This window comes from Siphateles boraxobius, unplaced genomic scaffold (assembly GCF_051911475.1).
Source record: "Siphateles boraxobius isolate OS27281-9 unplaced genomic scaffold, OSU_SipBor_1 23, whole genome shotgun sequence".
In the NCBI taxonomy this organism is placed as follows: domain Eukaryota; kingdom Metazoa; phylum Chordata; class Actinopteri; order Cypriniformes; family Leuciscidae; genus Siphateles; species Siphateles boraxobius.
This window is the reverse complement of record NW_027508844.1, coordinates 1,616,729-1,681,179: the sequence shown is the minus strand read 5'-3', so window position 1 is coordinate 1,681,179 and position 64,451 is coordinate 1,616,729. Positions and strand designations below refer to the sequence as shown.

The 64,451-nt window shown below is 44.4% G+C and overlaps 7 non-coding genes across 7 annotated transcripts; all 7 read right to left on the bottom strand.

Annotated features, from left to right (window-relative positions):
- Positions 1-11,800: 11,800 nt before the first annotated feature.
- On the bottom strand, positions 11,801-11,873 carry trnav-cac (transfer RNA valine (anticodon CAC)). Its single transcript has one exon. It is a non-coding gene; the product is annotated as a tRNA-Val (tRNA).
- A 122-nt stretch (positions 11,874-11,995) lies between these two features.
- On the bottom strand, positions 11,996-12,068 carry trnav-aac (transfer RNA valine (anticodon AAC)). Its single transcript has one exon. It is a non-coding gene; the product is annotated as a tRNA-Val (tRNA).
- A 214-nt stretch (positions 12,069-12,282) lies between these two features.
- Positions 12,283-12,355, bottom strand: trnav-uac (transfer RNA valine (anticodon UAC)). The gene has a single exon. It is a non-coding gene; the product is annotated as a tRNA-Val (tRNA).
- A 27,671-nt stretch (positions 12,356-40,026) lies between these two features.
- Positions 40,027-40,099, bottom strand: trnak-uuu (transfer RNA lysine (anticodon UUU)). Its single transcript has one exon. It is a non-coding gene; the product is annotated as a tRNA-Lys (tRNA).
- A 912-nt stretch (positions 40,100-41,011) lies between these two features.
- On the bottom strand, positions 41,012-41,093 carry trnas-aga (transfer RNA serine (anticodon AGA)). Its single transcript has one exon. It is a non-coding gene; the product is annotated as a tRNA-Ser (tRNA).
- Positions 41,094-52,945: 11,852 nt separating this feature from the next.
- trnam-cau (transfer RNA methionine (anticodon CAU)) lies at positions 52,946-53,019 on the bottom strand. The gene has a single exon. It is a non-coding gene; the product is annotated as a tRNA-Met (tRNA).
- Positions 53,020-54,615: 1,596 nt separating this feature from the next.
- On the bottom strand, positions 54,616-54,688 carry trnav-aac (transfer RNA valine (anticodon AAC)). The gene has a single exon. It is a non-coding gene; the product is annotated as a tRNA-Val (tRNA).
- Between the last annotated feature and the right edge of the window lie 9,763 nt (positions 54,689-64,451).

Genomic DNA, 64,451 nt, shown 5'->3' with positions numbered 1-64,451 from the left:
AAGATTCTGTGTTTTTCTACATTACTTTGCCTCTGTGTCCTCTGTGGTGTTGGCTCCTCGCGGTGGTACGTGAGTCGGGGGCTGGGACGGCCGGTCATCTGGCGTCCACTCCTCCCCCGACCCGGTGACATAAAGTGGCGTAGTCGGCAGGGTTGTTGCCACCGCGAGTTGAAGCGGCCACAGGTTCACTATGGCCGACGAAGAGATGGTGGCTGCAAGACCGCAGGTCATGCCCGTGTTTATGGGAGCCCCTTGGGCCCAGCGTTATGGAGGACCGGGATCAGAACTACATCTCCAGGACTGGAGGACGCAAACTGAATACCTGGCTGGCCTCCAGGGGCTGAGTGATGCACAGAAGATACAGTTTGTTCTGGGCTCCCTGGAGGGAGAAGCAAAGAGGGAAGTTCTTGCTGCACCCAGCACTGCACGAGCCACCGCCAAGGCCATCTTTGACTTTTTGGCGGAACTGTATGGGGATACTACCCCCGTGGCCGCCCTTCGGGCTCAGTTCTTCAACTTTCGACAAGGTCCTAGGCAAGCCTTACGGGCTTATGCGTTGAAGCTACGTGAGCAGTTTGTTCGATTGAAAGGGCGACCCGATCATGGTCTGGGTGATGGAGATTCCTTATTGCGAGATCAGTTCGTTTTGGGGCTCCGAGACGGGCCTATCCGACAGAGTATAAAGCTCCAGCTCCGCCGAGACCCAGCGTTAACTTTTGAAGATCTCCGACAGGAGGCCTTGGCGTTGGAGATGGATCAGGGTGAGGCAACTGACCCACCGGTGTGTATGGCTGTTGGTGGTGCCTCTACTCCAACCGTAGATTGGAAACAGAAGTTGCGTGCAGAACTGTTGGAGGACGTCAAAGGACAGATGGCTGAACTATCTAGGACCCTCCTAGAAGAACTGCGCCGGGGACAGCTCAGTGGCCGGGATCGATCCTATTCCGAGGGGAGCCGAGAGCCCGGACGGCGCCCTGGACGACCGGCTAATCCGAGGTTCCAGTGGGATGGTCAGGGCAGGCCCATTTGTAACAGCTGTGGGGAATCAGGACATTATAGCCGTCAGTGTGGCTCCCGACGCAGCTCCCAAGAGGGTTTTTAGTTGTGCCGGCCACTGCGGGTCAAGTGGCCGGGACCCCCTTTCTATGCCTATCCTCCGAGACGACTGGGTTGGACGTTGTCCAACCGTGAAGATTCAGGTTAATGGGGTGGAGATTGAAGGTTTAGTCGATACCGGTTCCCAAGTCACGTTATTCTCCGAGAGCCTGTCCAGGGAACTCTTTAAAAACCGACGACTTCAGGAGGCGGAGTCCTCACAACTTGTGTTGAGAGGAGCAAACGGGCTAGACATTCCCTATACCGGCTATGTGATGGTGGACTTCCATGTTCAAGGGGTCCCCGTACGACAAAAAGGAGTTGTTATCGTTAGAGACCGCTGCTTGGGTTCACATCGAGCATTGATTGGCATGAATGTCATTTCGGAATGCTGGGAAGAGCTGTTCCGAAACCGGCCGGCCCAGGCCCCTTCGGTCCCAGAGCGACAGGAATGGGAGCGTATTCTGGCTGACTGCCGTAGGATTCAGGCGGCTAACCGCGAGGAGGATCGCGAAAGCATTGGGCGAGTAATTTGCCGGTTTGGCCTGACAGTGCCAGCACGAAGCGAGGCAGTGATATGGGCTCGGCTGCCTCCAAGGTCTTATGGCGCGGACGACTGGGTCCTCCTCGAACCACATTGGGATTGCCAATCCATCGGAGTGGCCCGAGGGCTGGCTGTGGTCCATCGGGGCCGGGTCTCGGTGCGGGTGCGGAACGTTAACCCGTATCCTGTCGTCCTTCGCCGCCATCAACGCCTGGTCCGAGTCACCGCGGTGCGATCCCACCAGGTGAGGGAAGAGAGAGACGTTTGCTTCCGTCAAGTGAGCTCTATGGTAGTGGAAGTGGCTGTTAGATCGGTAGAGCCGAGGAATGACCCCCAGAGAGGTGGAATACCGGATCATGTGGCAGGAGATTCCTTAAAAGGAGAGGGCCTGGAAGAGGAACAACAACTCCAACTCCGAGACTTTCTGGCGAAATGGCAACATGTGTTCTCTACCCACGATGAAGACTATGGTTGTACGGGGATTGTCAAACATCAGATTCCTACAGGCGACGCGGCACCAAGCAGAGAGCGGTATCGGCCGGTGCCCCCGACGCTTTATTCAGAGGTTCGCACCCTGCTGAAGGGGATGCTGGATGGAGGAATCATACGGGAGAGTAGTAGCCCTTGGGCGGCCCCAATTGTGCTAGTGCGGAAAAAGACCGGTGCCTGGAGATTTTGTGTTGACTATCGGAAGTTGAATGACGTGACGAAGAAGGACGCATTCCCCTTACCACGCATTGAGGATTCCCTCACTAGTCTGACTCAGGCCGCCTGGTACTCCACGTTAGATCTGGCCAGTGGGTACTGGCAGGTGCAGGTGGACGAGAGGGATAGGGAGAAGACTGCCTTTACCACTCCATTTGGGCTCTTTGAGTGGGAGCGGATGCCGTTTGGGCTGTGCAATGCCCCTGCGACTTTCCAGAGGCTAATGCAGCGATGCTTGGGAGGGCAGTTAGTTGATTCAACCTTGGTCTACCTCGATGACGTCATAGTATTCTCGCCAGACTTCGCCTCCCATCTGCTCCACCTGGAACGTGTGTTCCAGGCTATGGAAAAATATGGATTGAAGTTGCGGCCGGATAAATGCCAGCTATTTAGGAGTGAGGTGCAGTTTCTGGGCCATCGGGTCAGCGCTGCAGGGGTGTCCCCTGACCCGGAGAAGGTGTCTGCCGTCCAAGGCTGGGAGGTGCCAAAAACTGTCCGGCAAGTAAGGTCCTTCTTGGGCTTTGTAGGCTACTATCGACGTTTCATCAAGGGGTTTTCGGGGATCGCCAAGCCCCTGAATCGACTCCTCGAAGGTACCGGACGCTCCCGACCCCGGGGATCTCCCTCCGTGGACTGGGACTCGGCGTGTGAATCGGCTTTCCAAAAACTCAAGCGGGAACTCCTTCAGGCCCCGATCCTGGCGTATGCTGATTTTACTCAGCCGTTTATCCTATACACCGACGCAAGTAATGCAGGATTGGGAGCTGTACTCGCACAACGACAGCAGGGAGAGGAGAGAGTTATTGCATATGCCAGCCGGAGTCTCCATCCAGCCGAGCGGAATGCCTCCAACTATAGCTCTTTCAAGATAGAACTTCTGGCAATGAAGTGGGCGATGACGGAAAAATTTAAAGACTACTTATGGGGAGCGAAGGTGATGGTGGTGACCGATAACAACCCCCTGGTTCATCTGCAGACAGCCAGATTGGGAGCGGTGGAGCAGCGTTGGGTGGCCCAGCTGGCAAATTACGATTACCAGCTTCAATATCGACCAGGTAGAGAGCATACTAATGCGGATGCGCTGTCCCGACTCCCTGTGCCTAACGAGAGTGGGCGAACCGTACCCCCTACTTTTGAACCGGAGGAAAGACTGCTAGTGGGAGTGGTGGAAGCCCCCGGAATCCGGTTGGAGGGAGTACCCACTGGCTGGGGATGGGACCCAGGCCGGTGGAAAGAGTTACAGCAGAGGGATGTTGACCTGGCAAGGGTGCATGCTTACCTGCAACAAGGTTCTAGGCCGGGGGTAGAAGAGAGGCAGACTCAAACCGTGGCAGTAAGGAAACTCATGGGGCAGTGGAAGAGACTCAGTTTGAGAGAGGGGGTGATCTGTCGTTTTATTCAAGAGCCAGTAAACCAGGAGGCAGTATACCAGGTGGTGGTGCCAGAAGAACAGCGTTTGGCCCTGCTGGAAGCCTACCACACGCACACAGGACACCAAGGACAAGAAAGGACATTATCCCTGTTAAGGAGGTATTTTCACTGGACAGGGATGGAAGCGACGGTCAGGGAGTTCGTTCAAAGTTGCCCCCGGTGTGTACTTTTTAAGACCAGGAAAGAGGCAAGAGCTCCCTTGGTCCCCATGTGCCCTAGAGCACCTCTGCACATCGTGGGGATGGACTTCTTAACGCTGGGTCGGCCCACGGATCGGTACCAGAACATCTTGGTAGCAACTGATCTATTTACCAAATACGCATGGGCTATTCCTACCCCAGACCAAACAGCTGTTACCACTGCCGGTGTACTCTGGCGAGCTATTATCCAGCCCTTCGGGTGCCCCGAGACTCTTCACTCGGATCAGGGCCCGAACTTTGAAGCTAGGGTTGTACAAGAACTGAGCCGCCTTTATGGGTGCCGGAAGACTCGCACTACCTCGTATCACCCCCAAGGTAACGGGGGGTGCGAGAGGTTCAACCAGACCCTGTTGGGGTTACTCGGGACCTTGGAAGCCGACCAACAGAGTCAGTGGGAGGAATGCCTCCCTGCCCTAGTACAAGCCTATAATAACAGTGTACACAGCACCACAGGTTATGCCCCGGCATTCTTGATGTTTGGGAGACACATGCGGTTACCGGTTGATCTGTTGCTGGGGACTAAGCCTACGGAGGGAGTTCAGAGTACGACGGAGTGGGTGGGTCGTCATCATCGGCAGCTCCATTACGCCTACCGTCGGGTTACGGACCATCTGAGCGCAGCAGCAGCCAAAAATAAACGGTTGTATGATCGGACAGCTCGAGAAGCCCCCCTACTGCCCGGAGAGCGAGTATTGGTGCGAGACAATCGACGCCCAGGGAAGGGCAAACTCAGCGACCGTTGGGAGACTGTACCGTATGTGGTGGAACGCCAACAAAGGCCTGATCTACCTGTGTATACCGTTCGCCCTGAAGGAAGGCTAGGCCCTGAGCGGGTACTCCACCGGAATTTGCTTCGTCCTTGCCCAAATTATTCGGCCCCGATGGAAGAGGCCCCTGAACGGTCTATGACCCCAGTAGCTCCATCAGTGGGATGGGCCGTGGTCCCAAGGGGCCCCGAAATCGAGGCGGTAAGAGCAGTCCCCTTATCCCCACCTCGACGTTCCCAGAGGGACAACCAGGGGAGGCCACCCCAGCGATACGGCGAGTGGGCCGAAGTTTCCCGGTCCTAGGGACTAGTCCCGAATGGCAGGGGGGGATGTCACCGGGGTGACAAAGGCAGGCGGAACCTTTTAATCACGGCCGGGTTTCCGAGGGGAGGGATTTCCGGTGTGGGACCCGGAAGACTCCAGTTCCGGAAAACTCCGAGCAGAGACGGAGGATGATTAGTTGATACAAAACAGGTGCGGGAGAGGATGATTGCGATCGCGATTGGGACGCGTTGTCAGTTGGGAAGGATAAAAGGACATTTCATCTTCAATGAAGGGGGAAGGAGAGAGGAATAGCGGCGGGAGATATTCGGGTGAATCTGGAGATGTGGAGAGGAGAACTGTGGCGGATAAGAGATAAGTGCTGTTGATGTTTGGAGTGAGAAATGAGAAATCTGGTGGAGGACGTGATGAGAAGATAAGTGTTGTTGATGTTAGGACTGTGATATGAGAAATCTGTTTGGAGGATGTGATGAGGCTGCATGAAGTGTAATTTTGTCTTTTTGGAGGAAGTTGAATGCCCCACGCTCCATTGGAAAAAGTCCAAGAGATTGAGAGAGGTGCAGTGGACCAGACCCCCTGTCTCCGCCCTAGTTTGTGAGTGACGAGACTTTGCAGTGTTGTTCATTAATGTAAACACGTGTGCAGATTTGTGCGAGTTGCAGTTGAGCACGAGTGGAGGTGTAATGCAGTGACATTGGGGAAGCGGTCCTGGCTGTGGAGACATCGTCCGCGACTCATTGGATGGAGACCGGTGGAAGAAGTCATCTAGTGGTGAAATTCTCCTTTTCTCCTCTTTAATAGTTACGGGGCATTGTGAAGTGTTAGCTTTGCTGTGGAAACCTCATCTTCTCTCTGTCTGAGCCCTGTGAATGGAACTAGCTTTGCTGTGGAATCCTCATCTTCTCTCTGTCTGAGCCCTGTGAATGGAACTAGCTTTGCTGTGGAATCCTCATCTTCTCTCTGTCTGAGCCCTGTGAATGGAGCTAGCTTTGCTGTGGAATCCTCATCTTCTCTCTGTCTGAGCCCTGTGAATGGAGCTAGCTTTGCTGTGGAATCCTCATCTTCTCTCTCTGTCTGCCGGAGCCTTGTGAGTAGAACCAGCTTCACTGTGGAATCCTCATCTTCTCTCTGTCCGAGCCCTGTGAATGGAACTAGCTTTGCTGTGGAAACCTCATCTTCTCTCTGTCTGAGCCCTGTGAATGGAACTAGCTTTGCTGTGGAGTCCTCATCTTCTCTCTGTCTGAGCCCTGTGAATGGAGCTAGCTTTGCTGTGGAATCCTCATCTTCTCTCTCTGTCTGCCGGAGCCTTGTGAGTAGAACCAGCTTCACTGTGGAATCCTCATCTTCTCTCTGTCCGAGCCCTGTGAATGGAACTAGCTTTGCTGTGGAAACCTCATCTTCTCTCTGTCTGAGCCCTGTGAATGGAACTAGCTTTGCTGTGGAGTCCTCATCTTCTCTCTGTCTGAGCCCTGTGAATGGGACTAGCTTTGCTGTGGAATCCTCATCTTCTCTCTGTCTGAGCCCTGTGAATGGAGCTAGCTTTGCTGTGGAATCCTCATCTTCTCTCTGTCTGAGCCCTGTGAATGGAGCTAGCTTTGCTGTGGAATCCTCATCTTCTCTCTCTGTCTGCCGGAGCCTTGTGAGTAGAACCAGCTTCACTGTGGAATCCTCATCTTCTTTCTGTCTGAGCCCTGTGAATGGAACTAGCTTTGCTGTGGAAACCTCATCTTCTCTCTGTCTGAGCCCTGTGAATGGAACTAGCTTTGCTGTGGAATCCTCATCTTCTCTCTGTCTGAGCCCTGTGAATGGAACTAGCTTTGCTGTGGAATCCTCATCTTCTCTCTGTCTGAGCCCTGTGAATGGAGCTAGCTTTGCTGTGGAATCCTCATCTTCTCTCTCTGTCTGCCGGAGCCTTGTGAGTAGAACCAGCTTCACTGTGGAATCCTCATCTTCCCTCTGTCTGAGCCCTGTGAATGGAACTAGCTTTGCTGTGGAAACCTCATCTTCTCTCTGTCTGAGCCCTGTGAAGAGAAAGACAGTTCTGCTGTGAATCCGAGAGAAACAGTTCTGCGGGTAATTCTTACCTGCCCTCTACCTGTCTGAGCCCCGAGAGGAGAGCCAGTCCTGTGGCTGATTCCGTACTCCTCTCCGTCCACCCGAATCCTGTGAAGAGAGACAGTTCTGCTGTGAATCCGAGAGAAGCAGTTCCGCTGATAATTCTTACCTGTTCCTTGCCTGCCAGAGTCCTGAGAAGGACCAGTTATACGGCTGAAACCTCACCTTCCTCCAGTTGGCTTGAGGTTGTTTTTACTTAATTTATTCAATAAAGATTCTGTGTTTTTCTACATTACTTTGCCTCTGTGTCCTCTGTGGTGTTGGCTCCTCGCGGTGGTACGTGAGTCGGGGGCTGGGACGGCCGGTCATCTGGCGTCCACTCCTCCCCCGACCCGGTGACATGTCCACCTTCAGCTCGTGCTTCACGTTTCTTTTCATTGTAAAACCTTTACTGATTTTATAAAGTAATTGTAAGAATAACTTTTATATTGTTAGTAATATTTAATGACTAGTTACTAGACTGAAGCAGCTTGGGTTCACTTGATTAGAAAATCATGTTACATGTAAATATCAAAATGATCATCAGACTTTTCTCTCAATCATCATTGTATTGCATTTCATTTCATGTTTTTCCCCCATAATTAAACGTGTTTGGCCTCTTAATAAAACTGTTTTGTTTTTTTTTCTCCTTGACGATGAGCTCTATATTCTCACACTATATGAGCTACTACAAAAGCCTAATGTATCAAATATGATACACAACATTCTATTTAATTTCCGTTTGTTTATTGTTTTTATTTCAGGTGAGCTCATTGGAGTGCAGTATCTGTTCCAGCAGACTGGTCAGGCACTGCAGGACATGAATCCTGACTCTGAGCAGACAGCAGAGCTCATTGAGGACCTCAGTGTGGAGGAGCGAGATGAAGATGAGGGCTTCTGTGACATCAGCGAGGATCACACAATAGCAGATCCGGAGGCTGTTCTGTCACCACCCTCTTCCACACTGACACTGGGTTCTTCCACCCTGGTCACCAGCAGTGCCACACCTGTACTGGGCTCCACATCCCCTTCACTGGTCCCTGACCCCAAACTTGTCCTCACACAGTCTCCTTCATCACCTGGACCCTCAGGGACTGCTGTCACACCTGTTCCCTCTGAAACATCTGTTTCAACTCTCCCCTCAGAGCCAGAGGATGCTGGTCAGGATGATGATGAAGAAGAGACGGTAAATACTACTCCTTTGTATGTCTTTCAAATTAACTAGAATAATTATGATGAATTAACATCCAGTGCTTTAAATCCAGACTTTCCACATATTTTACATTTAAAAGTACAGCCTAAATTCATTTGTAAGCTGCAAATACACATCAAGTCAAGTCATCTTTATTTATTTGGTGCTTTGTAAAATGTCAAGAATGGCGCTCTCTCTGCTTTGTACTATACAGTGCTTTACGGTGATAAACAGGAAAATAACACAATCAGTTATGGAATTATGCATTAGACAGATGTGATGTAATAATTGTATTGCATGTTTGTGTTTTTTAATAGGCTGTTGACTACCAAAATATCCCGGGTTATCAACATGTGGACCAGCTGGCAGAATATCTGGTGGATCTCCGGGACCACACAGCCCTCAGCCTGACCAACCAGGAAGCCAACACCATAATTGCTCTTTGGCAGAACCTGGATGACCGGGACAAGGAACGGGTGGTGTATGACAGTCGATGCTGAAAGAGACTGCTGAGTGGACGCTTCAAGGTCCCGAAGAAGCCCACTCACCCTGGTGTAGAGAGCACCACCAGATGTGTGCTGGGTGCAAGCAGCGCACCTGCTCAGTGGCCTGACTGTTGCCGTCTGCTGGAGACCATCTTCATCAGACTTTGCACTGTCCACCCAAGCCCCAAAAGAAAAGGCAAGGGAGCCCTGTCAAGATTGTCTCTGATCCTGCAAGACTATCGCAGGATAAGGCAGCTTGTACTGGCAACAGCTTGGTGAACGGAGGAACATCCATGCAGCTGGTGGAGGTTAACCAGAACACCCTGATTCAGTGGTATAACAAAAGACAGAAAAAGCAGGAGCTGTCTGTGCTGCTTCAGGGCATTCAGTTGCCTCAGCCCCTCCCTGAAGCTCATGAGCCTCTCCAGGTAGCCAAACGTCTACGGACTGAGCCAGAACAACCAGGGGAGCAGCACCAGTACAAGCTACCAGAGAGCACAGCTGGTCAGGCAAAGCAGAGGCAGACTTCTGTTGGGCGACCCCCTCTCAGACCCAAGGCACCAGCGCAGAGTCAGACGTTGCTGACACGATCTGCATCTGGAGCATCACTGCAGATGGTACCAAATATACTTATACCATCAGCACCAGGTTTCCAGGGTGTGCCAATGTTCCAGGCTGTGCCAATGTTCCAGGGTGTGCCAATGTTCCAGGGAGTGCAAATGATCCAGGGCATCCCAATGGCCCAGGGGATGCAAATGATACAGCCACTGTTACAGCCAACAGCTGTACAGGGCACCCGCTTACCCGCTTCACCAGCTGCCAATCCAGACGCCATGCCCAAGAGACCCTACAGGAGAACCGTAGAGGCCAACACTTGCAAAAAATGTGGGCAATTTAAAACAAGTGCAACAGGACATAGCCAGTACAGGGGCAGGGTGTACTGCCCACAGACTGAGACTGTTTCAAAAGAGGTGTGGTTAGAGGAAATGCGGAGAACCATTTCCAAATAATGTATATATTTTCATGTATATAGCATCATGTATATAGTGTGAAACAGCATCCCACCTGCAACTTATTTGAATGGCCTGTTCGTCCACGGCAAATCTAAGTGACAGCCCGTGGCCCTGCCCATTGACCACAGAGAGCCTATTTGTCCCACTGACCGCCTATGTGACCACGAATGGCCTATGTGTCCCATCAGAAGAACTATGCATTATTAGACTTAAAATGGCATGTCCATGGACAGCTTACAGGGACTCTGTCAAATAAGTTAAAGGTGGGATGCTGTTTTCGACTTTTTTGGAGCGGGTGAGTTCTTGGAAACTATGGGTGAGTTTTTGGAAAACTCAAATTTGTGAGGTCAAACCTACTGTAAACCACACTGGGTACACAATACAACACACTGATGTACATTAAAGCTATTAATTATGCATAGTTAGCCTAAAAATGGACTGTCCACGAACAGCCTATTTGGATCCTGTCAAATAAGTTACAGGTCGGCACAGGAAGGTGTCCTCAGACATCCTATTTGGACCCTGTAAAACAAGTTACAGGTGGGCAAAGTAAGGGCCCACCTGTAACTTATTTGACAGGGTCCAAATAGGCTGTACGTGGTCAATGCATTAATAGGTCATATTTCATAATTACAGTGGTTTTATAAGGTGAAACCTACTGTACACCACACTGGGGACACAATACAACACACTGATGTACATTAAAGCTATTAATTATGCATAGTTAGCCTAAAAATGGACTGTCCACGAACAGCCTATTTGGTCCCTGTCAAATAAGTTACAGGTGGGCAAATTAAGGGCCCACTGTAGCCTAAAAATGGACTATCCACGAACAGCCTATTTGGTCCCTGTCAAATAAGTTACAGGTGGGCAAATTAAGGGCCCACTGTAGTCTAAAAATGGACTGTCCACGAACAGCCTATTTGGACCCTGTCAAATAAGTTACAGGTGGGCAAAGTAAGGGCCCACATGTAACTTATTTGACGGAGTCCAAATAGGTTGTCCGAGGTCAATGCATTAATAGGCCATAATTCATAATTACAGTGGTTTTTTGTGGTCAAACCTACTGTACACCACACTGGGGACAGAATACAACACACTGATGTACATTAAAACTATTAATTATGCATAATTAGCCTAAACATGGACTGTCCACGGACAGCATTTAGGGCACCCGTCAAATAGGTTACAGATGGGATGCTGTTTTTGACTCTAACGCACTTAACGGGGTACTACGGACCCCAGTCTTTGTGGACCGTCTGAGGGGACCCTGAGGGGCCACAGATTTCAAATTGGAGCCATTCGGAGCTATTGGGACCGTTCCGTGGGGATGTCCACCAAACGCCTATGAAAATGAATGGGATAAGTTGCACGTGTCAGTGGCTCCCGCGCGGCCCCCGGGGGTCCGAGGGGCCCCAAACTCGACAAAAAGTTGCGTCACGTGGCCCTCTGCGACAGACCGAGCGGGCTAGGTCGAGACATGCCAAGTTTATTTTTAGCTATTTTTTATGCACCTCTCTGTCTCCCATTGATCTCTTTGGGAGCATGTGTCTGCTAGGGTTAATTCAGCAGTTAGGATTAGAGGGTCTCCTAGGCTCGGGAAGCATCTAGAGCCACGATACTCTGGGGCCCGATTCGGGGGCCCGTGGCGGTCGTCTGTGACGAATCTCAAGGTCCTACGACCTTTCGACCCCTTAGGGCGACTGTTTATTTGATTATCAGAAACTTGATTTGGACGTCAGTCCCACCGCTTCTAGCGTACGCTTGTTCAATAGCGACTGAAACTATAGACTGTCCAGTGTTTTTAACATGGCAAAATGCTGCTAATTTTGTTGGCAGACCGAACATTTTATATTACTGTACAGGAAACCTCAATGGTCATTTGTTTTATTTTTGTCCTTTTCTAAAGAGATTAAACCACAAACATCCCTGCAAGTGTACTGACCTGCTCAACAGAAAATCGCATACGAAATTTTTGCAAAAACCACCCACAGTTTCCGCCCAGTTTCGAACTGGGGACCTTTCGCGTGTGAGGCGAACATTATAACCACTACACTACGGAAACACGTCTTCATGTTGCAGACATAAATCTTTAGGTGCATGCTTATTAAAAAGCATATAAAGGAAATGAGCGCTGCACCCAACTAGTGTGGCAAACAGTTTAAAATTCTGTCAGAATCCAACCACTGTTTCTGCTCAGTTTCGAACCGAGGACCTTTCGCGTGTTAGGCGAACGTGATGACCACTACACTACAGAAACCTACTGACGAGGTGAATGTGCTTTTTAGAAGATGGCTCCTTCCCATAATCTACTCTGCAAGCAGTGTGACAGTCTGTAAATTCCATAAACAACAGAACAGAGGTTATTCGCCATGGCAATCTGCCTACAGCTCCTTGGTACGATGGCCTTCACCTGTCTCAAAAGTAAGGGTTTTGTAGCAAATTGCAGCATTTATATTTAACATGCCTCCACTTGTTTCCACCCAGTTTTGAACTGAGGACCTTTCGCGTGTAAAGCGAACGTGATAACCACTACACTATGGAAACTTGGTTTGGACATCAGCCCCACCGCTTCTAGGGTACGCTTGTTCAAAAGCGACAGAAACTATAGACTGCCCAGTGTTTTTAACATGGCAAAATGCTGCTAATTTTGTTGGCAGACCGAACATTTTATATTACTGTACAGGAAATCTCAATGGTCATTTGTTTTATTTTTGTCCTTTTCTAAAGAGATTAAACCACAAACATCCCTGCAAGTGTACTGACCTGCTCAACAGAAAATCGCATACGAAATTTTTGCAAAAACCACCCACAGTTTCCGCCCAGTTTCGAACTAGGGACCTTTCGCATGGTATCTTTACCATGCATGGTATCTTTAGCATAAATCTTTAGGTGCATGCTAATTAAAAAGCATATAAAGGAAATGAGCGCTGCACCCAACTAGTGTGGCAAACAGTTCAAATTCTGTCAGAATACAACCACTGTTTCTGCTCGGTTTCGAACCGAGGACTTTTCGCGTGTTAGGCGAACGTGATGACCACTAAACTACAGAAACCTACTGATGAGGTGCATGTGCTTTTTAGAAGATGGCTCCTTCCCATAATCTGCTCTGCAAGCAGTGTGACAGTCTGTAAATACCACAAACAACAGAACAGAGGTTATTCGCCATGGCAATCTGCCTACAGCTCCTTGGTACGATGGCATTCACCTGTCTCAAAAGTAAGGGTTTTGTAGTTTCCACTTGTTTCCACCCAGTTTTGAACTGAGGACCTTTCGCATGTAAAGCGAACGTGATAACCACTACTCTACGGAAACTTGATTTGGACGTCAGTCCCACCGCTTGTAGACTACGCTTGTTCAAAAGCGACTGAAACTATAAACTGCCCAGTGTTTTAAACATGGCAAAAAGCTGCTAATTTTGTTGGCAGACCAAACATTTTTTATTACTGTAAAGGAAACCTCAACGGTCATTTGTTTTATTTTTGTCCTTTTCTAAAGAGATTAAACCACAAACATCCCTGCAAGTGTAATTTTTGCAAAAACCACCCACAGTTTCCGCCCAGTTTCGAACTGGGGACCTTTCGCGTGTGAGGCTAACGTGATAACCACTACGCTGCGGAAACACGTCTTCAGGTTGCAGACATAAATCTTCAGGTGCACGCTTATTAAAAAGCATATAAAGGAAATGAGCGCTGCACCCACCTAGCATTGCAAACAGTTTACATTTTCTGTCAGAATCCAACCACTGTTTCTGCTCGGTTTCGAACCGAGGAGCTTTCGCCCTTTAGGCCACCGAGTAAGGGAAGGGGTCCGCGGACAGCTTAAAAGTTAGTGCCTTGGACCGGCGCGCAACGCCCCCTAGGGGATTTTTCAGGGCCCGGCCGACCGCGTCACCTGTCACCTGTAACTTATTTGACCGGACCTGTTTAGGCTGTCCGTGGTCGATGCATTGACAGGTCACAATTCATATTGTAAATGTTTTATTGCTTAAAACATGCAGTACAGTGGACAGGGAAGACAATGCAACATGTTGGTGTACTTTACAGCTCATAATTATGCATAATTAGCCTTAAAATGACATGTCCACGGACAGCTTACAGGGACCCTGTCACATAGGGTACAGGTGAGATCTTTTCTATATTTTGATGTCATGATTGATAAAAAAATGCATAAAAATGATTAAATATCAATTTTACGATAATCTCTGGGCCCCACTGAGCGATTTGCAGCCTTCAGAACCCCGAAATTCCACTGTCCACGAACAGCCTAAATTTTTGAATGGGATAAGTTGCAGATGGGACGTCCAGATCTCAGCCTCTGGACACAATTTGGAGATGAAACCTGCGCTCCTGTGCTCATCTGGACATGCCCTGCCCATGGTGTGAATTTCAAAGAGATTGGAGAAACTTGAAAATCCGACCCAAAAAATCTCAAAGGGAGAACTTTTGAGTCGGATTTTCAAGTTTCTCCAAACGCCCTGAAATTCACAGCACTGTCTGGGCACGTCCAGATGAGCGCAGGAGCGCAGGTTTCAGCTCCGAATTGTGTCCAGAGGCTGAGATCTGGACGTCCCACGTACAATCTATCCCATTCAAAAATTTAGGCTGTTCGTGGACAGTGGAATTTCGGGGTTCTGAAGGCTGCAAATCGCTCAGGGGGGCCCAGAGATTAACGTAAAATTGATATCTAATCAATTTTATTCATTTTTATCAGTCATGACATCAAAATATAAAACAGCATCCCACCTGCAACTTATTTGAATGGCCTGTTCGTCCACGGCCAATCTAAGCGACAGCCCGTGGCCCTGCCCACTGACCACAGAGAGCCTATTTGTCCCACTGACCGCCTATGTGACCACAGGAAGGTGTACACGAACATCCTATTTGGACCCTGTCAAATAAGTTACAGGTGGGCAAAGTAAGGGCCCACCTGTAACTTATTTGACAGGGTCCAAATAGGCTGTACGTGGTCAATGCATTAATAGGTCATATTTCATAATTACAGTGGTTTTATAAGGTGAAACCTACTGTACACCACACTGGGGACACCATACAACACACTGATGTACATTAAAGCTATTAATTATGCATAATTAGCCTAAAAATGGACTGTCCACGAACAGCCTATTTGGACCCTGTCAAATAAGTTACAGGTGGGCAAAGTAAGGGCCCACTAAAAATTGACTGTCCACGGACAGCCTATTTGGACCCTGTCGAATAAGTTACAGGTGGGCAAAGTAAGGGCCCACCTGTAACTTATTTGACGGAGTCCAAATAGGCTGTCCGTGGTCAATGCATTAATAGGTCATATTTCATAATTACAGTGGTTTTATGTGGTCAAACCTACTGTACACCACACTGGGGACACAATAAAACACACTGATGTACATTAAAGCTAATAATTATGCATAATTAGCCTAAAAATGGACTGTCCACGAACAGCCTATTTGGACCCTGACGAATAAGTTACAGGTGGGCAAAGTAAGGGCCCGCCTGTAACTTATTTGACGGGGTCCAAATAGGCTGTCCGTGGTCAATGCATTAATAGGTCATATTTCATAATTACAGTGGTTTTATAAGGTGAAACCTACTGTAAACCACACTGGGGACACAATACAACACACTGATGTACATTCAAGCTATTAATTATGCATAATTAGCCTTAAAATGACATGTCCACGGACAGCTTACAGGGACCCTGTCATATAGGTGACAGGTGGGATCTTTTCTATATTTTGATGTCATGATTGATAAAAAAATGCATAAAAATGATTAAATATCAATTTTACGATAATCTCTGGGCCCCCCTGAGCGATTTGCAGCCTTCAGAACCCCGAAATTCCACTGTCCATGAAACAGCCTAAATTTTTGAATGGGATAATTTGCAGGTGGGACGTCCAGATCTCAGCCTCTGGACACAATTTGGAGATGAAACCTGCGCTCCTGTGCTCATCTGGACATGCCCTGCCCATGGTGTGAATTTCAAAGAGATTGGAGAAACTTGAAAATCCGACCCAAAAAAATCTCAAAGGGGTACGTACCATGCTGCAAATCGCTCAGGGGGGCCCAGAGATTAACGTAAAATTGATATTTAATCAATTTTATTCATTTTTATCAGTCATGACATCAAAATATAAAACAGCATCCCACCTGCAACTTATTTGAATGGCCTGTTCGTCCACGGCAAATCTAAGTGACAGCCCGTGGCCCTGCCCATTGACCACAGAGAGCCTATTTGTCCCACTGACCGCCTATGTGACCACGAATGGCCTATGTGTCCCATCAGAAGAACTATGCATTATTAGACTTAAAATGGCATGTCCATGGACAGCTTACAGGGACTCTGTCAAATAAGTTAAAGGTGGGATGCTTTTTTCGACTTTTTTGGAGCGGGTGAGTTCTTGGAAACTGTGGGTGAGTTTTTGGAAAACTCAAATTTGTGAGGTCAAACCTACTGTAAACCACACTGGGTACACAATACAACACACTGATATACATTAAAGCTATTAATTATGCATAGTTAGCCTAAAAATGGACTGTCCACGAACAGCCTATTTGGATCCTGTCAAATTAGTTACAGGTGGGCACAGGAAGGTGTCCTCAGACATCCTATTTGGACCCTGTAAAATAAGTTACAGGTGGGCAAAGTAAGGGCCCACCTGTAACTTATTTGACAGGGTCCAAATAGGCTGTACGTGGTCAATGCATTAATAGGTCATATTTCATAATTACAGTGGTTTTATAAGGTGAAACCTACTGTACACCACACTGGGGACACAATACAACACACTGATGTACATTAAAGCTATTAATTATGCATAGTTAGCCTAAAAATGGACTGTCCACGAACAGCCTATTTGGTCCCTGTCAAATAAGTTACAGGTGGGCAAATTAAGGGCCCACTGTAGCCTAAAAATGGACTGTCCACGAACAGCCTATTTGGTCCCTGTCAAATAAGTTACAGGTGGGCAAATTAAGGGCCCACTGTAGCCTAAAAATGGACTGTCCACGAACAGCCTATTTGGACCCTGCCAAATAAGTTACAGCTGGGCAAAGTAAGGGCCCACCTGTAACTTATTTGACAGAGTCCAAATAGGTTGTCCGTGGTAAATGCATTAATAGGCCATAATTCATAATTACAGTGGTTTTATGAGGTGAAACCTACTGTACACCACACTGTGGACAGAATACAACACACTGATGTACATTAAAACTATTAATTATGCATAATTAGCCTAAATATGGACTGTCCACGGACAGCATTTAGGGCACCCGTCAAATAGGTTACAGGTGGGATGCTGTTTTTGACTCTAACGCACTTAACGGGGTACTACGGACCCCAGTCTTTGTGGACCGTCTGAGGGGACCCTGAGGGGCCACAGATTTCAAATTGGAGCCATTCGGAGCTATTGAGACCGTTCCGTGGGGATGTCCACCAAACGCCTATGAAAATGAATGGGATAAGTTGCACGTGTCAGTGGCTCCCGCGCGGCCGCCAGGGGTCCGAGGGGCCCCAAACTCGACAAAAAGTTGCGTCACGTGGCCCTCTGCGACAGACCGAGCGGGCTAGGTCGAGACATGCCAAGTTTATTTTTAGCTATTTTTTATGCACCTCTCTGTCTCCCATTGATCTCTATGGGAGCATGTGTCTGCTAGGGTTAATTCAGCAGTTAGGATTAGAGGGCCTACTAGGCTCGGGAAGCATCTAGAGCCACGATACTCTGGGGCCCGATTCGGGGGCCCGCGGCGGTCGTCCGTGACGAATCTTGAGGTCCTACGACCTTTCGACCCCTTAGGGCGACTGTTTATTTGATTATCAAAAAGTAAGACTGTTAAGTTAGCACTTTTAAACATCCGCTCACTTAAAAATAAATCACTTTTAGTCAACGACTTAATAACCACATACAACCTGGATTTTATGTTGCTGTTTGGGAAGATCTAAATGCGTCTCTTCGCTGTGACATTTTCGATACAGCACTTGATGTAGAAGAGGACAGACTCTGTGTGTGTGTGTCCAGGTCCTGATCTTCAAAAATACTCCACTCTGTGCAGACGAAGCAGTTTTGCAGCTGGATGAGAGCATTTTCAGTCCAGGCTGTGATGGTTTGTGTGGCTGGTTTTGTTTGCCTCCTGAGGGGGGTGTAGGCCGGGAAGAGGAGCAGGGAGAGGTGGTCTGATTTTCCGAGGTGGGGGAGGGGGGACGCTCTGTAGTCATGTTTAATGTTGGAATAAACATGATCTAATGTGTTTTCTCCCCTAGTGGCACACTTGACGTGCTGATGGAATTTGGGGAGAACAGTCTTAAGGCAAGCTTTATTAAAGTCCCCCGCGATGATGTGAACGCCATCCGGATGAGCCCTCTGTTGTTTAGTTACCATGAGCTGAAGCTGGCCGAGTGCCGTGCTAATGTTAGCATTGGGATTGATGTGATTTACTTTTCCCTCCACTTGTTAATGCCACATTATCACCAATACATGACCAACTTTAGATGTTGATGTATCATTGAAAGTAAATTATGGTGATTATTGTTTGCTTTAGTTGGGCTCTTGACCCATTAGTTTGTCTCTGGCTGCTGTAACTGTGTATTTCTTATAATATTTGTTATGCCAAAAAATGCAGGAGAAAATGTCATCAGATGAAGTTAGTCATGTATTGGTGATAGTGTGGCATTAACAAGTGGAGGGAAAAGTAAATCAAAATTTAAAATAATCCGACTATGCCACAATGTGGCATTAACTAGTGGAGGGAAAAAAACACAAATGTTATGGCGAAAAATGCAAGCGAAACTTAGATGATGTTGTTCACTTGTTAATGATTGTATACCGTAATTCCTCAAATAAAAACCGGGGCCTTTATTTACCTGAACTACAGGAGGTAACAAGCTTTTATTTGAAGCAGGCTTTTGTTAGAGGCAGGCCTTTATTTCTAATTCCATCTTTTTGATAAATAATAGGATTGGGCCGATGGACGATGCAATCATCTATCGCGATGGCTGACAGACATCACTATGTTGAGACGGCATCGCGATCCCCCCCGCCCCCCCATGTTTCCATGGTGACGCGTCATGCTTGGCATGTGATTCACCACAGCCAAAATAGCGCTGTATGACAGATGTAGCACTTTTATTTCTAAATATTAACAAACTTGCTTACCATGTTATCAACTATCTTCTATTCCGATTCTCAAATACATGCAAGTGAGTTTGTTTTGTCGTTTAAAAAACCTTTATCAATGATCTTTATCTGTAACGTGAGATGTTTGTTTGGGCCGCAGCAGTTAAGAGATTCCTGTCTGTTGGATTTATTACAGCACGTGAATTCATCAGTTTCTCCTAAAATACATGAAAGTAAGTGGCCGGTGAACTGGAAGAAGAATAGAGTAAAATAAATTATGTTCAGAATCAGCACAAGCTTTATCCTTTCGCAAATCCCCCCATAAACAACAAAGTCTAGATGCGATATAAATAAGAAATTCACTGTGCAGTGCAGACAACTTCAGGGTTTATGATGAGATTTTAGTGAGAGTGCAGAACGCGGTAAGTCAGTCATGGCTTAAAGGGAGCGCTATTGACAATCTAAATAATAATTTTGTTCGACTACGGCAGCTGGTTAAGTCCAAAAATGCGCAGTTCTTTGGCAGTTGGATCTGTTCGAGGTCGGATCACGTTCTCACCACAAACAAACCGCTCCAGAGTTCGCTTGAAAGCGTACGGAGACCACCTCTTCGAGGAGGTCTCGGTACGCTCATTTGGTCCGCTTTTGGTGCGCACCCAAGTGCGATTGCTGCTTTCACACCTGCTCAAACGAACCGCACCAAGGGGGAAAACGAACTCTAGTGCGATTCAACCGAACTAAATGAGGCAGGTGTGAAAGCACCCTAAAACACCTCGGCAAATATATTTGAATGAATAATTATTGCTGGTTCCATAGACACCATTGTGTATTTTACAAACTATAAATGTATTGTTTTGCTATAAATTATATGTATTTAAATGTCTGAAACCTAAAATAAAAATTATGTGGTTAAAAACACTGAATAGTTGTGATATACGGACGGTATGACCAGCGCTGAAAGTCCGTCTTTAGCTCAGCGCCAGCCATAGCGCGAAAGCACAATTTGAATTTGGCAGTGATGTCACGTCACTGTACATCCGCTCCTCAGTGGTCAGCTCCTGCAGTGCGTGCCAAAATCGAAATTGCTGATGAGATGTAACGTTAGAGGGAAATATCTAGTGGAAAATGAGTATGTTACGTTATGTCATTACATGAAAGGCACTTAGGAGATTACCTATCAACACTAAATTTTCCCCAGCCTTAATTTAAGACCGGCCTTTAATTGTCTGTGTTGACCCCGCCCCCGGCCACTATCAGAGGCCCAGCTGGCGTTTAATTGACTACCGGTTTTTATTTGAGGAATTACAGTAGTCATCTTTTAGTGGCCTGATTGACTGATATCAGAGTCTCTGATTAAATTGTTTAATATTAATTGTTAATTTCACATCCCAATACTACTGAAGAAATTCATGCAGTGCCGTGATACTCTGAAAGATTTCACACGTCACACGCATCACACACATGACCAGCGTCGGCCAATAGTGAGCCTATTTAACGACACAGAAGCGCTGCGCTATTACACTAGTAAACTCACTCTAGGCCCACAGAGAAGAAAATCCCTTAGAAGCCTGTGGAGGAGTGACCCAGCTCTCAGATTTCATCACAAATATCCTAATTTGTGTTCCGAAGATGAACGCAAGTCTTACGAGGTTGAAACAACATGTGGATGAGTAATTACTGACAGAATTTTCATTTTTGGGTGAACTAACCCTTTAAAAGTAATTTGAATAACAGATTGTCATAATACTGATGCCACAATATCACAAGGCTACTGTAAATCATGTGAAGTTGACTGCTACTGTTTTTTATGTAATATTATTGTGGCAGAATAAGTTATTTTATCATCTGATTAGTTTAGTTTGGGGTATGGATTGGCTGGCCAATGGGGTGGGGTCTCCTCTCCCTGGCATTTCCGTTCCCATTCCTATTCAGGTATGTTAAGACTGTAGCTTGTTTATTGAGGATGCAGGACAGCCAGCTAATAAAGCATTACAGTGATCTAGTCTCGAGGTCATGAATGCATGAACTAACTGACTAAGGTGGAAAAAGGCTATTCTTGTAACATATGAAATATGATTTTCGAAAGACAAGTTGCGGTCTAGTATAACACCCAGATCTTTTACTGTAGTGGATAAAGTAACAGGACATCCTTCTAAATTAAAGTTGTATTGTACAAGGTTGTGGGGGTAGTTTTTTGGACCAATAAGTAATACCTCCGTTTTATCTGAATTTAATAGCAGGAAATTACACGTCATCCAGCATTTTATATCTTTGAGACACTCTGTCAATTTAGATGAGTTAGTGTTCTCATCTGGTCGTGATGAAATATATAATTGAGTGTCATCAGCATAACAGTGGAAATTAATTCCACGTTTTCTTATAATATTACCAAGTGGCAGCATATATATTGAGAATAGCAGAGGGCCTAACACCGATCCTTGCGGCACTCCATAGTCTACTGACGTTATCTTCGATTTTGCCACATTTAAACAGACAAAATGATAACGGTCTGATAAGTACGATCTAAACCAGCTTAAGGCCTGTCCCTGAACTCCAGTGTAGTTCCCTTTCGAAGGGAACTCAACAATACGTCAACGACGTTATGGGGAACGCCTCAGGCGTGACAGGTGTCTGAAATCACTATCAAATCACGTCAATCATATTGACCGGCGACAGCCCGTGAATGATTAGCGTGAATGATTAACGTGCGACCTGGAAGTATAAAGGGGCGCCTTGCAAACATGACAAATCATCTCATCGTCTTCAGGGACTGTCTGTTTGAAAACGCTATTCAATGAAACGGTAAGAAAATGAAATGTACAGCACACAAGTGTGTTTTTTCCTGCCTGGGAGAAGAGCGCGCACGAGAGGTTCTCGAGGGAATCCTCTGTGTGAACTGTGAGCGTTTTTCTCTTAAAACGCTCCGCTCTCGTCTGGCCCTCTTCTCGAGTGATGGAGGTTCAACGTCTGGTCCGCGTGGTCCCGCTCGTGCCGAGGCAGAGCGGCGACTTGCATCATGGGCTTCCAGATAGAGCTCATCGATCATCTTGAGAGTACTGTAAACCTCTCAAATGATTCGATGGCTGACGAGGGCGAAACTGCAGGCACCAATGGTTTCCTGCAGTTGCTGCTCTTCAGGATGAGCAGGAGATGGCTGAGGAGGTTTATAAACAGGTAGATCCTGAACCCTCTCAGCCACCCTGCCCCGTGTATGCAGACCTGGTGGATGTTGTGGAGCGCGCCGCCAACAGGCTGTAGCTGCCATGGCGACGCGCTAGAGGAGAGACCGCTCGCGGTAGGCGTTGCGATCGGTTTCTCCCCTGCCATACACCACCAGCTCAGGTGAGCCTTCCATTCCTTCCTGATCTTCACACGGAGATCGAGAGGGCATGGAAGAGCCCATACTCTGCCCGTATTCACCGACATCAGCGGGTTAATTTCGCTGATGTTGAGGGGATCGCAGAGCATGGGTATGTGTCGATGCCGCCCATTTGACGAGTCGTTTGCGAACTATCTCGTGTCTGGGCAGGCGTCGACACTGAGAGCTCCAACCCTGCCATCCAAACCGCTAAAGTCAACAGCACGTTTGAATGGCAGAGCATACACGACAGCGGTTCAGGCTGGTGCTTCCCTGCACACTATGGCGGTGCTGCAGGCATACCAGGCCGACCTGCTGCAGGATCCTGCATACCGCTGAGATCCGGTTCCACACCCAGGCAGGCGGGAGGGCCTGGCCCTTCACGGTCCGAGGACCGTAGGCAGGGCCAGAGAGCCAGTGTCGCCTCTCGTGCGCCCCCTCCGTGGAGGAACAGGGCGCAGAAGAGGCGTGACTCCCGCAAGAAGAGGGATCTGAGGGAGGTTATCCAGCACAAGCGCACACAGTGTCGCTGATGGATAATCTCCCCGGAGGGCTTCATTAAAAAGAAATCCAGCCCTCCCCTCTCTTCTGACTCCCCAGACGTTCATTACATCAGGCCTGGGGCTGGGCCTATGATAAGAACGATGTTCCAATGGCCCGCCTAGGCTTGGCTAGTAGAAACGCCTCTTTCAGGCATGTAAAGTGGTGGACCCCAGGGTCATAAAGAACTATCTGGCGAGTCTTCACTCCGCATGCCGCAGGTGAGCTGACTGGTCTTTTAAGAGTAATTTTTTGTGAATTAAAATTCCGAGATGTATCTCTCTACAGACCTCGTTCCCTGTATAGAGCTATGGGGTCATGTCAAGGTAATAAGGTAAGAGAAGTTTCCTGGATCATTAGGGCCCTGAAGTTCCCCGTTAGGTGGCCAGAACGATAACTATGTTAGCCTTCGGGCTGTTAGCCACCTCAGGGTAGAGTAGTTGGTCTCTCTCTAAGAATTTTTTACTTAGAGTGTTGACTGACGCTAGAGCTTCATATAGATCTTATGTCCGGCCCACGGGTCCGTTGACTTCTTCCTGAGTATTTCGCCCCTTGAGCTCTGTTTGGGTTTCATTAGGCTGAGCGATTCTGCAGCCCTTTGTATGGAATAATACAGACTATATTCTTTAGTAAGGCTGTGGCTCCTCCGAGCCCTCAGATTGATCTATGCTTGCAGGCTGGCCCTCACCAGGGCCACCTCTGTAGCTGGCCTAGGCTGTGCCAGGGATAATAGAGGCGCTCTGCTAAAAAAATTAGCATTTCTTCCTCTGACCCTTCACTTTGTGAATGTTGGTTTCTAGCATCCCTGTATAAACAGCCTCCTCCCGTGGGAGTCGTTAGGCCAAGGCCCGCCCCCTTCTCTGCATTCTGGGGTGACTAGAGTAATGCAGCGTGGTGCAGAGGATGGTTTGTAAGGACATGGTAGGCCTCAAACAGGCCTCCGTGGTATATATGTCTTTATTGAGCAGGGTTAGGCCGTCTTTCGCTTCACGAAGAAGACTGGGTTTCCTGCCCGACCCTGCCATGCAGAACTGGCCTACGGATTTAGGCCGCCAGTTTAGGCTTCACTCACCTCGCTGAGCTACTGCTCGAGCGCTAGGTTGTAGGTGGTTGGCTTTCATTCAAGCCCCACTCCCCTAGGTTGGGCACAGATACATTTCTGTCACCCCTAGAGCCGCTGGCAGGCCCGCACCCTGGTAACCTCAGGGTGAGGTGTGAGTATTCCCCTGTGATACAGGGTAGGTCTGAGCACTTCACTCCCAGTTCTGTTTTATCCCACCTCGCACCACTATGGCTCGGGTCGAGTATGAAGTAACTTCACTTCTTCTTTGGTCGAAGTACGCTCCCCTGAAGCCAGAGCATTGCCCTGAGCTGACGCCCATGCATAGATGGTAGGCCCCTGACTAATTGGGGCCTCCGTTGAGCAGAGTGGCGTATGTTGTACTCCCCTTGTTTTAAGGGTGCTAGCTTTCTTGCGGAGTACACTGCCATGGGAAATGTGATTAGGCACCAGGATGCTGTAGGCGCTGTGTAAACAGTTTTTCTGCCAACGAAGGCTGCGCCATTAGGTAGTAGGCCTCAGCAGGCCTCCTTGATTGGACAGCCCCCCAGAGGGCACTGTAGGCCAGCTCACTTTACGTGGTTGGCCTTGGTGGTTCGGGCAGTTGACTCACTGATGGGTAGTAGGCCTTAAACAGGCCTCCTCGGAGGTGAGTCCCAACATTGTGGGACATACCTTATAGCGCTACTGTAAGCCCATTAGTAAATTTTGCTGTGTAGTATGGTTTCCAACAGTGTACTTTATGGCAGAATATGACTTGCTATTAGCTAGTAGGCCCGACCAGGCCTCCCTGATAGGCGAGTCCCCAGCTGACTTGCCTTAGCAGGCCACCTTATACTATCACCCTGACTCAGGGCTCAAAGCTACCAGTGGTTATCAGGTAGTAGGCCACTCAGGCCTCCCTGAAAGTGAATTCCCACTTAAGATGGTTATCAGTTAGTAGGCCTCACCCGGCCGCCCTGAAGGCGAATTCCCACTTACGTTGGCTATCAGGTAGTAGGCCTCTCTGGGCCTCCCTGAATGTGAGCTCCCAAATATTGTGGCTGTCAGGTAGTAGGCCTCACCAGGCCTCCCTGAAGGTGAATTCCCACATGCTGTGATTATCAGGTAGTAGGCTCCTCCAGGCCTCCTTGAATGAGAACGGTCAGGTAGTAGGCCTCACCAGGCCTCCCTGAAGGTGAGTTCCCACAGATAGTGGTTACCAGGTAGTAGGCCTCACCAGGCCTCCCTGAAGGTGAGCTCCCCACATACTGTGGTTGTAAGGTAGCAGGCCTCACCGGGCCTCCCTGAAGGTGAGTTCCCACGTACTGTGGTTATCAGGTAGTAGGCCTCTCTTGGCCTCTCTGAAGGTGAGCATCTCACATACTGTGGTTATCAGGGAGTTGGCCTCTCTGGGCCTCCCTGAATGTGAGCTCCCAAATATTGTGGCTGTCAGGTAGTAGGCCTCACCAGGCCTCCCTGAAGGTGAGTTCCCACATGCTGTGATTATCAGGTAGTAGGCTCCTCCAGGCCTCCTTGAATGAGAACGGTCAGGTAGTAGGCCTCACCAGGCCTCCCTGAAGGTGAGTTCCCACAGATAGTGGTTACCAGGTAGTAGGCCTCACCAGGCCTCCCTGAAGGTGAGCTCCCCACATACTGTGGTTGTAAGGTAGCAGGCCTCACCGGGCCTCCCTGAAGGTGAGTTCCCACGTACTGTGGTTATCAGGTAGTAGGCCTCTCTGGGCCTCTCTGAAGGTGAGCATCTCACATACTGTGGTTATCAGGTAGTAGGCCTCTCTGGGCCTCCCTGAAGGTGAGCACCCCACATACTGTGGTTATCAGGTAGTAGGCCTCACGGGCCTCCCTGAAGGTGAATTCCCACTTACGTTGGCCCAGGTAGTAGGCCTCTCCGGGCCTCCCTATAACGTTCCCTAGTGGTGCTGGGTTTATGAAGCTAGTGGTCACTTGCTATCAGTTTCAGCTAGCCTTAATAGGCAGCTGCTGAAGGCGAGCTTGCGCCCTGGCTCGCTAAAGTGTTCATTCTCTGCTATTGGTTCCCTCCCGGAACCTTTTCTGCCTACAGCCTGGTTTGCCTACCAGGCAGACCTTGTGCTCCCCTCACCGAGGGTCTCTACGAGCATGCGGCTTCCTGAGTCTGGTCAGACGGTCGTAGGCCTCTCGTGAGGCCTCCCAGTTAGATCAGCCCTTAGGCCTTCACAGGCCTCCTCAGGGTTTTGAAACACAGACACTGGGTTGATCCATGGATCGAGTAGAGAACTCCCCTCGCTAGCAAGGGTTGAAAAGCACTATGCTGAGTCATACTCTCCGGGATATCCCGTCTCTGAGATCCGGGCCGAGTGGTTCTCTGCCAGCTTCGCAGTCCCTCGGGTTGGATGCCTTACTTAAGGCATTTGTCCAGAGGCTCTGTCTTCAGACAGACAGGATTTGGCCAGACTAAGTGTCTATGTACTGGCGCCAGGTCAGGCTGTCCTGGTGGCATTTCGGGGTGAGTACGTTCCCCTGAATAGTGACTGGCTGGGGTTCCCTTGGGTTCCCTAGCCACATTCCCTAGAAGGGACCCCTTCTAATTGGAAGCTGAGGTTCCAGGCCCGGAGCCGGCCCAGGTAGACCTTTCATTTAACCATGTTTATGAAGGTTTTTCTGTGAGGCTGTAGCTTGGGCTATGACCGTAGGGAATGCTGTCACTGACAGCCCAGTGTGACCTGAGGGTGAGTGGTTCTAGCGTTTCATTTGAAGTTGCTGGTCCTGACAGTTGTCACTGCCACTTGGCATGCACTCCCCTTAGCATGGCGGCGTTGGTATATCGTTCCCCATAACGTCGTTGACGTATTGTTGAGTTCCCTTCGAAAGGGAACGTCTCAGGTTACGACTGTAACCTATGTTCCCTGAGAACAGGGAACGAGACAATACGTCTCCCTGCCATGCCTCGGGGCTTGCCTACCGTACAGTCCCTTCAGACGATAAGGTGATTTGTCATGTTTGCAAGGCGCCCCTTTATACTTCCAGGTCGCACGTTAATCATTCACGCTAATGATTCACGGGCTGTCGCCGGTCAATATGATTGACGTGATTTGATAGTGATTTCAGACACCTGTCACGCCTGAGGCGTTCCCCATAACGTCGTTGACGGATTGTCTCGTTCCCTGTTCTCAGGGAACATAGGTTACAGTCGTAACCTGAGACGTTTTGTAGTCGATCCAAGAGTATTTTATGATCTATAGTGTCGAACGCAGCGCTAAGATCGAGTAGAACTAGTATTGAGATACAGCCTTGGTCAGAAGCTAAAAGTAAATCATTTGTAATTTTAACTAGCGCAGTTTCTGTGCTATGATGCGGTCTGAATCCTGACTGAAATTTTTCATAGATATCATTTTCTTGCAAGAAAGAGCACAATTGAGCGGACACAACTTTTTCTAGAATTTTAGACATAAATGGAAGATTTGAAATGGGTCTGTAATTTGCTAGGTTATTTGGATCTAATTGCGGTTTCTTAATGAGAGGTTTTATTACTGCCAGTTTGAATATTCTTGGAACATGACCTAAAGATAAAGACGAGTTAATAATATTGAGAAGAGGCTCTTCCACTACAGGTAACACTTCTTTCAGTAGTTTAGTGGGTATTGAATCTAATAAACATGTTGTTGGTTTAGATGCAATGATAAGTTTATTTAACTCTTCCTGTCCTATAGTTGTAAAGCGGTGTAGTTGTTCTTGAGGGGCGATAATTGAGGCTGAATCATAAGACACCATAAAAGATTGTACATTTACAATTGTGTTTCTGATGCTTTCTATTTTCTCATTGAAGAAATTCATAAAATCATTACTACTATACTGTAATGGAATATTTTGCTCTGGTGATGTTTGTTTATTTGTTAGTCTAGCTACGGTGTTGAATAAAAACCTTGGATTATTTTGGTTATTTTCTATTAGTTTGCGGAGATGCTCAGCCCTGGCTGCTTTTAGAGCCTTTTTATAACGTGACATACTGTCTTTCCACGCGATTCTAAAGACCTCTAAATTAGTTTGTTTCCATTTACGCTCTAAGTTACGCTCTAAGTTTCTCTCTTGATAACATGCGTAGCACTGTTGTACCATGGTGCTTTAGTTTTCTCTCTAACCTTTTTTAATCTAATTGGTGCAACAATTTCTAGTGTACTAGAGAAAATGGTGCTCAAACTGCTAGTCATTTCCTCTAGTTCATCTGTTTGTTTGGGTTCACTGAGCAGCTGAGATAGATCAGGTAAGGTATTTGAGAATCTATCTATAGTGGTTGGAAGGATTGTTCTGCCTGGTCGATAACGTGGCGCAACATGACAAATTTCAGGAGTACGTATTATGCAAGTTATCATGTAATGATCAGTGACATCATCACTTTGCGGTACAATATCTATATCAGTTGGATTGGTTCCATATGATATAATTAAATCTAGTGTATGATTTAGACGATGAGTGGGACCACTGATGTTTTGCTTGACCCCAAAGGAGTTTAATAAATCTGTAAACGCAGCCCCTAACGCATCATTTGTGTTATCTACGTGTATGTTAAAATCTCCAACAATTATTGCTTTATCGACATTGACCAATAGATCTGAGAGAAAGTCTGCAAACTCTTTTAGGAAATCAGCATAGGGCCCTGGAGGTCTATATACAGTAGCCAAGGCTAGAGATAATAGGGATTTCTTTCTTACATCTAAGAGCGTAACATTTAGCATAAGTACTTCAAACGAATTAAACCTGTGACCTGTTTTCTAAGTAACATTTAGAATATCTCTATAGATTGTTGCAACACCGCCGCCACAACCGATCAGACGGGGCTCATGTTTTTAACAGTATCCTGGTGGAGTGGACTCATTTAGACCGAAATAATCATTTGGTTTAAGCCAGGTTTCAGTAAGGCAGAATACATCAAACTATTATCTGCGACCATTTCATTTACAAGAACCGCCTTAGGTGTGAGCGATCTAATGTTTAGAAGACCTAGCTTTAGAAATTGTTTTTGTTCACTGATATTGAGATTTTCAGGTTTAATTACAATAAGATTTTTCCTAGATCCTACAGTAGATTTATTGTTTGGCCTCACTAAACGAGGAATAGACACAGTTTCTATATAATGTTCTACACTACTTATATCAATTAAGTTGGGACAGCAAAGACTGTGATTTGGACTTTGACTTACCAGTCATATGGTGTGTAACGTCTTGGAGATGTTGTCCGACAGAACAGCCGCTCCGATTCTGCTGGGGTGCAGGCCATCAGCACGGTAGAGCCTAGGTCGTTCCCAGAACAGATTCCAATTATTTACAAAGAGCAGTTTCTGTTCATTACACAATGACATTAACCATTCATTTAGTGCAAATAATCTACTGAACCTTTCCTGTCCTTGTCGGTACGTGGGAAGCGGTCCAGACACGATGATCGTTGCTTCAGGTGATGTGCTGCGTACCGTCTCGATCAGGCTCCTGTAGTCCTTCTTCAGAACCTCCGTCTGCCGCAGACTGATGTTGTTCACTCCCGCGTGCAGCACAACAGCTCCGACGCGTTCGTCAGCGTTCAGGATCTCGGGAACATGTGCAGCGACATCTAGAACACAAGCACCAGGAAAGCAGTGAGTGCGCACCTTACCCTTACCTGAGGTAGCACGGACATGACGGACGATGGAACTGCTGATGATCACGGCGTCGTCGCGTTCCGACTCGCGAAGAGGGGAGAAGCGGTTCCGGGTGGAGATCTCGAAGACCGGGAGAGGTGGAGAGGTTCTTGGTCTGGTCCTGGCTCGTGTCTTCCGCTGAGGAATCACCCAGGGCCCATGGTGTTGTGTCGGTGCCGGAGTGAATGAAGCCAGGGATGATCGCGTCCAGGGTGCTTGCGTCCTGTGCAGAGAAGCACACGGAGTAGACGAGGTCGGAGTCAAAAAGTTACTAACCACTGACTTGTGAGCATCGGCGCTTGATGTTTCAAGCGCTGAACGCCGATCTCGCAGCTCGGCTTGCCTCTCTAGCAGACCACGGATCTGCTTCTCCACGGACTCCAGCTCCAACAGCACCGAATGCAGCTCTAATGTGTCCTCACCTGCACTCAGAGGTAACGTTAGACACACATCCGATATATTCGCCATTATAACAGATGAACAGTAAATTAGTAGTGATACTACCAATATCACTACTAATTTAGGACTGAAATCCTGGATATAACCCGTATCCTTTTCCGTATCAATTCCTTTCAGTGAAACGGGTGTAAATGAGATCAATAGGCGAGAGGCCACGTGTGCGATGCTAGCGGGCTAAAGGCTAGTAGCGGAGATTCGAAAAGTTGGATCTAAGTAGCGAAATCAAAGCAATTCGATTGTTTTTTATAAGGAAAAGTATCGAAGATAAGTTCACATGCTATAAAAACAGAAAGTGCTTGTTTATAAATGAGTGGTAAAGAAGAAAATCAAGGATTTATGAATCAATTCGACGGAGCTCCAAACACAAACCGCACGCCCATGCGCAAAGAGTTGTGTCTTAGAAATGCATTTCCAATCACATTTGGCTGGCTGCGTCAGTTAATGAGCATGCGGTTTAATGAATTACCGGAGAACGTGCTTCATGAGGCTCAAACGCACACACACGCAAAGGTCTCTCGCTCTCTCCCTCTCCGCCGTGCGCGCGCTACACGGTTTGGAGCACAGTTCTCGCATGCGCGCTCTTGCTCGCTCACTCTAGATTCCAGGAGATTTGAACTAATTTGCGGGCATCAGGAAGCGGGCATCAGGGAGCCGCTATCAATATGCGGGAGACTCCCGGAACTTCTGGGAGACTTGGGATGTCTGCAATATTAAATTACGGAAAGAACTGAGTTTCACTTTGCAGTGTATTCTTGTAGTTTTAATAGGTTTTCAAAGTAACTTGAAAGTAAAGTAATTAGTAATCTGATTTTACTTGCAGTAATCAGTAATGTAAGCAAATTACAATTTTAAAGTAGTAATTAGTGATTTGTAGTGGATTACTTTTTTTGAGTAACTTACCCAACACAGGTAACCATACAGCTTTACATCTGGTGTTTGTTCAATCCAAATCATAAGTAAGCCTCACCCTTTTTTTACATTTGGAGTTTTGTGAATTTAGTTTACCTCTTAGATTTTTTTGTTAAAGGTAAAGGGGGAATGGAACATAAAACTCTTTAAACCCTACTTTTGTTTTTTATCTATTTTGCAGCTTTACCATAGCCTATTCCCAATTTATTTTCTCTTTTTTTCTGCAATGTATTATATTGTTTTATTGTAAAGTGCTTATGCTTCTCGCCTCATTCAATGTCCTGTTATACTGTATATCTGCTCTTGCTGTATGTGGTGTCGTCAGGGATCCTGAGTGCTATAGCCTCATATTTACGACACAGTGTCTGTAAACTTTTTTGCCACTTCTCCCTTGGGTGTCTTCACTTTCAACCGTAGGGAATATCTTTTGGTAAGGACAGTCTTCTTCATCCCCCTGACTCCATGGACTATAAGCCTGATATTCTCACCGCACAGTCCAAGGCGATCAGCTGTTTCATTGGTGATATAATTGGTGTCAGATGTGAGGTCGATTAGTGAGCCAATAAGGCAACCCGAGTTTGTCGTTACTTCCATCAGCATCATCACCACTGGATGTTCTTGCAGTCCATCTCCAGCCTTGGCACATACAGTTGATGATATTTTGTTTGAGAACACATTCTTGCATTTCTCTCTTTGTTCTGGAGTAAGCTCTGCAAGAAACTCTTCGTGTTTGTTGGTTAGGCCAAGTTTCTTTCCACCAATTTTTATGGTGCTCTGCTCCTCACTGCTGCTGTATTTCTTTGAAGTCGTGGCTTAAGACACAGAAGGTAATTGTGGTTCGATATCCCTCCTTTCCGACAGTCTACTTTTCGGCAGAGGTATCTGGGTGTGCATCCTTTCCCATCCTTGGGGTGGGGCCGCAAAAACTTGGAGCACAACCATAGCTTCTTCACATGGGCCCTTTTTCTTAAGAGATCTTCTTCCCTGGAGACCTTGTAGCTAATAGCTTGCCGGCATGGGAGTCATCTTCACAGACAGTACAGCTGGGATAGTCGTCCTTCTGACCTGCTGTGGATTTAGTGAATGCCTTCCTCCCTCTCTTATCTGGGTATTCTGCAGCACCCTTTTCCACAGGGCCTTTATCTGCAGGGCTTGGCTCCACCTGTTCCAACTCCTCAAGAATCTCCTCCTGCTTCTTCAAGAATCCTATGAGGCAATCAAAATGATGCAGTGGAGAGAACCTGTTTTCCGGGTCAGTTTTGTGCATAATCCACTCCTTCTTGAGTGAACTGGGAAGCTTGCTTTCAAGAGATTGAGCAACAACACAGTTCTTCACGGCGTCTTCTTCACCAAGAATCTGGAGGTTGCACAGTGCCCTTTCCACAGCCTGGATCAATTCAATGCTTCTTCTTGGATTGTTTCCTTTATCGGGGGGAAGAGACTGGACCTCGTTGGTGACCATTAAGACTATTTTCGCTCTGTTCCCGTATTTGCTGTCCAGTAGCCTAAACATATCGTCGGCGGATCCACAGCTAGATAGGACAAGATCCTTCTTGACCTTTTCGTGGAGACTATTTAATAAGTGGAACCTTTTTAAACATTCCACACCTTGTGGGTTACCCAATTCTTGTAGGTCCTCCCACTCAGTCCTCCAGCAGTAATAGTCCCTCATGTCACCAGAGAAAGTGGGTAGCCGTGCTTTTTCAAGGCTGATTTGAGGCTTGAGATTAGAGTAAACTTTGGTTCTTTCTGGGCTGCTTTGCTGTAAGAGAGGCCGGGTGTTCATGTTTAATGCCCCAGTGTACCTTTTGGACTTCAGCTTGCGATCGGCAGACATGTCAGGGAGAGAGGGGAAAGAAGCATCTTGTATCGGATCCATAATATATCATACATAATATATCATAAATTCTGAATAATACACAAATATAAATAAATATAAATTCCAATATAGCCAATACTATAAACACTATGGAATAATATATAATATATTATGGAATTTAATCAACATTCAATATTATAAATATTATAATATACTTAGTGTTTAAACTAAATGACTAAACAAAGCATACACATTTAAACACAGAAATGCTACAGTTTCACACACACCAAATATACAACAATGTCAATGTTATACACTAAACCATTCGCCCAAAACCACAAAAGGTATTCTCAGTGTTTTGGCCCAAAATGAAACCAGTGAGTGTAGTTTTAAGTAGTAACGCTGAGCATAGTAATCCATTATCAATGTAAAGCAATTAACTGCATTACCCATGCGGCACCGCAAACAGGAAGTAACTCGTGTGACAGTGAAACGCTCCAAATCCAAACATTTACTTAAAATATAACCACGGATACTATAAAGCCGACATCGTTAAACATCAGGCCGCAAACAAGGTTTTATCAACGTGACCAAAGTAACAGTTATCAGGCATACAAACCGCGCACATATACAGCGGCAGTACAGCAGTAGCTCAAACAAACAAACTTAAAACCGCAGCACAATGGATAGAAACAGCATCTTTCCGGTGATCACATCTCTCCTGATGAGACAACATGCCAAAACTAGTACTCGCTCCTGCTTATAGCCCGTACTCATTCATTACTGGATTCTAACACACCGTTTTTTGGGGATTTTTACTGGTCCACGTTTCAACTCTTGACTGGCCCGTCCTTCAATCAGGGAAGTGAACCTCCCGCCTATTAACCTGCGTTACATTGCTGCTTAACACCCGTGAAGTAGTGAACACGACAGAGTGAGTTCAACAGCAAGCAGTAAAATCAGCCGCATCACAGGTGGACTCCACATGCACAAACAACAGGTTCTTCTTTGCTGCTTTTTAATCTAAGTTGAACTGTATTAGACAGTTTGTCACACAAAGCATGACATTCCAAAGATTTGGATTACAGGAATAAAATCTGGTGTATTTTATGACAGCATATTAATAAAAATATGCCCCACGATAAACAATATTACAGAAATATTGCATGATTATGGTTAAATGATCACACAATTATTTTATGAATTCAATATTTTAAACTGTAGTATTGTTTAAAATGTATCCTTTGAAATGCCAAATCATAACAGAGTAAAATTTTATAATTTCAAATGAAATAAATTCATAATCCTGATTTGGACCAAATGATCACTGGATTGATCTGGGCCACATTCCTTCCATCAACAATCGGCCCTCACCGTTGCCACAATGCCCAGTTCTGGCTGAAAGGATACGTGCTATTGCCGACAGAAGGCCAGCAGTGCTAGCTTGAGGCCACATTCGGCCCAAGCTTGCTTGCGATGTGGGTTTGTGTGGATTAATCATGACATTAAGATAACAGGTAATTGTTTCTTTATACTGTGTTTCGATCATTAAAAGTGTACTGTCTCCATCTGATTCAGCTCATCACTTTGTCAATAGAAAGGGGACTAAAAATATATTTTTTTCCCCAATTGTCCCCAAAGACAAATGAAGAGATATGTCTAACAACCAACAACACAGTGATGTGCTCAACACAAAACACTACTGGGAATATCCCGTTTTTATGTTTACATACCTTTTGCATTATCAGTATTACACTTATATTATTGTATACTTGTGTTATTATATACTTGTATTACACTTACATTTATATTGTTACAGCAGTACAGTAATGCGTACTATTATATGGGGGAAGCAAGAATGGCAGACAGGAAAAATGTATTTAAGTGCAGGTGCGGTACCTTAATGAAAACAAAGCCAAAACCAAACCAATACAAGGGAACACGGAGAGCAGGGCACCATGGCGGAGCAGAGACAACACCAAATTATGTTTTTTGAAAATGTAAAACTGCAGAAAGTTTTCAGTGATGGGTAGGTTTAGGGTTAAAGGGATGGAGTCTATACAGTATAAAAATCATGCCTATGAAAAGTTCGCATAAAACAGGGAATACCAACCTGTGTGTGTGGTCCAGGACCAAATGTCCCTACAAGGATAGTAAAAAACATTTTGTGGGGAAAAATGTAAGTTCTTATGAAAAGAAAAATCTTATAAATCAGGGATTTTCAACTCTAGCCCTTTCCTGCAGTTTACCTCCAACCTTGAAAAAATTCACCTGCTTGTAGCTTTACCCTTTACTTTAATTTGCTTTTTAAGGTGTGATTGATTAGGGTTGGAGCAAAACTCCTGTTAAAAAAAAAACGCTGTTATCTATGCAGAAACAAAAGTGTGTGTTGGGTTGTTGGGTTGTTGGTTGGTTGGGTGGGTGGGTGTGTTTTTTGGGGTTGGGTGGTGGTATGTGTGTAGATGTGTGTCTAAAACAGAGGATTATTACGGAGCGCAATCCTCTCAGCTGACTTGGCTTTGGGAATATTTGGGAAGAACGTTCTGAATACCAGCCACTTTCTTTTTAACAACACAAGATGTTGGACCATAATATTACAGCATAACAAAGAAAAAAAAAACAATTTGATAGAAAAAAAAACCTTAAAAGATTAAAAGTCTGATGCTCTACCGACTGAGCTATACGGGCTCTTGCTGGAGAAGCGTGCGTGCTGCGTGGGAACGCACAGCAAAATTAATCGTATTGGCGCAGAAAAAAGAGTGTCCTCCAATGCATAGCGTTTCCTTCTTTGAAGATTCAGAATGGCCGTCAAAACGTCTGCTATGTCAAAATATATTTGCAAATTAGTGGGAATGCAGCCTATTAGACTGATGATAATAGTCATTAAAGGAAAATAATGCTAGGAAAAAGAACAAAAACTCACTGCTACTTGTCTGGAAAGCCTCTTCACACGCTTCAATGCTGTTGACTTGCCGCGCTCTTATCGTTATTGTAAACTTGTGTCAAAGGCGCAGTTGTTTGTAGCAAATAGCAAGCCCGCGGCACTCTAGGTAACAGCCAGCGAGTGTACTGACACCTAGCGATTAGAAAATATACACGCACCATATTCTCTCTGAAGCAAGATTCTTCCGAAATAAATAGGAGCGTTTCGTTTTCAGTCTTTTCTCTAAAGGTTCGAACCTGAGAGCTCGTGCTTTCAAAGAAGGTCCCAGTTTCAATTCACTCGAACATCCAGAGCACCTCAAGGGCACGCGCCGTGCACAAAAAGAGTAGTCTGAAGGACGGGTTGAGGACAGCTGGTGACATGGAGCTCAATTTCAATGGCACCCAGAAAATCTTGCCATGACCCGGATTCGCTGCAGCCACAATGCAGAGTACTAACCACTATACGATCATGGCGAGCTACCGGTCTACCTGACGTGTCCCTGAATACAAAGGGGCCTTGTCATCTTTAGCTTGCAGACAAAACTGTTTCTTACCAACATAACTCTTTTCAAGGGTAATCCTGTAACAGTGACTTTTTTTCCTTTTATAAAGTTTAAGCTAGGCCTCCAGAAGGTTACAAACTAAAGCAGGCGCAGGCTGTCAACGTAGTCGGCAGGATTCGAACATGCGCGGGGATACCCCAATGGATTTCTGAGCCATCGCCTTAACCACTCGGCCACGACTACAAGCTGGCTGAAAGGGGCATGTCGTTTGCCTTGGTGCCTTGCAGCGTCGCTGCCCGAGGACAGTGTAGATGAGCAAGAACTCAACAACAAAACGTACCGCTCCACAAAAAGAGGCTTGTTCACCTGAACAGGGACTTGAACCCTGGAGCCTCAGATTAAAAGTCTGATGCTCTACCGACTGAGCTATCCGGGCTCTTGCTGGAGAAGCGTGTGTGCTGCATGGGAACGCACAGCAAAATTAATCGTATTGGCGCAGAAAAAAGAGTGTCCTCCAATGCATAGCGTTTCCTTCTTTGAAGATTCAGAATGGCCGTCAAAACGTCTGCTATGTCAAAATATATTTGCAAATTAGTGGGAATGCAGCCTAATAGACTGATGATAATCAGGAGTGTGAAGTAACGAATTACAAATACTCACGTTACTGTAATTAAGTAGTTTTTTTCAGAAATTGTACTTTTTTGAGTAGTTTAAAATTTTTGTAATTTTACTTTTACTTGAGTACATTTTAAGTGATGTATCGGTACTTTTTCTCCGCTATTTTCCTTCTGTTTGTGGTCGTTACTCGTTACATGCTTGTTTTAAATGTATTTTATTTTTATCCATCAACGTGATTGGATCGAGTAAGCCAGGGGTCTCCAACACGTCGCTCGCGAGCTACCAGTAGCTCGTGGCCTGATTGGAGGTAGCTCGCCAAGGGGCCGTTCACATATAGCGTCTTTTGCACGCTCAAGTTCGTTATTTCAAATGTAGGAAGCTCATAATTGAAGCGACGCGCTCATTTTTTCCAGGCGCAGTGAGATGAAAAAATGCATTAACTTCTAAAACTTCTTTGTCATTGTGGAGAGCGCAGTGGATGGTTGCATAGCAACGACCGAATTTTACTATTAATAATAAAAGATAAGCTAATGTGCATTGTAAACGTCAGTAGTTTATCTTTTTTGACTCATTCTTTTTATAAAAATTATTAAAAGGCTGAAATATGCAAGGTTTCTTTTTATAAATCTTTTTTGTCAAAAAAAGTTTGAACTTGTAGGCTACATACTAGTAGATAACATGTCCAGTACTCCTTTAAAATCTGGCCATCATTTTTAATGTTGTTATTTTAATGTTTATGTAACAAAAAGTGCATATTAATGCTAATTATATTTGTTATTTGCTGGTTTTCGACATAAAACTTGGTGAATTGATTTTATTGTGTAGCTAGTATTAGTACTTTTTGAACAGGATTCTGTGATAACCGTGATCATTTTAGTTACTATAATCATGAAATGAAATTTCCATGCCATTTCATCTCTAGTTAAGATGCACTATAAAATCAACTATAATTAGGTTTTGTTTTTACAGTATAATATGCAAAGTACAATTTTCTTTAAAAAAATGTATCTCTGATTCTGTTCTTTTCTCTGACATTTAAGGGTGACATATGAGCCTACAAAAACTCTTTTAGGTCTAAAACAGTTTAAATAGTTGTTAATATGAGAGTTATGAGACATTATTTAAGAGATTAAAGTATTGTATTACATGAGTAGCTCTCGGCCACTATGTTTTTTAAAAAGTAGCTCTCAAATGAAAAAAGGTTGGAGACCCCTGGAGTAAGCGGTCTCGTGACTGTCATCAAATCAAATTAAGCATAGACAACTTTAACCGCCTATTCCTGCTGTTACTCGTGACTGCTGTGGAAGTGCATTCTTCACGCATCAATCCAGATATCAATCCTCTAATAAGGTACATTTCACATTTCTGCTTAATATGATATTTATATAGGCTGGCCTGTCTACAGGGCCTAACATTTGGTCTGAGGCTGTGGGTATTGCGTGACGAGTTCATAAGGCGGTAAATTCCCGCTCCCATTTACTTCAAAATCACATTATAGAGAGACGCGCGTCACGATCTGTGCACTGCCGCGTCTCGCGCTCGCCATGCCGCCAGATTCAGAATCAGTGTGAACCATGGGGTTAACTTGTACTGCATTTCTGTCAGTGCGTGACTACAGCTCGTTAATAAACAACGTTTTTTGATTGATCCATTACAATCCGTATTCATTTGGCAAGTGCACTTGCGCAAAAACATTTTTCATGTTGAACTTTTTTTTTGTGTGTGTGTGGATGCTGCTGATAAAACCCCTTCACCGAGACTACAAAGAGACATGCATTTGTGTGTGTGTGTGTGTGTGTGTGTGTGTGTGTTTGTTTCTTTTGTAAAAGTTTCCTGGATATAACTTCCCTATTTAATGCAAAATTTTCCTTACAAATTATATTATCAGCATTACAATGTGAGTAAATGTAGCCGTGTAAAATGTAAGGGATGATGCCACCCTTCTAGAACAATGTGCATTTACATTTAAATTGTAACATATTTAATATCATGGAATTAAAGTGTGTAATTAGTGTTAGCTCACTATCTTAGCCTTTTTCAGTGCATTATGTGAGGTAATTGATAATATTAGTGATTCTCATTTATCAAAACACTAACATTGATACCGTTTTGGAGAGAAATTGGGTATTTTTTAATCTCTCTATTTGATGCATTTTAAAAAGATGGATGATAGATATTCTTCAATCTTTCTAACAAAGAACAAAATATAATGTGAATTACATTATGTACAATTTTTTTAAATGTATAAATTGTAGTGCACAGTGTTTATTGTAAGGGGTAGAATCCGCAGCTCAGTATTCACTACTCACTACTCATGAGTACTTTTAAATAAGCTACTTTTTTACTCTTACTCAAGTAGTTTTTTGGACAAGTACTTTTTACTCTACTCACACTACATTTTTTGGAATGTAATGGTACTTTTACTTGAGTATGTTTTTTCAGTACTCTTTCCACCACTGATGATAATAGTAATTAAAGGAAAATAATGCTAGGAAAAAGAACAAAAACTCACTGCTACTTGTCTGGAAAGCCTCTTCACACGCTTCAATGCTGTTGACTTGCCGCGCTCTTATCGTTATTGTAAACTTGTGTCAAAGGCGCAGTTGTTTGTAGCAAATAGCAAGCCCGCGGCACTCTAGGTAACAGCCAGCGAGTGTACTGACACCTAGCGATTAGAAAATATACAAGCACCATATTCTCTCTGAAGCAAGATTCTTCCGAAATAAATAGGAGCGTTTCGTTTTCAGTCTTTTCTCTAAGGGTCGACCTGAGAGCTCGTGCTTTCAAAGAAGGTCCCAGTTTCAATTCACTCGAACATCCAGAGCACATCAAGGGCACGCGCCGTGCACAAAAAGAGAAGTCTGAAGGACGGGGTGAGGAGAGGTGGTGACATGGAGCTCAATTTCAATGGCACCCAGAAATTCTTGACGTGACCCGGATTCGAACCGGGGTTGCTGCGGCCACAACGCAGAGTACTAACCACTATACGATCACGGCAAGCTACCGGTCTACCTGACGTGTCCTTGAATACAAAGGGGCCTTGTCATCTTTAGCTTGCAGACAAAACTGTTTCTTACCAGGGTTCGAACCTGCGCGGGGAGACCCCAATGGTTTCTAGTCTATCGCCTTAACCAATCGTCCACGACTACAAATGGCTAAAAGGGGCATGTCGTTTGGATTGGTGCCTTGCAGCGTCGCTGCCCGAGGCCAGTTTAGATCAGCAAGAACTCAACAACAAAACGTACCGCTCCACAAAAAGAGGCTCGTTCGCCCGAACAGGGACTTGAACCCTGGACCCTCAGATTAAAAGTCTGATGCTCTACCGACTGAGCTATCCGGGCTCTTACACGAGAAGCGTGCGTGCTGCATGGGAACGCACAGCAAAATGAATCGTATTGGCGCAGAAAAAAGAGTGTCTTCCAATGCATTGCGTTTCCTTCTTCGAAGATTCAGAATGGCCGTCAAAACGTCTGCTATGTCAAAATATATTAGCAAATTAGTTGGAATGCAGCCTATTAGACTGATGATAATTGTAATTAAAGGAAAATAATGCTAGGAAAAAGAACAAAAACTCACTGCTACTTGTCTGGAAAGCCTCTTCACACGCTTCAATACTGTTGACTTGCCGCGCTCTTATCGTTATTGTAAACTTGTGTCAAAGGCGCAGTTGTTTGTAGCAAATAGCAAGCCCGCGGCACTCTAGGTAACAGCCAGCGAGTGTACTGACACCTAGCGATTAGAAAATATACAAGCACCATATTCTCTCTGAAGCAAGATTCTTCCGAAATAAATAGGAGCTTTTCGTTTTCAGTCTTTTCTCTAAGGGTTCGAACCTGAGAGCTCGTGCTTTCAAAGAAGGTCCCAGTTTCAATTCACTCGAACATCGAGAGCACATCAAGGGTACGCGCCGTGCACAAAAAGAGTAGTCTGAAGGACGGGGTGAGGAGAGGTGGTGACATGGAGCTCAATTTCAATGGCACCCAGAAAATCTTGCCGTGACCCGGATTCGGACCGGGGTTGCTGCGGCCACAACACAGAGTACTAACCACTATACGAGCACGACGAGCTACTGGTCTACCCGACGTGTCCCTGAATACAAAGGGGCCTTGTCATCTTTAGCTTGCAGACAAAACTGTTTCTTACCACCATAACTCTTTTCAAGGGTAATCCTGTAACAGTGACTTTTTTTCCTTTTATAAAGTTTAAGCTAGGTCTCCAGAAGTTTACAAACTAAAGCAGGCGCATGCTGTCAACGTAGTCGGTAGGATTCGAACCTGCGCGGGGAGACCCCAATGGATTTCTAGTCCATCGCCTTAACCACTCAGCCACGACTACACGCTGGCTGAAAGGGGCATGTCGTTTGTGGATTGGTGCCTTGCAGCGTCGCTGCCCGAGGCCAGTGTAGATCAGCAAGAACTCAACAACAAAACGTACCGCTCCACAAAAAGAGGCTCGTTTGGCCGAACAGGGACTTGAACCCTGGACCCTCAGATTAAAAGTCTGATGCTCTACCGACTGAGCTAAAGCTGGGGAACAATAGTCTGTTTGAGGAAGGGGAGAAGCAAAAAGAAGGGGAAGAAGGGGAAGAAAGAAAAAGAGAGAAAAGAGAAGGAAAAAAGAGAAAAAAGGAAAGGAAAGGGAAAAGGTAAACCCACCTTTCACCCTTCTGTGTGATTTTTGGTAGATTTGTATTCATATTTTACAGAAAATTGCCTTTTTATATATTTCATGGGCAAATCACTGACGTGAACGGCGTCGGTTCGAGTCCCACCTCTGACAAGGTTGAAATCACCCAATATCTTTTCTATTATTTTCTTAATGAATGAACACATATGTATAGATTTCATGTGCTTTTTGCCTTAACACATATTTTATAAAAACATATTTCTCCTTGTATGGATACATGTTAAAATGTATTTATTATATGAATATGTGGTTTCTTGAAATGTATTATTTATTTTATTATTTCACCATTGAATATAATAAATCTTTATTATCTTTTTTAAATTACTCTCTTTTCTAACTGAACTATATTTATTTTTTGAGTAAATTAATAAATGGAGCATTGACATCACGCTGACATTATGGATACATCAGAGGTGATTAATAAAAGATTGAAGTAAATTGTCAATTACAGTTTTTTTCAGTCGCTAACAAGCGTTTGCCCAACCAGTTGTCACATTTTCAAAACTCTAAACACAATTAGCACAGCATCAGTCTTTTGTGGCCATACCATGCACACATTTCATGTCGTTTTCACACAATATGCAGTCAGTGAACACATTTCCACAATGCTTACATTTTCTTAACAGACAATACCTCCCAACAAAATTATGGATTGTTTTTGTTGTATTTACAAATGTTAACACACACCATCCCACAATAGCAAAAACAATATTCCCAACCTTAGATACAGTATAAAAACCTCTGCTTCTGCAATGATATCAGTTCAAAAACAATATATCTCAGCTGATACAACAAACAATTGAATAATTGAGACACAGCTGATTTATGTTGGGTAAATTGGGCCAATCATAGCTGATTCCAGTCTGGCTTAGACTCAGTGGCAGGGGTTATTTTTTTCTGTTACATTGACACTTATACAGTAAAAGGAGGACTTTGAGGAGTGATGTTTTTGGACACAGAAACAGAAAAAAACACACTGTAATGTCTGGACGAGGAAGAGTAAGAGCAAGGGGCCCAGGGAGAAGAGCAGGCCCAGTGAGAGATGCAGTGAGAGGTGCAGGTGCAGTGAGAGATGCAGTGAGAGATGCACTGAGAGGTGCAGTGAGAGATGCAGGTGCAGTGAGAGATGCAGGTGCAGTGAGAGGTGCAGGTGCAGTGAGAGATGCAGTGAGAGGTGCAGTGAGAGATGGAGTGAGAGATGCATTGAGAGATGCAGGTGCAGTGAGAGATGCAGTGAGAGTTGCAGTGAGAGTTGCAGTGAGAGGTGCAGTGAGAGATGCAGTGAGAAATGCAGTGAGAGATGCAGTGAGAGGTGCAGTGAGAGATGCAGTGAGAGTTGCAGTGAGAGTTGCAGTGAGAGGTGCAGTGAGAGGTGCAGTGAGAGGTGCAGTGAGAGATGCAGTGAGAGTTGCAGTGAGAGATGCAGTGAGAGATGCAGGTGCAGTGAGAGAGGCAGTGAGAGGTGCAGTGAGAGATGCAGGTGCAGTGAAAGGTGCAGGAGCAGTGAGAGATGCAGTGAGAGGTGCAGGAGCAGTGAGAGATGCAGGAGCAGTGAGAGATGCAGTGAGAGATGCAGGTGCAGTGAGAGAGGCAGTGAGAGGTGCAGGAGCAGTGAGAGATGCAGGTGCAGTGAGAGGTGCAGGAGCAGTGAGAGATGCAGGAGCAGTGAGAGATGCAGTGAGAGATGCAGGTGCAGTGAGAGAGGCAGTGAGAGGTGCAGGAGCAGTGAGAGGTGCAGGAGCAGTGAGAGATGCAGTGAGAGGTGCAGGAGCAGTGAGAGATGCAGGAGCAGTGAGAGATGCAGTGAGAGATGCAGGTGCAGTGAGAGGAGCAGGGCCAGGGAGAAGAGCAGGCCTAAATAATTTCAGTATACTCACCTTCGTGCCAGGATCAGTCGGAACTCCATTCTGTGTGCCAAATCCAGCTGGTCCAAGATGGTCTTGCCACTGGAAATGTAACCCATCTTACAACCAGCGGCACTGCACCAGAGGGTCTCCGTGATCATCAGGTAGTACCTATCGACATCCAAAACCTGGCGGGCTCACTTGTGGGCTCCATAACCTGTGAGCTGTTTTCCACACACAGGACAGCACAGCCTGACCTTCCAAAGGTGGTATGGCATCCACAAGACAAGCCGGTGTGTGAAAAAATGCTCTGGAGTGGGGGCCTTGTATCGATACGTTTTTATTTATTAATTACCCATATGACTATGGAGTTCCTTGAAATGTGCTATACATATGAGATATATAGGCCTATAATAATAATAATTATAATAATGTTTTGACTCAGGCTCACTGAATGATTACTGAATGACGAGAAACAATTCTATGAACAATAAAATGTTTTATTTTTTAACAATAAAATATAACATTAAACTATGCACATAATAAAGAGTATATATATAACATGGAGAACAGTAGTAAACACACAAAAGTAGAAACAATACGAGTATTAAAAAAAAACATATAAAATAATTAAAATAAAAGTCCCTGAGTGGGGTAGAACCCCCAACCTAATAATAAATAACATATATAATAGTAATAAACACACAAAGATAAAAAACTTTATAAAACTATATACATAGTAGTGAGTATATATATATATATATATATATATATATATATATATATATATATATATATATATATATATATATACATAAAATAATGTAATGTATATATAAAAAAATATACAAAATATATAAAAAATTAGCTATTTCTTTTTCTTTACTTTTTCAAGCCACTGTTCTTTCGTAAGTGTCTCTGTGACAGGGCAGTAGATAGTCCCTCTAAACTGGCTGTGCCCAGTCGCTGCTGTCCTAAATTGTCCACACTTCCTGCAGGTATTTGCCTCAACCTTTCTGTGGTATGGACGAGGGACGGTGGGTTGAGATTGACTGACTGTGGCAGGAGCTGGGAGGACGAAACTGGGAGTGGCTGGGGCTACAGGAAAAGGGTTTTGGGGGACAACAAACAGTGTGAAGGTAGGGGTAGTGTGGGAGGCAAGAGGGACAGTCGCGCTGGGGCTGGGAAGGACAGGTTCTGGTTGAAGGCTGCCAACGGGCCGAGGAATTATTGGCCTCAGGGTTGTCAGCTTGGGTATGACTGCCTCAGTTGTATAGCTAGTGATGCGCCTTTTTAATCTAGCTTGCCCAGCTGTGCTTTGTGGCAGTTTGTAAATATGTTGCTCTCCCTGGACCTGGGGTGGAGCAACAGCACGTACACTGGCAGGTGGGAGAGCCTCAGCAGCAATACCAAGAGGGTCAGGCAGATCGATCCCCTGAAGCAGAAGAGTCTGATCTTGCTTCTTAACCCTGCCGTTGTGCCACTGAACCAGAGTGGTCTGATTTACCTCCACCAGCTGGAGAGTAGTGTCCTGCATGATGGCACCATTAGACAGGATCAGCTGCCGGATCTTTCGGTAATCTTGTAAAATGAGAGACCAGCGACTCAGCGTCACCTTCTCTTTCTTCCTCGGACTTTGATGGATGCGACAGAGCCTGATGAAAATGGCCTCCACGAGACGACAGCAGTCTGGCCATTGGGCAGGTGAAGCTGTAGATGCTAACACACTCCGTTTCAGGCTGTCCACTCCAGGGTTGAAAACAGCCTTCTTTTTTGGAGACCTGAACCTCCCTGTTGTCAGCCTGTCCTGGTGTCTGGCAGCAAACTTCACTCGCTGCTTGTCATATTCAAGCAGGCTCTGCCACAAGCACACAATGTCATCAACCTGAAGAAGGATAGAAGTATAGAGGCATAGCAGAGTTAAAAGGAAACTGGTAATTTCGCATACATAGTTCAGTAACACTGTTTTTACAGTCACATTGTGTTTTGTGTGGTCTTTTCCAAGTTAACAAACATTCAAAATGTTTACATACCTGCTGCCTGCTCAGTGTTAACCCTGTGCTTGTCCTCAGCTCTACCAAATACTCAGCCAGTCTGTCCACCCGGTCCATTCCTGGAATGTTCTGGTCATCCACAGCCTAAAACAGTATCATTTTAAATGGTAAAGAAAAAAAGAGATCAGTGAAATTACATCTTAATGGTAGTATTAATCAGTTTGTCGAATTACAAATTAATTTGCTCGTGGCAAGTTCCTATTGTGAAATTTACATACCAAAAGCTCTTCAGGCACATGAGTGGGGGAACCTGGTGCATACTGGTCTATGGATGTAGTTGGCTGAGAGGAGAAGGCGGCAGCAGCTGGCTGGGAGAAGGCAGATTGGGATGAGGCAGCAGCAGACTGGGATGAGGCAGCAACAGACTGGGATGAGGCAGCAGCAGACTGGGATGAGGCAGCAGCAGACTGGGATAAAGGAGCAGCAGACAGGGATGAAGGAGAAGCAGACAGGGATGAAGGAGCAGCAGACAGGGATGAAGGAGCAGCAGACTGGGATGAAGGAGCAGCTGACAGGGATGAGGCAGCAGCTGACTGGGATGAAGGAGCAGCAGACTGGGATGAGGCAGCAGCTGACTGGGATAAAGGAGCAGCAGACTGGGATGAAGGAGCAGCAGACTGGGATGAGGCAGCAGCTGACTGGGATGAAGGAGCAGCAAACTGGGATGAAGGAGCAGCAGACTGGGATGAAGGAGCAGCAGACTGGGATGAAGGAGCAGTAGACTGGGAAAAGGCAGACTGGGATGAGGCAGCAAAAGACTGGGAGAAGGCAAACTGGGATGAGGGAGCAGCAGACTGGGAGAAGGCAGACTGGGATGAGGCAGCAGCAGACTATGATGAGGCAGCAGAAGACTGAGATGAGGGATGAACAGGCTGAATTGTAGGTGGGTTATAGTTAGCTTCATCTTCAAGGAGGAAACTCAGTGTAGGGTCCTCATTGATGTCCTCCTCAAATCCCTCATCCTGCTCATCTACATTTACTTCCTCCAGCAGCTGGTCTGTCTGCTCATTGTCAGCATCTATTGACTGAAGTGGCTGCCCTGTCTGACTAAGTAGATAGTCCACTCCAATTAGCTCCCCTAAAAACAGAATGCAGTGTGTTAAACATATAGCCCTTGCATTAGCAAAGAACCATGTGCTGTAAAATGTACAGTGAGAGTCTTACCAGTGTACTGTGCAGGAGGTTGGAAGGTGGGGACAAGCTTCTCTCCAAAAACATTTAGGCTGTTGGTGTTGATGCTTTGCACCACCTGCCCTACGTAGGTGAGAAGAGGGGAGGATTTTGTGGAAATTGATGCTGCTGCCTGGTCTCGGTTCCACCTGTTCAGGCCTTCCAGGAGATACAACTGAAAATTCAGTGTTTTAGCACTGGTTCCTGTAAAGAAGTGAACAATGAAAATCATGAAACTGGGATAATGAGTTCCTTCAGAAAATATAAAGTGATATTAGATGTTCTATTGTGTTGAATATATACTATACTGCAAACACAATGAGCCACAAACCTGGAATGAACCTGTTTAGGTGGCAGTGGAAAGATTCAAGTGAGGTCGAGCCCCTAGCACATCTGTACTTCATGAGAACTAATCCTCCCTTGGTGGTGGTGGTGCCCGTCACAGTGTAGAGAAACACACCTGGCGGATCCTGGATCACTTAACATGCCTCATCTCAAACACGCCAGATGTGCTCTATCCTCACTGTGTCCAGCAAAGGAACCCCCATCATATCTCTCCCCTTATCCCCCTTCAGTTCCTGCAGAAGCCTGTCAAGGTAGCGGGTTGTGGACTCCACCCCACGAGTCCTCCGACGGCAATAGAGCGCCAGCTCTTTTTTGGTGATGCGTCGGTCCACAAGGTTATCTGTGATGACAGGCACACCTTCCTCCTGCAGTTGCTCTCTCTTTGCCCGCCGCAACAAAGCCACATCATCTGGGTCCCATTCAAAAATGCACGCAGAGAGACGTGACATGAAGACTGGGTATAGAGGATGAGCATCAGTGGTGCACCCCACTGCCAGCCGACGCATGAAGTGCCAGATGTCCAGCCTGATATTGAGGTCAGGCCATCCTCCAAATCTGGCCTGTAGCTTGCTCTGCCCCTTCTCTATGCAGCAGCCACAGTCCACGTACAGCAGCAGTGGTGGAGCCACGGCCGCCTGGCTGTACCTGTTAATCAGTCCGGAGACCATGGTGTCCAGTGCTGGACCTTCCTGAGCAGTCAAGACACTGATAAGAATTTGTCCTGTCTCATTGCCAACAGAAGTCACCCACTGTGCTGTTCCCCTGGCTGTGCCTGCCAACTTCTTTGTGATCTAAAATCAACCAAATTAAAAATATTAATAAAGCATAACACAAATCATTTTCAAACTTCACAACAGTTAAAACATCAGTAATAATGTCAAACAATTACCTGTTTGGTTGAGTCCATTTTCAAAATGGTCCCAAACGTGGAGGTTATGCTTGCCTTGATGTGGTCTATGCGACTGATAATGTCCCTCCCATAAACTGACAGCAGCCACTTGCTAGTAGGGACATCAATGGGCTCTGGAGGCTTTTGGCACATGACAGGTAAGAGGCTGGGGCGGTTGATAAAACCAGCGCACTCCTCCATATAGTGCGCCAAACGGTCAAGCCACTCCTCCCCGTGGTTCTCCCTCAGCTGTTTGACAAGTCTTGTGCGACTGTTGCCCAGCGTCCATTCCCTCAGCATGCGTATGACACGAATGTCACAAGCTTACCTTTGTGTAAAAGAGAAGATTTGCTTATGTAATTTATTTTATGGTAAATAAAAAACACTTTTATTTTGCATTTACTTCATATTACACATTTCTGCTTCAGAAAATAAATTATTAATTTTGAAATATGAATGACTTTATTATAAACACATTACAAAATTCTGTACAAGGCGTGTAGATTTTAACTCACTTTTGTGTCAAAATCAGACGGAAAAGTCTTCTATGGGGCACATCGAGCTGGTCCAGGACAGTCTGATTTGTAGACAGGTAACTCAGGCAACACACAGTACACCTGAGAGTCTCTGTTACCATAAGGCAGTACCTGTCGATGTCCAGGACCTTCCGTGCTCTCTTGTGGAGGCCATATCCAGTCAGCTGCTTCCCACATGCAGGACAGAACAGTCTGAACTTCCACAAGTGGTAGGGCATCCACACCAGAAGCCTGTGATTAAAAAAGCGATCTGGAGATGGAGCCTGGTGGTAGATGAGGGAAGGGACGGGTGGCTCATACCAGAGCTTCAAGTCTGTCCTAAGTCTGCCAGAGTGAAAGATCGCAGAAGCAATCCACCTCTGATCCTGTGAGGGGATTGTCTGCCTCATTTTAGTGGGCAGCCAAAATTGATCTGGCTCGGATGCAGGAGCAGGTCCGTGCATAGAAGGGGCAACATGCTCCAACTGATTCAAAAGCAATGAAAGATTAGAGATGTAATATTAAAACATTGTTTCTCTCAAGTTTGCATACAAGTAATTCTACAAAGGGGCATTAGGGGACATTTCATGTCCATTTATGATAATTAGCCTATATTTTCTTCAAACAAAATTATATTTAAGGCAGATTTGAGAACTGGTTCTCAAATGATTTTTAAAAAAATCACTGTATACATGGCTAAATGGAAAAAAATAACACTCATATACATGTTTTACTTGAAGTTTAACATTCAATTTGTTTGTAATGGTTGACAAATTCACCAGGGAAACATAAACCAACAGTAATTTTTGTAATGTACCCCCTAATTTTTAGAATAAGCCACATGTACATGTACTTCACACACAGGAAGTAAGAGATGCAACAAAAAATAGATGGGCACTCACCAAGGATGTAAGAGTCGGACTAGCTGCAGAAGGAGGTCTGACTTCAGGAGACGGATTGGCTGAAGGAGGTCTGGCTGCAGGAGAAAGACTGGCTGAAGGAGGTCTGGCTGCAGGAGACAGACTGGCTGAAGGAGGTCTGGCTGCAGGAGACAGACTGGCTGAAGGAGGTCTGGCTGCAGGAGACATACTGGCTGAAGGAGGTCTGGCTGCAGGAGACAGACTGGCTGAAGGAGGTCTGGCTGCAGAAGGAGGTCTGGCTGCAGAAGGAGGTCTGGCTGCTGAAGGAGGTCTGGCTGCTGAAGGAGGTCTGGCTGCAGAAGGAAGTCTGGCTGCAGAAGGAGGTCTGGCTACAGGAGACAGACTGGCTGAAGGAGGTCTGGCTGCAGAAGGAGGTCTGGCTGCAGGAGACAGACTGGCTGAAGGGGGTCTGGCTGCAGGAGACAGACTGGCTGAAGGAGGTCTGGCTGCAGAAGGAGCTCTGGCTGCAGAAGGAGGTCTGGCTGCAGGAGACAGACTGGCTGAAGGGGGTCTGGCTGCAGAAGGAGGTCTGGCTGCAGAAGCAGGTCTGGGTGCAGGAGACGGACTGGTTTAAGGAGGTCTGGCTGCAGAAGGAGAAGCACTGGCTGCCGGTTGAATGCTTGAATGAGAAGGACTGGATGAAGGTGAAAGACTGGGTCTGGCTGAAGGAGGCGGACTGTGACTACCAGGCTATAAAGATACATATTGTACATTATCAACAACCATAATAAAGATGATGATGATGAAACATATTAAGGTCTTTTTAAATTACCTGAATCCGCCTTTGTACATTTAGGCTGGGTTTGGCTGCTGAACTAATGGATCCCCCAAATCGTGGCTTTGTAAACTAAAAGAAGGAGATTATTGAACAGATTGACATTCATGTAATATCATACATGCATTGGAAATTTGATGATATGAATTCCCTATTGAAGAATACACAAATAATCTTCCAGCCTACCAATAAAAGGCATTGGGAAATTCCGGAGATCATTGCTTGTGGAGGAGGTAATCTACTCAAATATTAAAATAATGCTTTACCATTGATAAGTTAAGTGCAGGCCGTGTAAAGGTCGGGGCTGAGATAGAGGTTGGGACAGCGGTAGGAGTGGATGCAGGTGGAGCACTTGTGGTCTGGTAAAAGAACAATCAAGAATGAGGAAAACAGGTTGAATTCATCTTTCATTCGTGGTACATTTTACCGATCTAATTACGCACAGGCATGCCAAAATCTAACATTCACAGACATTTATACATTTAATCAGGACAATCCGTCCCTGTACACCAGCAAGAGTCTGAGAGCAGAAACAGCAAGGAGAAGCTGTATAAAAATAAATATAACACCCAATAAAAATAAATTCAATACTAACTGGTCTCTTTGGCAATTTTTAAAATCCAAATCATTTCTAAATGTTTTTGTTTGCTTGTGTTTTTATATGTGTAATGAGGTCATAAATAAAACCTGTGCTTCGTAATCTGTGGATACGTATATTTTGATATTTGGAGAAATACACACAGTGGCCACAAATTAATTATATTCACATTATATATATATTTTATTTATTTACAATTATACACTAATTAATGGAGCCTAACTGCAAATCGCAGATGAAATTGTAATTGACTGTCTAATTCTAAGATGCAAACAAATATATATATATATATATATATATATATATATATATATATATATATATTTGTTTGCAGCTTAGAATTAGATAGTCAATTACATGGATATATTAATCCATAATTAATTGATCCTAAATTAATCCTAACATAAATATTATTGATATAGGTAATGGTAATGGACTGCTGACACATCAACTTTGTTTGAGGTAAGATTTAAAAGCTTTATACAAAATACTTTTTTGAATAAATGAGCAAAACCCAAAGCCTATCAGAAATTGTCTCTGCCTATTTAATCGTTGGAGGAGCTATGGGACTAGATATAGCCAACATTGTTATCCACGGTAAAAGGTGGTATCACTTTTGCAAGCTTAATAAAAAGCAAAATTTTTATTTTTATTTTCCAAACCCCTGTGCTGGCAAACCGCCGCAGACGGGACATCCACTCATCGTCCCCCATGGCCTTGTGTGACTTTTTAGACATCTCTGGAACATTTGAAACATGTTTAGTCTTTTTAGCTACTAACGCTTTACTACTTATTACTGTATTTGATACAGTACTACTATAACTAAACACTAAACAATAACATACCAGAATCATGATCGATATTGACATTTTTAAACACACCTTAAAGAACACTGAAAGGTAAAAATCCACGAATATATTATTGTTAATGTAATTCATCATTGGAGACAATAACATGAGAAGTGCTGCAGTATACTACATCAAGACTGATCATGACACTAAACAACTTTACATTTTAAAATGCAAATTAAAATATGTTGTTGTTAATGTAGATTGTAGTTTATCAAAAAATAGTGTAATAGAAAAGTGCTGCAATATACTAGCTCATCAAGATATATAGATCATAACATTAAAAAGTACCTTAATGCAGCATAACATACGAGAAAAAGTTAGCAATATATGAAAAATATGTTGCTGATGTTAATGTAGTTCATCAACACATTAAGATGAAATGCTGAGGTTGCCAGCAGATCAAGATCGCGATAGATCATAACAGTAAACACCTTAATGGGTCATAAAATACGAGAAGAAAATGAAATATGTATTATTGTATTGTTGTCAATGTAGTTTATCTTACTTGTTGACATTCGATGAATGAACGGCAATACTTCGGCGCGGGTATACCTGAGAATAAAAAAGAGCCCGTCTCTCCACGCCGCCTGAAAGATGAAGATTCGATGCGTGATTGGCCAAAGAATCCTCTCAAAGATGAAGCCAGAGAACGCCATTGGCTCAGCAAAGATGGAGATCCGAAACGTGATTGGCCAAGGAACTCTGAAAAAGATGAAGCCCGATAACGCCATTCGCCAAGCAAAGATGAAGATACGACGCGTGATTGGCCGAGGAACTCTGACAAAGATGAAGTCCGAGAACGCCATTCGCTCAACAATGATGGAGTGCTCGCGCTTGATTGGCTGTTGTGAAACAGCCGCACAGCTGTCAGGTAGCGTTCAGGTCGCAGTCTCCCCTGGAGGCGTGGGTTCGAATCCCACTTCTGACAAACCTAACCTTTGGATGCGGGCTCAAGCTACAGTCTTTATATAGCTTATATAGCTTTATCTAACATTAAAGTAACACTGACCTGCAGTACATGACCTTTAAAGTAACACTTTAGTGCAATGTATGGGATTCTATGGCACTTGGAATTTCAAGTCATGACATTTCAGAAAAAATGGACATGTTGATTGAATCGGATTCAACTGAATTTCACGAAATAACATGTTGTGATGTTTACCGGAAGAAGATGCAGCAGAATTTCATGGTAAGGTTTCTTGGAAATTTCTTGGAATGAAATGTCATGGGTTTGGGGGCATGGGGTGGAGTGTCATGACACAAGATTCAAGGAATGTCATGTAAAACATTACATTAGCATTAACAAGACATGCCATTAGAATGAAAGAATGATATAAGCCTTAACAAAACATTGTAACAACACTGACACATATGACAAGAATATGAGAGTAATACTATTACTGCATTTTTTCAACATTAGTCTTAAAAAAACACTGGATTTCAATTACAGTGCATATGAAGAAATGGACAAAGGCATAAAAGGGAATACAGAAAGCACCTCCTTTGTTTGCACGGTCCCGTGTATCAAAAAGCACCATTCTGCCCCGTGTGAGGCTCGAACTCACGACCTTCAGATTATGAGACTGACGCGCTGCCTAACTGCGCCAATGAGGCATGTGCTCTGACTCGGGTGAGCAGTGAAGCCCTAGATTCTAGATCATCTGCCATTCCGTGTAGGTGCAAAAATGCTGCTCACCACCGGCCGTCATGTCAGGATGGCCGAGCGGTCTAAGGCGGTGAAGCCCTAGATTCCGAGCGGTCTAAGCACACTCACCCTTTGATACTCATCATGCCACTTCTTCTGTCGAGGAGCTGGCCTGTTACCCTCATTTGATGGCCAAACTTCTGTGCTGGCAAACTTTTTTAGCCTTGCAATCCAGTCAGTATCTGACATGGCTTTATGGGATTTTTTGCCAGACATTTTTTTTGTTGGGGGGCTAACGGTTAGGTTATATCGAACAAAACTACTATCAATAAAAATGATTTCTTAAAAAAAAGCACACACGATATTTACAATTATAATATATATACAATTATATACAAATATAAAATGACATTGTCCGAAAATACCGTTAAAGTGACCGGAAAATATGTTTCGCAGTCCTCCGTTAAAATGATGCTACCTGACCTCCGTGACAGTGATGCTCGACGTCTGAACTTTTTGCCCTCTGACACGCCCCACAGGATATGTCATTACTTCGTACACCTTCGGCTCAGTTTGTCAATTTGATTGACACTTTGCTAGCTTCCTGACTCCTCCTCCTAGCGGTGTTAAGCGTAAACGTGCCATCAACATTTCCTTGTACTCTGATTGGTCAAATGTCGAAAATGTTAAGGAAAAAGTCAAGAATGGCCCCCTCTGATTGGCTGAAAATGTTATAATGTCAAGAATGGCGCTCTCTAATTGGCTGCAAATGTTATAGCGCGTCGACGTGATTGGCTGTGGCGTTCAACATTATCCCCATTTTGACGGACTATCCTTCGGCAGCTGGCGTTCAGGTCGCAGTCTCCATTGGAGGCGTGGGTTTGAATCCCACTTCTGACAAACCTAACCTTTGGCTGCGGGCTCAAGCTAGAGTCTTTAACCCTCTTGCAAGTTTATCCAGAAATGCAGTAATGTTGACAAAGCACTGCAATTCAGTTCAGAATTTTAAGTCCTGACATTTCAGAAAAATTGTAAAGCAAACGTGTTATCCACCACACTACGGAAACCTATTGATGAGACGCATGTGCTTTTTAGAAGATGGCTGCTTCCCATAGTCTGCCCTGCAAGCAGTGTGAGAGTCTGTAAATTCCACAAACAACAGAACAGAGGTCATTCAGCATGGCAGTCTGCCTACAACTCCTTGGTACGATGGCCTTCACCTGTCTCAAAAGTAATGGTTTTGTAGCGAATTGCAGGATTACAGCGAAACACAGGAAACCTCAATGGTCATTTGTTTTATTTTTGTCCTTTTCTAAAGAGATTAAACCACAAACATCCCTGCAAGTGTACAGACCTGCTCAACAGAAAATCACATACGTTATTTTTGCAAAAACCACCCACAGTTTCCGCCCAGTTCCGAACTGGGGACCTTCTGCGTGTGAGGGGAACGTGATAACCATTACACTATGGAAACACATCTTCAAGATTCGGACATAAATCATTAGGTGCACACTTTTTAAAACAGCGTGGCAAACAGTTTAAATCTTCTTTCAGAAGCCAACTGCTGTTTCTGCTCGGTTTCGAACCGAGGACCTTACGCACGTTAGGCGAACGTGATGACCACTACACTACAGAAACCTATTGATGAGGTGCATGTGCTTTTTAGAAGATGGATCCTTCCCATAATATGCCCTGCAAGCAGTGTGACAGTCTGTAAATTCCACAAACAACAGAACAGAGGTCAATGAAGTGTACTGAGCTGCTCAACAGAAAATCGCATACGAATTTTTTTAGGGCTGTGTATTGGCAAGAATCTGGCGATACGATACGTATCACGATACATGGGTCACGATTCAATATATCGCGATATATTCCGATACTGTGCATAATGCGATATATTGCGATTTTTTATTTTAAAAGTAGGAGTATCATTTTAGAAAAAAGTATTATTTGAAAAAAGACATGATGTGCATAAAAGTCAAACAAGTTTACTTTAGGTAAACAACAATTCAGTACAAGCAAAATCAAACTGCCAGTTTGGGACTGTGCTCACAGGTTCTTGGTGAACACATTTTTATATGCTCAAGTAAGCCATAATAAAATAAAATAAATACAGACCCTGTCACAATACATAAAAAAAGAAATCTGAAAAATCACACAATCTCAAAAAAGAAAAGACATTGTTATGTCAATAAAATAAAGTGCTTGCACTATTCCTAGTACACAACATGTACCCTAGTACATCCAACATGTTTTGTGTTGCAAAAACACTAACACGATTCCTAAAGGAAACATTGAAGAACTTAATGTAAATTGTCAGAAAATACACAGCCCCTGACTGCAATGCATATGCATAACAGGAAAATAATGTTGTAATAGTATTGTTAAATAATAGCAGGTCCTGATTTTGTTTAAGCTGGTGGCTAGCTATGGTGCTGCGTCTGAAAAATGCAGTGACGCGTCTGACCCTGCCGAGTAGTCGATCCACTGATGGCACTTTCAGCGCTTTCTGTGAGGCGAGGTTAAGACTGTGTGCAAAACACCGTATGTGGCTCATGTCGGCAAGTTCAGCTGCCACATGCATATTAGCGGCATTATCCGTAACTAAGACGGGATCTTTTATGTCCAGACGCCACTCAGCAACGGCCTCTTTCAGTACGGCAGCGATGTTTTCTCCGGTATGGCTGTCGTACATCGCTCTCGTCTGCAGTACACAGGATTCCAGCTTCCATTCGTCAGTTATGTGATGAACCGTAATAGTCACATATGACTCAGTCGCCCTTAGACGTCCAAGCGTCACATGTCAAGGCAACCTTCTCAGCTAAAGCTAGACATTCCAGCACGTTTGTTTTAACCTCCTTGTAAAGATTGGGCACAGCGATATCAGTGATGTGTTGCCGGGACGGTATAGTGTAACGAGGCTCCATTGTTTGCACCATATAACGGAAACCTTCATTTTCAACCACACTGAGCGGACGCATGTCTTTACAAATGAAATAAACTACCGACTGGGTTATTTTGGTTGCACGAGTTGAAGTCGTTGGTAATTTGTGCGTTTGAACTTGAACAAGGGTGAGTTGTGAGGGGTCGACTCATTTAGCTTGCTGTTCGCTTAACTGAGTGTCTGAATGGTGTCTTGCAAAATGTGCCCTCAAATTCGTGGTATTACCAGAGTACTTAATCTTTCCCAGACACAGTTTACAAACCGCATGGTTCTTGTCGATATCTGTAGAGCCCTCTTTACTCTGGAAACCAAAATAATTCCACACTTCAGCACGGAATGCAGCAGGAGCCGGTCTTACGCGGGGTTCAGCCATAGCTATGTTTTTAGCTTTTAGCAAAAAGTTAGACGCGGTTAGGCGAGAGACTAGTGGTGCGTCTCAGCATAGCCATCTAGTGGTAGGGATTTTAAACACAACATAAACTTGAACCATGAATATTTTTGCACGTAAACTAAAAAAAAAATCGATATTGCGTTTTTGAAAATCGATACAGTATTGCCAAGTAAAATATCGCGATACTTAAGTGTATCGATTTTTTCTTACACCCCTAAATTTTTTGCAAAACCACCCACAGTTTCGAACTGGAGACCTTTCGCGTGTGAGGCGAACGTGATAACCACTACACTACGGAAACACGTCTTCAGGTTGCAGACATAAATCTTTAGGTGCACGCTTGTTAAAAAGCATATAAAGGAAATGAGCGCTACACCCCCCTAGCGTGGCAAACAGTTTAAATTTTCTGTCAGAATCCAACCGCTGCTTCTGCTCGGTTTCGAACAGAGGACCTTTCACGTTAGGTGAACGTGATGACCACTACACTACAGAAACCTATTGATGAGATCATTCGGCATGGCAGTCTGCCTACAGCTCCTTGGTACGATGGCCTTCACCTGTCTCAAAAGTAAGGGTTTTGTAGCGAATTGCAGCATTTATGTCTAAAGTGCCTCCACTTGGGAGATCCAGTCCTTTACTGCTGCCAAAAGACCGGTACAAAAGTTTTGCTCCAGCAAACAAGTTACAGGAGAAGCTGGCCAGGGTCCCCAGACAACTGTTTTAATGACAGCTTGAGCAAAATGCAACGTGTTGGCCAGGAATCAAACCCGGGTCAAATGCTTAGAAGGCAGCTATTCTCACCACTATACCACCAACGCAAGACAATTGGATGTAGGCTTAAAAAAATTGCATGAACTTATTGACCTGACCTACCAGGCACCATATTAAAAAAGAGGTCTCTAATATAATAATGTAACACGTTTTATACAGACACTTCATATTTAAACGGTATTAGATTATTTTTTGGATTCACTGGCTTCTGTGAAGCGTTGAGGTAAAATGATGCATGACGCTGTTCCTGGAAATTGCGCTGTTCGGGGACAACTACCTGTCTCTGCAACTCCTCGTTAGTATAGTGGAAAGTATCTCCGCCTGTCACACGTAAGTCTGGGGTTCGATTCCCTGATGGAGAGATCCAGTTCTTTACTGCTGCCAAAAGACCTTAACAAAAGTTTTGCTCCATCAAACAAGTTACAGGAGAAGTTGGCAAGGGGCCCCGGACGACTGTTTTAAAGACAGCTTGAGAAAAATGCAATTCGTTGGCCGGGAATCGAACCCATACAGCAAGAATGGACAGACCCAGGAATCGAACCCATACAGGAAGAATTCTCATAATCAAGGTATTTAATTTAAAAATGTGAGACTTTTTATACAGACACTTCATATTTAAATGGTATTAGATTATTTTTTTGGATTCACTGGCTTCTGTGAAGCGTTGAGCTAATATGACGCTGTTCCTGGAAATGGGAAGGCTGTTTGTAGCGAGCTGTAGTCGCGCTGATCGGGGGCGACAACCTGTCTCTGCAACTCCTTGTTAGTATATTGGAAAGTATCTCCGCCTGTCAAGCGTAAGGCCGGGGTTCGATTCCCCGACGGGGAGATCCAGTCCTTTACTGCTGCCAAAAGACCAGTACAAAAGTTTTGCTGCAGCAAACGAGTTACAGGAGGAGCAGGCCAGGGTCCCCGGACATCTGTTTTAACGACAGCTTGAGCAAAATGCAATGCGTTGGCAGGTAATCGAACCAAGGTCAACTGCTTGGAAGGCAGCTATGCTCACCACTATACCACCAACGCAAGACCGTTGGATGTAGGCTGGAAGCCCTGTTGTGCGTTCAGAAAAGAAATTTTGCAATACATTAGCAGCTGGCAGGTGCAGATGAACTGAAACTCTCTTTGTTTGGACCTGGCACTTAAAAAAAATTGCATGAACTTATTGACTTGACCTACCAGGCTCCATATTAAAAAACAAGGTCTCTAATTTAATAATGTAACACGTTTTATACAGACACTTCATATTTGACACATGACGCCGTTCCTGGAAGTCGCTCTGATCGGGTACATCTACCGGTCTCTACAACTCCTCGTTAGTATAGTCGAGGTATAGTATAGTAGTATAGTATAGTATTTTTAGAAGATGGCTCCTTCCCATAATCTGCCCTGCAAGCAGTGTGACAGTCTGTAAATTCCACAAACAACAGTATAGAGGTCATTCGGCATGGCAGTCTACCTACAGCTCCTTGGTACGATGGCCTTCATCTGTCTCAAAAGTAAGGGTTTTGTAGCGAATTGCAGCATTTATATTTAAAATGCCTCCACTTGTTTCCGCCGGGTTTAGAACTGAGAACCTTTCGCATGTAAAGCTAACATGATAACCACTACACTACGGAAACTTGGTTTGTATGTCAGTCCCACCTCTTCTAGGGTACGCTTGTTCAAAAGCAAATTAAACTATAGACTGCCCAGTGTTTTTAACATGGCAAAAGCTGCTAATTTTGTTGGCAGACAAAACATTTTTTATTACTGTACAGGAAACCTCAATGGTCATTTGTTTTATTTTTGTCCTTTTCTAAAGAGATTGAACCACAAACATCCCTGCAAGTGTACTGACCTGCTCAACAGAAAATCGCATATGAAATTTTTACAAAAACCACCCACAGTTTCCGCCCAGTTTAGAACTTTCGCGTGTGATGGCCTTCAACTGTCTCAAAAGTAAGGGTTTGTAGCAAATTGCAGCATTTATATTTAAAATGCCTCCACTTGTTTCCGGCCAGTTTTGAACTGAGGACCTTTCGCGGCGGGAGTCGAAAATGGTTAAGCTTAACTTCCCTTAACTTTTCCCACTCATTCTCTATGGTAGTGCTTAACACTACGGATGCAATATACCTTTGGCCACACGTAGACTTCCTGTTTCGCTTTTCCGTGGCGGGTAGTTTAAAAAGCATAGTGTCATCTGTCAGTCATTCGCAGTGGAGGAGGGGAGACCCGTTTTACGAACGGAGAGATATTTGTTTACCGACTTGTCAGCAAACTTGTTTTGTTTTGTTGCTGTCTAAACTACCTGCAGACAGATTTTCCCTCAGGTGACCGCATATACATTATTATTCAAATATTTTATAATTTAAATTGCATGTATATTGTCATGTAATCGTATTGTTATCATGTTGAATGGATTGTGACGATAAGAAACAGTAAACTCCTCGTTGTGAATACAGCTGTTATTTTATAAGAGTATCTTTGTTTGTAAAGGTGAATGTTTCATCATAATCTCTTACTATGCTTAAAATATATGTTAACAGTGGAGTAAGATGTAATGTGCAGTAGTATGGAGGACCAAACCTGCAATTAAAAATGAATGAATAAATAAATGAATAAATAGATAGATAAATAAATGTGATAATAGGAAAATAAATAAAGGAATAAACGACTTGATAAAATAAATATGATTCATTTTAATCAAATGTATTTTTGTATATTTTTCCCCTAATTTATAATTTTTTGCTTTTATATTTTAATGTATTTGTATTATTTTTAATTGTATTTATTTATTATTTTATTTATTTGTTTTTTCCATTTATTCTTATATTTATTTATGCATTCATTTATTTGTATATTTATTTATTCCAATATGTATTTATTTTCAGATTTATTTATTTTAATCTTTATTTATTTTTATTTTTCTTTCTTTAGTTTTATATCTATTCTTACATTTTTTTGATGTGCATGATAATTAGATTGGTTGGTTTTGCTTACCAAATATAAATATTAATTAGCAAATAAATAAAAGCAGAAAATAAATTAAGGGAAATAATACAAAAATTAGTTTGATAAAGAATAAATCATATTTATTTTATCAAGTCGTTTATTCCTTTATTTATTTTCCTATTATCAAATTTATCTTTTTATTTGTTTACATGTTTATTTATTAATTTAATTTCTGCGGGTTTGGTCCTCCTATAATGTAATTAATATCAGACACACACATATATTACATTTAAATTACAAACAAATATATATATATGTGTACAATTTAATGGTATAATTTAACATTTTTAATTAGTTAACTTGTTAACTTTTTATATATACATATAAACATTTTTAAAGCAATTTAAATAATGAATATTAAATAATGCAAATTTAATAAACAGTACGTGCTCTAAGGCTGCATTTATTCAGTTAAGAAACAGTAATATTATGGAATATTATAGCATTGTAAAATAACTCTTTTATATATATCACTGATGCTTTAGTATTAACTGTCTTATTTCATTTTGTTACTGTAAGTATTTAAATGCTTATGCTGAGACGCTAATGAATACATTCTGATTTCAGAACAGCATCATGAAGAAAACAGTGTTCTTCCCAGGGAAAGTCAAAGTGTCTTTCAGGAAAGGCCCGTCGGGCCATTTACGCCGGGACCCATCAGAAGAGGCAAAAAGAATTAAAGACAACCCCTTACTGCAGGACAAGTCAACACCTCAAAGAGAAGATCTGGTCAAGTTGAACGCCCGTTCTGTTGTGTTACATAGAGGAGGGGATGTCTCTGACAAGCAAGAGGTGTTGGGAGAATGCATTCTTCAGTTCGGCAAGTACAAGGGCAAGTCTTTCAAGTGGTTATTAGAGAATGATGTCAGCTATGCTTTGTACCTGTCCGATAAGGTTGAGGAAGAAGAACAGGCTGGGCAGTTCAACCCAGAGGGTCCATGCAAGGATAGCCTCATTTCCTTTCTTGAGTATTCAAGAAGCTTCAAGGAAATTGAAGATCTTAAACAGTATCTGTCTCAAAGGCCAGACGCAGTGCCAGTTTTGACAGAGGATGACAATACTGTTGGATTTGGATCCAGAGCACAAGACACTTGGAGGAAGATTTGGGATACCAGGGCAGACGGATATGCTTTCTTTATAATGAGGCAGAAGTGTGTGCCAGGCAGCAAAATGTACAATTTGCAGCAGTATCTTTTAAAACAGCAGCAAAAACAGATGACCAAAAACACTCCTCCGATGCCCTCACCATCAGCTTCCGCTGCAAGACCACCTGTTCCTTCCATTACTGACTCTGATCAGCCTGGTGAGTTAATAAAATTCATGCAAGTTTGCTTATATTGATTCTTAAAGCCTGCCTAGCTACTGATGCATTTGTTATATTTTATAGTAATGGAGGAGGATGAAGAACTGGAGAGGATGATGCTGAGTATTTCTCCAACAAAATATCTCACACAGCTGAGTAAGTAAATCAAGTATCGTGTCATGTGTGTTATATATACCCATGTCAAATTCTTATAAAATTGGTATAAAATTGTACATACTGGAGAGAAAACGCTCAAATTATAATGCTTAATTTTTAGTTTCATCTGCAGCCACAGGATCCACAGTCTTATCTACAACAGGTTACTTTACACATCAGTTTTGCAGGCTTATTTGGTTACATACAGACTTATCCTCCATTTCTGATTTTTAATTATCTTATTTGTTGTTTTGGCACTGTTCTTGCCTGTTCTAAAAAACATGTTCTTTTGTTCTAACTACTGTTAAGGTTTGAATATACCAGTGGTGAGGGTGATTGCACTTCATGAATTGTATGCATGCTATTTAAACTGTTTTTATTTGTTGTGAAAAAGTGGACTGTTTACTTACAGACATTTGAACATTATCAGAATGTGCATTACTAGAATAAATAACAAAATACATAGAATAAAATAATAAATAATGATTAGTCATTTAATGTAGTCAAGACAATCAAATACATATCATGTACATTCAGTGTTTTAATATGTTTTTAATTTCCTCCCTGTGCTTTTCCTTGCAGCTCTGCCGCAGCCTCCATCAACATCAGCTCCTGTGTGTAGGCCTTCTTCACAGGGTGAAGGCTTTATACCACCTCAACCAGCACAATCAGCACCTACAGCTCCTGCAGCAATGCCGTCTGCAATGACTGAAACCCCTGTTCCCAGCTACTTGAACAAAAACAGTAAAGATAGTTAAACACACGTGCATTAAATGTGTTATACACGCATATATATATATATATATATATATATATATATATATATATATATATATATATATATATATATATATATATATATATATATATATATACTTATATAAGCCCTGCGGATCGCTAAAGCTGCTTCCAAATCATCAGTTCTCATTCTCCTAGACCTGTCTGCTGCCTTCGACACTGTGAATCATCAGATCCTTCTGTCCACCCTCTCATCACTGGGCATCACTGGAACTTCCCTCTACTGGTTTGAGCCCTATCTCACAGGTAGGTCATTCAGGGTCGCATGGAGAGGCGAGATATCCAAAGCACATCGACTGACCACAGGGGTTCCCCAGGGGTCAGTCCTTGGACCCCTCCTCTTCTCCATTTACACCACATCACTGGGACCCATCATACAGGCACATGGTTTCTCTTACCACTGCTATGCTGATGACACCCAGCTCTACCTCTCATTTCAACCAGACGATCCCACAGTAGCTGCACGTATCTCTAGCTGTCTGGCGGACATCTCGGCATGGATGAAGGAACATCACCTGCAGCTCAATGTGGCAAAGACTGAGCTTCTCGTCCTCCTTGCCAATCCGTCTCTACGGCACGACTTCACTATCCAGCTAGACTCATCCTCAATCACCCCATCAAGGTCAGTCAGAAATCTTGGAGTAATCTTTGATGACCAGCTAACCTACACAGACCACATTTCAAAGACAGCTCGATCATGCAGGTTTGCAATGCACAACATCAGGAAGATCAGGCCTTTCCTAACTGAGCATGCAACACAACTTCTAGTCCAGGCCCTGGTTATTTCTAGGCTTGATTACTGCAATGCTCTTCTAGCTGGTCTTCCATCATTTGCAACTAAACCCTTACAAATGATCCAGAATGCTGCTGCTCGTCTTGTCTTCAACGAGCCCAAAAGAGCCCACGTCACTCCGCTGTTCATCTCCCTGCATTGGCTACCACTCGCTGCTCGAATCAAGTTCAAGGCGCTGACACTTGCTTACAGATTGTTCACCGGCTCAGCTCCCTCCTACTTTCACTCGCTCCTACGGGTCTACATCCCTACCAGAAGCCTACGATCGGCCAAGGAGCGACGGCTCGTGGTGCCTTCACAGCGAGGCACAAAATCACTGTCCAGAACATTCTCATTCACGGTTCCATGCTGGTGGAATGACCTACCCACCCTCGTCCGGAATGCAGAATCACTGACAGCATTCAAAAGACAACTGAAAACTCATCTCTTCCGTGAGCACTTAACATAGGAAAAAAAAAAAAAAAACCTTTTTCTTGAAATCTTCGCTTGTCTGGTTTATGCTACTCTTAGCAATGTTTGAACTTTGTATTCTGAGCACTTCTTGCGTTGTTTTTGCCTCTCCATGATGACTCGCTTGGTTTAATCCTCAAATGTAAGTCGCTTTGGATAAAACCGTCTGCTAAATGACTAAATGTAAATGTAAATATATATATATATGCATTTATTTCCTTTGCTTTGTGTTCCGTGCAGTTCTGCCACAGCCTTAACCACCATCACATGCAGTCTCTAGTTCTCCCAGTCCACCAGATCCTCTGTGTAGACCTTCTTCACAGACTGATGGCTCTGTACCACCTCCTGCAGCACAATCAGCACCTACAGCTCCTGCATCATTGACGTCTGCACAGACGGAAGCACCTGTTACTAGCTACTTGCAAGATATTAGCCACTGGAACTGCTCTCTTCATCAAAGAATTTGGATGAAAACAGAGATGGAGTCCATGGGGCTCTGGCCAGGATCACACCCAGTAAGACACCTAATGAATATGGTCTTGTGGCGCTATCCACCTCAGCCTGAGCTTATAGAGACAAACATGGGCCTTCCGTCACCAAAGTACTTCCAGCTCCATCCCTTTTTCATTTGGAAACCTGAGCACAGTATAAATGAAAGGCTTAGAAACAACTACATCCTGCCCTGTCTCTACAGCTGTCCAAATCCTCATGTTGTGTCCTCAGGTGTGGGAAGACCCCGAGTGATCCTTGGCACTAGTGGGCAATATTACATCCTTGCTTCACGTCTGTGCTATAAGGCATGGA